At 37.5% G+C, this 59,156-nt stretch overlaps 2 protein-coding genes across 2 annotated transcripts; both read right to left on the reverse strand.

The window, feature by feature from the left end:
* Positions 1–20,140: 20,140 nt before the first annotated feature.
* On the reverse strand, positions 20,141–21,926 carry LOC113294334 (dof zinc finger protein DOF1.4-like). The gene has a single exon (XM_026542728.1). It carries the CDS (start codon positions 21,633–21,635, stop codon positions 20,412–20,414), a length of 1,224 nt encoding a protein of 407 aa, XP_026398513.1. The 5' UTR covers positions 21,636–21,926; the 3' UTR covers positions 20,141–20,411.
* A 6,892-nt stretch (positions 21,927–28,818) lies between these two features.
* LOC113294339 lies at positions 28,819–32,385 on the reverse strand. The gene is made up of 3 exons (XM_026542733.1): positions 31,966–32,385; positions 29,757–30,194; positions 28,819–29,411 (listed from the first exon to the last, which is right to left on the reverse strand). The coding sequence occupies exons 1-3, from the start codon at positions 32,020–32,022 to the stop codon at positions 29,235–29,237; spliced, it is 672 nt and encodes a 223-aa protein (XP_026398518.1). The 5' UTR covers positions 32,023–32,385; the 3' UTR covers positions 28,819–29,234.
* Between the last annotated feature and the right edge of the window lie 26,771 nt (positions 32,386–59,156).

Consider the following 59,156-nt stretch of genomic DNA (forward strand, 5'->3'; position numbering starts at 1 on the left):
CGTAACTCTTGTCTGCAAGGCCCTGACCTCGGTTTGTAACGAGCCGTTGCTTTGTTTTCCAATGTATGTCCTAATACCAGCATCGATTTTACTACCCCCATCCCATGAAGTTACTGGCGGTTAAATATTTTGAGGTTGTTATTAAGGACATGCCTTTGAAATTTTCAATGTTTCAACGTGATTGTTCTCTTTGGTAATGCAATAAGCCTAGGCATGCTCAAGACTTTCTTAAAGCTCTTCCTATTGCGGGCCTCAATCAGAGAGTGGGTGCACAACAAATTAGTGATGTCCTCTGCTATCGTTTGGGTATCCCACTTTTTTCTGAAGGAAGTCTGTGTGCATTCTGCAACCGTAACATGGATTGTTTTGGAGACCATGTCCTGCACTGTGCCCATGAGGTGGGACTAAAATTTCGGCATGACCTTGTTCGATACCATTGCTGACATGTGTTTTCGTGCTGGGGTTACTGCCAGGAAAGAAGTTTCCTTGGGTCTCATGTCTAACGAGGGTACTGCTTTGCGGCTTGCTAATATTTTTGTTTATAATTGGGAAAATGGTTGTGACATGTGTTTTAATGTAACTAGGGTCTCCCCTTTTACCCATGGTGGAGTTCGTGCGTTCCAACCTGGTCTTGCCTTAAGTAATGCCATTATGCGTAAAAATAAGAAATATCTTGACAAGTGTGTTGCTCAGGGTTATGGGTTTGGTGCTTTGGCCTTTTCCACGTTTGGTGAACTTGGGGAGGACACAGTTGTATTTTTGAAGAGACTACATAATCACTTGTCTAGATTTGATTTTAATGCAAAGAAATGTAATTTCTTTTTTCATAGACTAGGGATTGTGATTCAGAAAGGGGTTGGAGCCCAGCTTGTTGCTAGGATTCCAACTAGTTTCATTCAGTCGTCTCTTGTTGTCGATGATTTTGAGTTAGATTTAATAACCATTCATATATTAACTGAATAAAAAAATACGTAATATATTCATTATTTACAGGAAAAAAAATTTGTGTGATAAATTGAGTAGTAATCATAAAAATTGAAGTTGGAGAAAAAAGTTCGGCTAAAAATTTTGTGAACAACCTTAGTCTAACTAGCTGAACCTGATGGAAATGAAGAACAGTTCGACTATTTTAGAAAATAATAATTCCTAGCCGAACATTCTGTAAATGTATGTTCGGCTAATGCGAACAAAAATTCCTAATCGAACTTTCTATAAATGTATATTTATTTATTTTTGAAGGTTTGGATAGGAACATGATGGCCTGGATATTGCTGAACATAACTCTGTAAAACACAAAATAGAAATTTGGCTAGATGTTTTTGAGTTTTCTAAGTCGAACCTAGTCCACGCACCAATAAAGAGATGCTCTGATGCCTATACTTTTGTCTTTCTAGGCGAACCTATTCTTAACTCCATTAGAGAAGATGTTCGGCTACCAATACTTCAATTTTCCTAGCCGAACCTATAACTACTTTGCACATCTACCCTTTAAAGTTTTTGTTTTTATAATTCACTCATTCCTCAAAATTTCTTTCAAATCACTCATTTTGAATGCAAGAATCTCAAAACCTAGTTTTTGAAAAAGTTTTTCCAAAAGCTCTTCTTCTCCTTCTCCTTCTCCTGCTCTCTCAGTAATTCTACTTTCAAAAAAAGAAAACATTAGTTGATCCACTAATCTAATTTGAAACAAAAATACTTAACCATTAGCTTTAAAATACATAGATAAAGGGTGTTGCAAATTACTTTAAAATGACGTAGTCATATTTTGAGAAGAGTCCCCCTCAAAATGGAACGATGCTCAATTAATCGTTCTTTATTAATGTCTAGTGGCCATACTATACCAACTATTTTTGTGAGGCGGACTTAAAAATACGAATGCTGCAAGACATTGGAAAAGAGTAGACCGGTGTTATACACAGATGAATTTTTGATGTGGGTGTTTTTTTATGGGGGCATGGCTGAAAAATCAGATGTTGACATGTATTTTTTCTATTAATTGATTCCAATAAATTTTATTTCCAAAATATCAAATATAACTATTTAAGATAACCAAATTTTTATCCGTTATAAACCTTCCGTCCGGAAAGATTGTCTGCACAGTTCTTAACAGAGGGTACACGGGATTTTGGGCACAGAGGATCTGAACCTGTTAGAGCATTGATCGGTCAAACTCGCATGCGTTTCTATCTCAAGCATGTTTTTCAATATTAGTGATCAAAACTATAAGTCTTGATTTCTAGTCTACTATAACTAAGGTCTCGGACTAGGATAGTGTTTATGGGTGAAAACTGTTTCTGCTGGTTTTGGTAAATTTGGGTGTGTATGGATGAGAAACGAATCTAAACCCTAAACAAATGCACTGTACGGGAGTGCTTTTGATTCGAGAGATCAATCTATATAATTCTGTCCTAAACCAAGAAATGGTCGTTCCAGACTTGCTTCGGTCACAAAATGAAGGAGATGGGGCTGATCTTAGGGAGGGAAGCGAAGAAGGTGTTGAGATTGTGATGGTGTTGGTTGTTTATGACTTGTATCATAATGTTGAACTGGCTTGCACAATGGAAGCTATCAGTTCTGGGTGTTTTCTGGATACTGTGACAACACTTGGTTTTCTCTGTGTCTTTTTCGTGTTGTTTGGAAATAGGCAAAGGACCTATTTATACAAGTCATTGAGCGCAAACCCTCATCTCGTAGGAAGTGGAGGAAGTTGAGTGGTGGAGTAGTGGGGTCGTGTAGGTGATTGCACGATCACGTCTTAGCCCACTTCTTCCATCACCGCTAACCGTCCATGCCTCCTGACACGTTCTTGTAATGGCGCGTTGCACGCTGTAAACCGCCAGACCAATACCCCAGTAAGTATCCCTCAGTTTGTGACATGCTTGATGTCTCGAATGAGTGGATCATGGGACCCACAAGAAGTATCATACGGTGCAAGGTTAAATAACTGAGTTATTTAGAAATCGATATTTATGAAATATCGTGTATACTCTATGCATGTAATGCATCGAATGCAATCAATATGTATGAAGCATCGATGTTCTAAAGCTTGACCGAATAAGTCGCGGATCAAGCGTCTTAAAATAGCATCACGTCCAACCATCTTCGAGTGATTGTTTGGAGGCTGTATAGGCAAGCCTTGCTTCGGCCGATCACTCCTTATGGTAGAGTGACGGACGGTGATCACCAAGATGCCTCATTTGTCGTTTAACCTTTAATCTAGGTTGTCCGACCAAGCTGGCAAATTTGGACGGACGAGATGATCTGCGACACGCGTTTGCGACCGTTGATGGATTTTAGGGTTTTAAAGAGGTGCGCAAGCATCACTTTTTGGCTTGACCGAAATCAAGTATGGACACCTATTTTGGTGGGACCGACCGGGTATGCGTGTAGACGGCTTGCCGGTGTACAAGTCCATGCCACTTCGTCTTGTGGAGGTGCGATCTAGGCCACTCAATTTTTCTGGCAAAGATGAGTGGTCGTGATCAATTTGCGACATAAATCCATTGTCGTGAAGGATTTGTAAGTCGTGTCAACATGGCTCCTATGGGAACGCTTTTTGAGGCGTTCAGGCATGGTTGGCCAAGGTCGACCTTGCATGCGCATAGGTGGGTCCACGGTGATCTCGTTGATACTCTCAGGACCTCTTAAGTTTATATCTAGATCCTCCATCCAGGCTTGTGAAGATGGATGGTCGTGATCAAACTACGGCAGTTATGCAATGTCGCAAACCCTAATTAGGGTTTTGAAACAGTCACGCGTGCGTAACTTTGGCCACACGGTTTGGCAGGCCATGCTCCTCCTTTGGGGAGACCGACCATGTGGGGCCCACGTTGGGCTGGCGGTGAACATATGTGCACCTTCCTGACGGTCTTAGGCGTGATCTAAGCCATCCAAGTATGCTTGTGAAGTTGGATGGTTGTGATCGATTTAAAACGCTAGTGGAATTTCCGCGACCCTTTTAAGCATCACGCCAGCCTCTCTTAGAGAAAACGTTTCTTGCTCTATGGCTAGGCTGTGAGAGAGTCGGTCAGGTAGGTAAGAAGTGGGCCCGCCAATTTGCATGCCAGCACTTCACCGATCGATCGTGGGACGATCCAAGCCGTCCAACTAGGCCGACGAAGTTGGACGGTCCTGACCTCTTTTAAGACCGTCTTTGACAACCTAGCTCGTATGAGCTCTTCCGAGCCTCTCCATACCAGCTCAACTATCCTATTTCAGGCTGGCGTTCGGTGGTTGTTTTGGGGCATAGCATGTGTTCGACCGGCCAGGGTATAAACAGGCCCGCTGGTGGTTATTGCGGTGATCGCCTGCTCCTGCTAGGGTTCGTCTAGGCTAGTTAAATTATGTGGCCAACTTGCGTGTCCGTGATCGTTTCTGAGACTGACACAGACAGTCCAGATTTCCTTTAAGGGATTAAACTTGCTCGATCAGGCTAATATAAGCATGCTGATACGAGATTCTCTTTGTCACAAAATGGTATGGCATGTATGGGTATTTCGTGCATGCCTCATTATTGAAACTTGGAGATTCGTGTTACTCTGCTGAGAGTAAACACTCAGTCGTCATGTCGCGCCAATAGTGAGAGTTCTGCTGAGAACAACACAGGAAATACAAGGAAACTCATGCATTAATTGATAATGCTATAAATTCACAAAATATTTGGGATGGTTGTTACATGCACCATTCTGGGTGAATTTTGTATATTTATTGTGTTGCTTCGAATAAAGCGAAGAGGTACTCATCACTTATCAAACGGCTTTACCCTTTGCAGGGTGTCAGCGCATTAGATTTGGTTTTACAATTTTAGCCCTGAACTAAAATCCACCATCAACATTAAGTCTCCTGCCTAGCACGTAATAGTTGCACTATTGCGGGGTAGGAATTAGATGGTGACAAAAGAAGATAAAACTTATGAGACAAAGTTAGATGTTACCAGGAGAGACGGGTCGTCCCGTCCTTGGAGCATGTCACGTTCAAGAGGCGTCCAGGCGAACGTTCCCCTAGCATGATGACGGTTGGCCCCAGGTAGATTAGGCATATGGTTGGTTGGATTCTCAAACTATTCATGAAAATGTCGTAATCCTCGACTCTGATGAGGACGATCCCTATCATGAGTAATATCCTTAAAAGGTTGCTGAAGAAATTTCTGAAAAAGATGTTGAAGCAGCTCCCAAAGAGAACGTTGAAGTAGCTTCCGGAAAGCGTGTTGAAGCAGCTTCTGAAGCGAACGTCGAGGCGGTTCCTGAAGAGAGCGTTGGAGCAAGCGATCGTCGAGGCGACTCCTGGAGAGAGCGTTTGAAGCATCTTCTGAAGCGAACATCGAGGCGACTCCTGGAGAGAGCGTTTGAAGTAGCTGCTGAAGAGAACATCGAGGCGGCTCCTGGAGAGAGCGTTTGAAGCAGCTACTGAAGCGAACATCGAGGAGGCTCCTGTAGAGTGTTGAAGCAAGCCTCTTCAGGAGAGAGCGTTGAAGCGGATTCTCCTATAGCAAGTGTTGAAGAGGCTTGTTCAGGAGAGAGCGTTGAACCAAGCTTCTTCAGGAGAGAGCGTTGAAGCGGCTTCTCCTAGAGCGAGTGTTGAAGAGGCTTATTCTGGAGCGTTGAAGCAAGCTTCTTCAGGAGAGAGCGTTGAAGCAAGCTTCTTCAGGAGAGAGTGTTGAAGCGGCTTCTCCTGGAGCGAGTGTTGAAGAGGCTTCTTCTGGAGCGTTGAAGCAGCTTCTGCTGGAGAGAGCGTTGAAGTGGCTTCTGCTTCAGTTTGACCTCCCCTTGCGAATTACATGCTTCTTGATTGACCACCTCTCTTTTGTTGAAGAAGTCCTTGACTCTGTCCGTAGTTGTTATGGTGAAGCTCGGGATTGGCAGTCTTCATATAGTGGTAGAGCTTGTCTCGTCATTAGAGGGAGAAGCTAATGATGGAACCGATAGCTTCCTCGATGCTGCCTCATGGAATGGAAAATAGGGACACAGTCCCCTGCCCACGAGTATCCACTGATCCTTCGACTTATAGATGTTGTCACACTAGGTTCATGAAGCCGTCTTTACGTCTGCGTTGCGTTTCATAGACGTCCAGGAATATCACTGGCCTTTGACAATACGTCTGCTCTCTTGAGTATATCCTCGTCTTTGGACATCTTGGAATGATAGCATGCTTGCGTCTTTATAAATTCACCATCTTTGAGATGGGAAGTGTTAAGTAGTCCCCAGTCATACTCCTTTGCCATTATCATATTTGGATCGTGTCTTTGAGGAGTAGGGAATTTCTTTCATGCGAATGACTTAACTAATAGGTTCTGCAAATATGATGAAGCTCTTTTCATAGAGAATCTGTATGTACCTTTTAAGTCCCAGGTGCAATCTCTTTTGGTAATGCAACTACTTCTTCTACGGGAGACGAAATTATAAAAGCATCTCTCATTGATGTAGTTATCGTCGATCCAGATATGGAATATCTTGGACGTTGTTTCATCATTGTAGCAGTCGTGCATATGGTACTGGAGTTGAAGTTGGAGTTGGCGATTTTGGACGCGCAGGATGTTGTATCTCTGTGGTTTTCCTCTTGCCGCTTTAGCGAAACTGCTTACAGGAGGTTGAAGCTTTCATTTCCTGTTGGTGAGATGTATGCATCCACGAACATCATGAGGATCTTCATTACAGGCAGGCTTGTTCTTTCTAGCAGGGCAGATGATATCGCAACTTGAGTGTTTAGCAGCTTCACGGAGTTCAGAGGATGTCTGAAAGCGCAGGTTGTTCAATAAAGCACGATTGACAGGTACCATCCTATTGATGCACAATTACACCACTTGTTGTTCAGTCATATTTGGATCATGACCCTTCAGTGCCTGAATTCGGGACCTCTTGACATAATCATTTGGATGTTCGTCGTTTCGTTGAAGCATTCCTCTTAAGTCTGACAATGTGATTCACCCAAGCTGCGGGTTCTTTCTCGACATGATGATGCGGACATCGCTATCTTCTTGAGGCTGCTCCCTTTAGGTGTCGGCTCCAGTAGATCTGAAAATGTCTCGGGCTCGTTCTCTTCCGGGCTGACATAATAGGCGAATTCTTTATGATGATTTGGAGATGAAAATATTCGTTGAATCTTCTGAAACGCTTCCTGTTGTAGTGTGGTCCATACGAAGCTTGCTCCTTTATTCAGCAACGGGGTGAATGAAGCAACGAGATGGCCTAAACCAGGTATAAAACGTCGAATGTAGTTCACCTTGCCCATGAAGCTTTGTATATCCTCCACCGTTGGTGAAGGCGGCATCGTGAGGATATCTTGTGTCTTGGATGGGTCCACCTTGATCCCCTCAGCAACTTGCTTATGCATCATGTCGTGGAAGATTGTCGTCATAGCACGTTGATACGTTGCACCGGAATTCTTCAAACCAAATGGTATTATAGTATAATAAAAATTTCCAAGAGGAGTTCGAAAAGCTATCTTACTTGCGTCATGCTCATACATCCCTATCTGATTGTAGCCACTATATTCATCCATAAAGGAGAACATGCCGTGTCCGCTGGTAGCATCTACTAACATGTCGATGTTAGGTAGAGGAAAATCGTCTTTGGGGAAGCATCTGTTCAAGTCTCTGAAATTCACACAGCACCTGATCTGTCCGTTTTTCTTTTTCACCGGAACCACATTAGCCAACAGGTCGGATGATGAATGGTTTTAATGAAGCCAGCAACTAGCAACTTCTGAATCTCAGTCTTGATTGGCTCTTCTACCTCGTTCCTGAATTGCCTCGAAGATTGCTTGATCGTCTTGGATCCAGGTATGACATGCAGATGATGGGTGACCAAGTTTTCATCTAAACCGGGCATTTCTTCATACGTCCAAGCGAATATGTCTTGGTATTCTTTGATCAGTTCCACGAGTTCGTGTACACAAGGTTGAGCTGATGGAGATAGGACTAGGAGATTCTTCATTCCCGATATTAACGATTTCGAGCTCATCAATCGTAGAGTTGGTGCCGTCTTGCAGCTGTCGTGGAGCATCCAACACCTCTTCCTATAGTTCGTCGTTGTTGTAGCATTCCATTGGGAGGAGAGACCGGGTAACAGTCTCCCCTGCTAATTGCTAACAGCGGCGTCGGTACACAGTTGTCACAGTATCAGTTCTGGGTGTTTTCTAGATACTGTGACAACACTTGGTTTTCTCTGTGTCTTTTTCGTGTTATTTGGAAATAGGCAAATGACCTATTTATACAAGTCATTGAGCGCAAACCCTCATCTCGTAGGAAGTGCAGGAAGTTGAGTGATGGAGTATTGGGGTCGTGCAGGTGATTGCACGATCACGTCTTAGTCCACTTCTTCCATCACCGCTAACCGTCCATGCCTCCTGACACGTTCTTGTAATGGCGCGTTGCACGCTGCACGCTGTAAACCGCCGGACCAATACCCCAGTAAGTATTCTCTAGTTTATGACATGCTTGATGTCTCGAATGAGTGGATCGTGGGACCCACAGGAAGTAGCATACGATGCTAGGTTAAATAACTGAGTTATTTAGGAAATCGATATTTATGAAATATCGTGTATATTCTATGCATGTAATGCATCGAATGCAATCAATATGTATGAAGCATCGATGTTTTAAAGCTTGACCGAATAAGTCGCGGATCAAGCGTCTTAAAATAGCATCATGTCCAACCATATTCGAGTGATTGTTTGGAGGTTGCATAGGCAAGACTTGCTTCGGCCGATCACTCCTTATGGTAGAGTGATGGACGGTGATCACCAAGATGCCTCACAGGCCATTTAACCTTTAATCTAGGTTGTCCGACCAAGCTGGCAAAGTTAGACGGACGAGATGATCTGCGACACGCGTTTGCGACCGTTGATGGATTTTAAGGTTTTAAAGAGGTGCGCAAGCATCACTTTTTGGCTTGACCGAAATCAAGCATGGACACCTCTTTTGGTGGGACCGACCGGGTATGCGTGTAGACGGCTTGCCGGTGTACAAGTCCATGCCACTTAGTCTTGTGGAGGTGCGATCTAGGCCACTCAATTTTTCTGGCAAAGATGAGTGGTCGTGATCGATTTGCAACATAAATTCATTGTCGGGAAGGATTTGGAAGCCGTGTCGACATGGCTCCTATGGGCGCGCGTTTTGAGGCGTTCATTCATGGTTGTCCTAGGCCGATATTGCATGCGCATAGGTGGGCCCACGGTGATCTCGTTGATACTCTTGGGACCTCTTAAGTCTATAACTACATCCTCCATCCAGGTTTGTGAAGATGGATGGTCGTGATCAAACTACGGCAGTTATGCAATACCGCAAACCCTAATTAGGGTTTTGGAACAGTCACGCGTGCGTAACTTTGGCTAAACTGTTTGGCAGGCCATGCTCCTCCTTTGGGGAGACCGACCATGTGGGGCCAACATTGGGCTGGCGGTGAACATATGTGCACCTCCCTGACGGTCCTAGGCGCGATCTAAGCCATCCAAGTATGCTTGCGAAGTTGGATGGTTGTGATCGATTTAAGACGCTAGTGGAATTTCCGCGACGCTTTAAGCATCACGCCAGCCTCTCTTCGAGCAAACGTTTCTTGCTCTATGGCTAGGCTGTGAGAGAGTCGGTCAGGTAGGTAAGAAGTGGGCCCGCCAATTTGCATGCCATCACTTCACCGATCGATCGTGGGATGATCCAAGCCGTCCAACTAGGCCGGCGAAGTTGGACGGTCCCGACCTCTTTTAAGACCGTCTTTGACAGCCTTGCTCGTACGAGCTCTTCCGAGCCTCTCCATACCATCTCAACCATCCTATTTCAAGCTGGCGATCGGTGGTTGTTTTGGGGCATAACATGTGTTCGACCGGCCAGGGTATAAATAGGCCCGCTGGTGGTCATTGCGGTGATCGCCTACTCTTGCTAGGGTTCATCTAGGCTAGTTAAATTATGTTGCCAACTTGCGTGGACGTGATTGTTTCTGAGACTGACACGGACAATCCAGATTTCCTTTAAGGGATTAAACTTGCTCGATCAGGCTAATATAAGCATGTTGATCCGAGATTCTCTTTGTCAGAGAATAGTATGGCCTGTATGGGTATTTCGTGCATGCCGCATTATTGACACTTGGAGATTCGTGTTACTCTGCTGAGAGTAAACACTCAGTCGTCATGCCCTGCCAATAATGATATTTCTGCTGAGAACAACACAGGAAATAAAAAGCAACTCATGCATTAATTGATAATGCTATAAATTCACAGAATATTTGAGATGGTTGCTACATGCACCATTCTGGGTGAATTTAGTATATTTATTGTATTGCTTCGAATAAAGCGAAGAGGTACTCATCACTTATCAAACGGCTTTACCCTTTGCAGGATGTCAGCGCATTAGATTTGGTTTTACAATTTTAGCCCTGAACTAAAATCCACCATCAACAGATAGAAAGTGTAATTGAGCTCAAGAACTCCATGGAAATCATCATACAAGACGAAGGACTACTCAAGGAACCGGTGGATCTTCATCTACTAAAAGGTATGTGGAAACTTGAACTTATCTATCACTCAAAAGTCTATTTATCTCCTATCTTGAGACAAAATTCGTTTTGCTATATAGACTTAGATTATACACATTTCCTATTTCGAGCCGAGTTTATCTTGCCTATCTATTTCTCGAAATATGTGTTGGTAAGCTTTTTCTTTAACCAAGTTCATCTTTACCTAGTGACAAAGGTCATGACAAGTTTCAATCACTTTGGAAATTGCTTACTTTGACGAAAGATAGTTTGTGAATAACAACTATAGAATATCAACGTCCTCTAAGAATGTTCCAATAGTTGAAATGAGAGTTTAGATTATATAACCATTGGAGGATATAAGCATTGTTGTGGAAAAACATATATGTATAAGTCCTTATTCCTTGAACCGAAGTTTGCGAACTTTGTTGATCAAAAGAACCGGCATGGTGGCGTGAGCCAAGTCCGCGAAATCAGTCTACGAACTCAGTCTGCAAACTGGCGGAAGTTCTTGTCCCGAGAATTTCTGCTGGAGTTTGTGAACTCCGTCCGGGAACTTAAGTCTGCGAACCCAGTCCGCGAACTTGAGTAGGTTATATCTAAAAACAATGTTTGTGAACTTATTCTTATATAAACTAAGGAATGCAAATTGCAAATCGTGGCTAGATAGTTCATGAACCGATTCAAGTGAATCAAATCGTTTTTGCTTCGATTATGTCTTGTGTAGTTACATAAGATTTCCTTGCAATTGAACAACTCTCTAACTAGTTCATTTGAGTCACTTGAACTAGTTATGGTGAAGAAAAGTGATATGAAAGTGATCATATGGCTAACCATTTGGTTGACTATTGTTGAACCAACAAATATACAAGTTTGGGAACGGTTACACAAGCCTAGAAACGTGCATTTCATTTGTGTGTAACAAGCTATTTTTCGATATAACGGTTGAAAGATATTAGCTTGAATCTACATCAGGTTTTCATATAAACGGTGAATATTGAATGCTTTGATACCAAGCTAACATTGATTGCAAGCCCTGATTTGAAAGACTATATAAGGGAGAACTCTAGCAACTGGGAAACCTAATCCCCACACCTTGTGTGTGATACTAGTTGTGCTAAGCTAGAGTCGATTCTCCTTTAACCTTTGGTTTCTTCTTCTAAACCAGGTTCACGACTTAAAGACTTCATTGGGATTGTGAAGCTAGACCGATACTACTTTCTCGTAGTTGTGTGATCTGATCTTGTTGTTTCTATCGTACGAGTAAAATTGTAATAATTGGCTTGAGATTGATATCTATGATAGGCAAGATATAAAAGAAATCACAAAAACTTTGTCTCATCGTTTGTGATTCCACAATATCTTTTTCGCTGCGTCGATTAGGATTATTGTAAGGTGACTGATAATACTAGGCTGTTCTTCGGGAATATAAGTCTGGTTTATCAATTGGTTACTGTTCACCTTGATTTATCAAAAGACGGAACAAAACTCGTAGGTATATTCGTGGGAGACGGATTTATCTATTACCCTAGACTTTTTTGTGTGATACAGATTTGTTTATTAAAGTCTTCGACTTTGGGTCGTAGCAACTCTTAGTTGAGGGTGAGATCAGCTAAGGAAATCAAGTACGTAGTATCCTACTTGGATCAGAGACGCAGAAGCATAACTGTACCTTGGATCAGTGTGAGATTGATTGGGGTTCAACTACAGTCCAGACCGAAGTTAATTTGTAGTAGGCTAGTGTCTATAGCGTCTTAATACAGTGTGTGTTCAATCTGGACTAGGTCCCGGGGTTTTTCTGCATTTGCGGTTTCCTCGTTAACAAAATTCTGGTGTCTGTTTTATTTCTTTTCCGCATTATATTTTGTTATATCATTGAAATATCACAGGTTGTGTGTTGTTCAATCAATTAGAATATCCGACCTTTTGGTTGTTGATTTAAATTGATTGACACTTGGATATTGGTCTTTGGTACCATCCAAGTTATCTCTCTAGTATTTGATAAAGAATCGCAGATTTCTATTTGCTTGAGTATATATCAAATCGAGAGATTGAGATATAAACTCTTTGATATACTTTTTGTCTAGATTTAGTCTGACTGTGTAGTTGATTCTCTAGAAAGTTAATTGGAGTTTGTCCATACATATTGCTAAGTAAAATATTGGGTGTGGTTGTTATACCCCCACTTTTCAATTGGTATCAAAGCAGGCAAACACGTTTAAGACCTTACAAGTCTGTGTTTGTAGCGATCTGATTCTATGGACAAGTGTACTATCTCTGGTAAACGCGTCACCAGAAATAAAAGTTTTGTCTCGTCTAATTCTATTAAAGAGAAAGATTCTTCAATCTCGAATATAGACGAACCATGTGTTCCAACAAGACAGACAGGCTCCGACATGAGTATTTCCGATTACCCTTCAAAAGAGTCTATCTCTCTAAATGAACGGGAAACAGCTGAAGAGAGTGTCTTGATTCTAAATCTTGCTAGAATCCAGGATGATAGATTAATCGGTTAAAAAACCATGTCGATGTTCTGGTTGGTGTAATAAGAGACTGCGAATTCAAAGAAAATACTGAAGATCATTCTTCACGTATGACTCTTGAGGCCAACCTCAAAAAGGATGCTTTGGAAATTGAACATCGCTTGAGTAAACTCTCTATTCAAGGATGCTCTAAGTAGTCTAATATACCAAGCACTTCTGCTACGCCTGAAAACCTTCCAGCTCCAGAAGTAAAATTGGAATATCTTCCTTTTAAAAAGAATGTGTCTGAATTTCCCGTTAATCAAGGATGTTCCATATCACATGGAAGGAAGAAATTTCCTAACGAGGTTGTTAAGACTATCATGTCTAATCACTCTTGTGATCAGAAAGTATGCCTCTTTCGCATTGCAAAAGGATTTGCTAAACAAAAGAGAAACTCTAGGTTGAATAAAACCTCCTTGGTTCAACTTCAACACACCTTAGACTTAATTCTCAAAGGTGTAACTGACATTCGTATGTCTAAACCAGTTGGTTTTCGTACTTACCCTGTGTATGTTATCAGGAAGGTCAGTTCAATGAGTTCCTCAAATGCTCTAAAGCAGAATAGGAGTCTTAACAAGAATCGTCCAAGGAAAGATCATGTCATTTCCTCTGGAAATAACATTTCCCTTAATGTGAACGAAATTCAAGAAAAAAGAAGAAAAATTGATGATATGAGAAATAACCTGATGGAGATAATTGAAGGATATAAAGGAATTGTCGACAGGTTGTCATCCTCCTCAAGTCAAAAATATTCTGTTAAGAACTCTAACTATGTCTCGTATTTTGATGACAATAAGTTTTCTGATAATTTCTCACATAGAAAGGGATCTCTTTCTAGATACAGAAGGAAAAAGAGACTCGATTATAAACACAGTTCTTTTAATGAGCTCAGAGCTCATACTTGTACTAATCAATTACAATGGTTAAGAACTTTCTCATAAAAATCCTGTTGAGCAAGATGTGTAAGAATAAGGTATACTATGGAAATTTGATGTTCTGCTTAGTTGAGTTATCCTCTTATCGTTTATAGCTAAACTATTGTTTGCAGACAATATTGCCTAAAAAGTATTTGTGTTGTCTAGTATCGTTTCTCTCTTTATGCAATTATTTTGCAACTTTGTGGATTGCTACACTTGTGCTCTAAAATTACTCCTATGGTAATGAATTTATTGAGCCATTAATGAATTCTCATGTAGCAAAATTTCTTTTGTTGTTTTATTCCTTATGGGCCATGTTGTATTCGTATGTATACACGGGTTACCATCACGAGTCAACGGTTTGCAAACCCTAAAGGTCTTATTTCCTTAGAAACCATATAAATACCAAACCTCTGAGTCATGTTTGCGTACTCTAGGTTATTTGGGTTTATCAAGAATGTCGTACTCTTCACAATCGTGTGGTTTTGCTAAAGGCTTTCTTGATAAAGGTATTGGTTTTGAATCCGAAGGTAGGAAGAAAAGAACCTTGTAGATGAAAATCATCCCAATGCCTCGTGTTACTATGCATATACTCATGAGAACGTTGAGAAGGATGATATGATTTCTGCTGAAGTGGTTCATGATTTTCATAAGTATTTTGAGGAAGCAAAACTGCAGCTCGTTGATACTCTGAAAAGTCTTGATATGTTGAAAAAGGTTTCGACTGACCTTGGTCTCATAAAATCGCACATCAATGATCTTCATAAAGAGAATATCTTCTTCGAAGATGCATTCGATGCTGCTAATCACAAGCTCAAAGACGCTAAGACTCGCGAGGATCCTAAACCGTCTATTTGACCTTAGTTCGTGTTCGGCCATGGCAATGGAGTCTTCTTTTGTTCCCTAGCTTGTTTATTTTCTTGGTTTTTTTCCTAGTAAATCTTCTTCTTTTTTCTTGTTTTTATTAGAAGAATAACTAGAGTTTGGAATAGCCATTATTGTGATTACACATAGTTATGTCCAATGTTTTGTTTAAACTCTAAATTTGTTTGGAAGATGATTTTTGCAGTATTAATCTTTATGGTTTTATATATTGCAATATTGTTATGGGATATGTGTGTTTACGTCCGTGAACTTAGACTGTCCCTATCTTGTCAAAAGTAAAGTCTTTCGTATGTCGATATGCATGTATTGATAAAAGAATGAATAGACTTTTGACAAATACAAAAGTTAAGCCTATTATGTCAATTATTGATGGAAGATAGGTTAAAATCTTTTGTTTGCAAGGATTATGTCTATTGAATGTCGTTATGTGAATAATGATGGAAAATAAAATGAATCCTTGTGTATTTCGAAGTATTGATCTTCCATGATCCATATTTTATGTATTACTGTGATGCTCCGTAAAGTGTCTTATGTTGAGCATTGAATGACCAAGTTTATTATTTTGATGATTATCTATGTTGTTTTTCCGTGAGGTACTTTATGTCGAGCATATTCAACTAAATTAATCATCTTGTTTGGTTATTTAGTTTTTGCTCCGTAAGTTTTCTTATGTTGAGCATGACTAATTAAATTGATTACTTTTGTGATTAGTTTGGTTGTGTATTTTGATTAGATTAAGTATGGGTTCTCTTGTGATTAATCTAATTGTATGTTTTTAAGTCTCCATAAGTTCACTTATGTTGAGCATTTGTCGATTAAATTAATCATGGTTTTTTTTGTGGTTAGTTTAATTGAATATTTTTGGATTCAAATTCATACTTGTATGTGATTTGTTATGTCCAAATAAATCTTTCTTTTATTTCGAAATGATTTGTTATGTCCAAAGAAATCCTTCTTTTCTTTCGAAATTAAGGTCGCTCTTGTTGTGCTTTCGGGAATGACATTTTATAGGGGAGAGTTCTTAATTGAACTTGTGCTTAATTGCAAAATCTTTGTGGGGAGTGCGGCTGTGGAATATTATAGGGGTTATCTTGTATCCTTACAAACTCCTTGATGAATGCATTTAGCTTCGGCTTTATGATTGCATCTAAATAAGATGATATATTTTTGATTTCTTTTGGTCAAGAAATGTCTCTTTCGGAAATTTCATTAGGATCCCGTTCTTGTACCTTTGCCAATTTTATTGACAAAAAGGGGGAGAATTAATATGTAGTTCACACTACAAATACATATGGTTTTCAGATCATTATGTAAGGGGGAGTGGTTTCCATGTGAGATGGAGTATTGACTAAGGGGGAGTGATACATATCACCACAGTATTGTTGTTGAAGTTGTGATACAATTGAACTTTGACGCTGTGTAATGATACTATGACATTGTATAACAATGATTCAGAACTCTTGTTTTCTCGTTGATATAGCTATGGATTTTCAACAACGATGATGCTGAACTTACAACCTTTGGGATCGTTGGAGTACTTGGAAGTGACGAAGATTTCAAGTAATGTTGAAGATTAGGCGTATGGAATAGGAGCTACAAAAGTTAATTCATTTATTTTTTGTATTCCATATGTATTGATAGTTTTGTCACTAAAATTGACAAAGGGGGAGATTGTTAGAGCATTGCTCGGTCTAACTCGCATGCGTTGCTATCTCAAGCATGTTTGTCAATATTAGTGATCAAAACTATAAGTCTTGATTTCTAGTCTACTATAGCTAAGGTCTCGGACTAGGATAGAAAGTGTAGTTGAGCTTAAGAACTCCATGGCAATCATCATACAAGACGAAGGACTACTCAAGGAAACGGTGGATCTTCATCGACTAAAAGGTATGTGGAGACTTGAACTTCTCTATCACTCAAAAGTATATTTATCTCCTATCTTGAGACAAAAGTCGTTTTGCTATATAGACTTAGATTATACACATTTGTTATTTCGAGTCGAGTTTCTCTCGCCTATCTATTTTTCGAAATATGTGTTGGCAAGCTTTTGCTTTAACCAAGTTCATCTTTACCTAGTGACGAAAGTCATGAAAAGTTTCAATCACTTTGGAAATTGCTTCCTTTGACGAAAAATTGTTTGTGAGTAACAACTATAGAATATCAACGTCCTCTAAGAATGTTCCAATGATTGAAATGAGAGTTTACATTATATAACCATTGGAGGATATAAGCATTGTTGTAGAAACATATATATGTATATGTCCTTATTCCTTGAACCGAAGTTTGCAAACTTTGTTGATCAAGATAACCGACATGGTGGCGTGAGCCAAGTCCGCGAACTGGCGGAAGTTCTTGTCCCGAGAATTTCTGCTGGAGTTTGTGAACTCCGTCCGGGAACTTAAGTCCGCGAACTTGAGTAGGTTATATCTAAAAACGATGTTTGTGAACTTATTCTTATATAAACTAAGGAATGCAAATTGCAAACCGTGGCTATATAGTTCATGAACCGATTCAAGTGAATCAAATCGTTTTTGCTTCGATTGTGTCTTGTGTAGTTACATAAGATTTCCTTGAAATTGAACAACTCTCTAACTATTTCATTTGAGTCACTTTAACTAGTTATGGTGAAGAATAATATGGTTGATATCAAAGTGATCATATGGCTAACCATTTGGTTGACTATTGTTGAACCAACAAATGTACAAGTTTGGGTACGGTTACACAATCTTAGAAACGTGCATTTCATTTGTGTGTAACAAGCTATTTTTCGATCTAACGGTTGAAAGATATTAGCTTGAATCTAAATCAGGTTTCATCTAACGGTGAATATTGAATGCTTTGTTACCAAGCTAACATTGATTGCAAACCCTGATTTGAAAGACTATATAAGGGAGAACTCTAGCAACTGGAAAACCTAATCCCCACACCTTGTTTGTGATACTAGTTGTGCTAAGCTAGAGTCGATTCTCCTTTAACCTTTGGTTTCTTCTTCTAAACCAGGTTAACGACTTAAAGACTTCATTGGGATTGTGAAGCCAGGACGATACTACTTTCTCGTAGTTGTGTGATCTGATCTTGCTGTTTTTATCGTACGAGTACAATTGTAATAATTGGCTTGAGATTGATATCTCCGATAGGCAAGATATAAAAGAAATCACAAACACTTCGTCTCATCGTTTGTGATTCCACAATATCTTTTTTCTCTGCGTCGATTAGGATTATTGTGAGGTGATTGATAATACTAGGTTGTTCTTCGGGAATATAAGTCTGGTTTATCAATTGGTTCCTGTTCACCTTGATTTATCAAAATACGGAACAAAACTCGTAGGTGTATTCGTGGGAGACGGATTTATCTATTACCGTAGACTTTTCTGTGTGATACAGATTTGTTTATTAAAGTCTTCGACTTTGGGTCGTAGCAACTCTTAGTTGAGGGTGAGATCAGCTAAGGAAATCAAGTATGTAGTATCCTGCTGGGATCAGAGATGTAGGAGCATAACTGTACCTTGGATCAGTGTGAGATTGACTGGGGTTCAACTACAGTCCATACCGAAGTTAATTTGGAGTAGGCTAGTGTTTGTAGCGGCTTAATACAGTGTGTGTTCAATCTGGACTAGGTCCCGGAGTTTTTCTGCATTTGCGGTTTCCTCGTTAACAAAATTCTGGTGTCTGTGTTATTTCTTTTCCGCATTATATTTTGTTATATAATTGAAATATCACAGGTTGTGCGTTGTTCAATCAATTCGAATATCTGACCTTTTGGTTGTTGATTTAAATTGATTGATACTTGGATATTGGTCTTTATCTCTCTAGTATTTGATAAAGACTCGCAGATTTCTATTTGCTGGAGTATATATCAAATCGAGAGATTGAGATATAAACTCTTTGATATACTTTTTGTCTAGATTGAATCTGACTGTCTAGTTGATTCTCTAGAAAGTATATCGGAATTTGTTCATACAGATTGCTAAGCGAAATATTGGGTGTGGTTGTTGTACCCCACTTTTTCAGAACCCTGACACCATAAGAAGGGAAGAAGTATTATATTTGATCATCTCTCGTTAAAATAGCAAGTTGGGATGACAATTGACGTACTTATTTGGCATGTATATAGCCAAAATTTCAATCACAATGGGATTGTTGTAAAGGCATATTTGTCAAAGATGACAAGTAAAGGTGGCTAACTTATAAACACACACACTCTCGTAGAAACACGGACTGTATTCTTGGTATGATTGACGAAATCTATAGTGTAATCAAGAATCAAGATATGACCACTTGAAAGTTATAAACGACTCCGCCACTGTCAATGTTCTTAAGGAAGAAAAATATTTCATTTGTAAATGAAAGCGTAAGGGCAACTCTTATGTTGCAAGAATTATCCACTGAAGCCAACAAAGTACTGCATATTTATGTTCAGAATCCATTCCCAAAAACTGCAAAATACTACCTTCCATCAAAAAGAAAACATAGCAGTGTCTAAACAGCAAAATTTTCAAATTTTCGAACTTAACTTGTATAGGTACAGTGGGTGTGGGCCAATTTTTCTCAAGAAAAGAACTTCTTATTCTCCTAACATTTTCTGCCACATTCTATTCACTAGATTTCTCGCGGTTCTCTATCTCGATGGGTTCACAAAAAAAAAATCTAGAGAGCTTGGATTTATCTAGAGAAAAACCCAGGAAAGAAACAAAGGACATCTCACTAGGATCTCATAGGAACCCGAGCACATACAAGAATTTAACTGTGCAAATTTCTTGAAATGGAACCCCAAAGATTATGACTAGATTATCACATAAAGTTTGTGTAGAATACTAGGACAAATATATATTAGATTAGTGAAAAGGAATAAAGCGTTGCATTAAGTTAATTTTTTTCTACTTTCAAGGGATTGAAGAAGGGTTAATTAGTAGGGTTGCAGAAGGATTGAAAGTTGAAAACCCTAGCTTGCTAGTCAGGCTCTCTCACAGCTATCAAAATATATTGTTGGTTTTTTAATAGTAAAAACTCTCTTTTTCTATATTACTGAAAAAGGCTGCTTTCGTTAACCCTTTTATTCATCACTTTGTCATAACATTACTCAGTAAAAGGAATCTCATATCCATCATCAATGTACTCACTCCTACAGTCACCACTACCACCAGCTTCCTCATCTTCTCTATTCTCTATGCAGATCTATACAGAAGAAAGCAACAAACGCTTGAATAAATATATAAGGTTATTGATCAAAACAACACTAGAGATGATTTGTTAATTAACCACGGTCTAATGATCAAGTCATAGTCTTAATTCAGATTATTTAGAGAGAATTATTTATGAGTGGCTCTATAACCAAGTTTAGACATTTGACTCATTACTGAAACCAAAGTATGATATGATTACATGTGACACAAGTTCATCTGAAACAAATTATGCTTAGAAATTGCTTTGTTTCTTTTCTCAGGTTAATTTCTTGCTTAGTACATTCTCACAACCTAGACAAACTATGTTTGAACTTAGAACACACAAACCACACTAAAATAAAAAGAAAGAAAAACCAACAAAGATACAAACATACTCATATACCGAAACCCCAAAATTAAATCAGCACAACACTAAATTAAAACGAGAGAGAGAGAGTCCTAAGGAAAGGCACCATTGGTAGCTGTAGGAAGATCAGACCAAGAAAATTGAGGATTTATCCATGAGTAACCCATATCTCCTACTCCACCGACAGAAGCAACAGGAGCTGATTCCAATATAGAAGAAGGAGATGGTGCTGATGATCCAATATTGATGTTCATGAATAAACCTGATGTATGATCCGTCGTATTACTACTGTTATAGTAATTTGTTGATGACCTGAGTCTCTGATAAAGCTCTTGAATCCCACTTGTATTATCATTACGCACTTCATTGCTGTTATTATTATTATCCTGCTGCAACAAATAATTGTTCTGCTGTTGATTGTTCCTCCAGAAAGAACTGTTACCACATAGACCAATAGGATTCACTTGATGACCTAGTAATGGATCTATATTTAGGGTTTTTGTGTTTAATGAACTGGTAGTAGTGTTTAATGCAGATTCAGAAGTACAACCCATACATGATCCCATCATGAATCCTGCTTCATCTTTTATAGCACTAGCATGACAATTATTGTTAGGGTTAGGGTTTGTATTCTGAGAGTAAGATGAAGCTGATCTAAGTAAAGCTAACAACTGCTGAGATGAATTTTGTGGTGATGCGGATGAAGACCATAAAATTGGGTTTGTTTGGCTATGATGATCAAACTCAAAACCATTTCTGTTATTGTCTGAAGAATTTTTGATTATATTTCCACCAACAACATAACCAGATGCTGTAGATGTTTTACCTGCTGTAATGGAAGGAATAACGCTAATAGCTGTGGTAGTAGAAGCAGTAGAGTTCTTGTTTTTTCGGCATCCACCGCCAATTGGAACATTACGGAGAGCACCGCCTTTAGTCCAGTAACGTCGGCAAGTCTTGCAGAAATGGCGAGGTTGAGTAAGATTATAGTTGTTGTAGTAACAAAACTTTGTGTTTGGTGAATCACATCTTGGGCATCTCAAACTTGGTTGATCTGATGATGGAGTATTAGGATTGGTATTATTAGTAGGAGTAGTTGTAGTAGTATCAGTAGCACCAGTTGCTGTAACTTTTGTCGTCGTCATTGTTGTAGCGGCAGTTGTAGTAGGAGTACTAGGAATACTAGTTGGTGTGGAGTAAGAAGACGTTGTATTAGGTAAACCAGCTTCAATTCCACAATGAAAATATGGATATTTCCTTTCTCCTCCACCACCATCACTTAGCAGTCCTGTACTGCCCAACAATTCTTGTATCATTTTTTTTTTGTAGATGTAGATTAACAAGAAGTATCACAAAAGAAAAGAAGATCTGAAGATATGGTGGACAGGGAATTAAGATGAGTGGGTTAGTCAAAAAAGAGACCGAAAGCAATGTTTTGTTTTGTGTGATCTATCTGATGATGTTAAGTTATTGAATTTTGTTTGGGTAGTGAAGGTGTAACAAGTATAGCAGATCTGAAGAGGATTGAAGATGGAGATATATAGTGGTGATGATGGTAATGAAAAACTAAACAAACCACTTGTCCTTTCGATCTGTTCACAAAATGGTTTTGGATGAGTTTGGCTGTGAACTTATAGAAGTGGATTTTAGGCCCGAGCAGAGAGAATTAGAAAATACATATAGTTATATTTACAATTATGCCCTTCCAAATTTTACCCTTAAATCACAATCAAATTTGATAAGCTGTTACTTTGTACTAGCGTTGCTTATATTATGGGAACACTGTGCTTCAGCTCGCCTTTTGCGTATGGATACGCTTTGATTTGATTAACTACGGAGTACAAAACTATCTAATTGTCATAATATCATACGGTTCGCATCCCATCATGCAAGGAAATTTGCTAACATTCTGCTTACACAATTTCTTTTTCTTCTAACTCTTCTTTAAATTTTAAATATTCTCTTGGTGAAAGTGAAAATCATGTTTTCCCACAATTTCTATATCATGCTAGTTGCCATTTAGAAAGATATTGAAAATAAGGATCCAAGCAGAGAAATCATCTAATTTGCGTACAACAAAAACTTACTAGAAAACAAAATACACTAAATCTTTGGGTAACAAAGATTGCTTACCAACTAAGTGGTGGCCCGAACGATATATTATTAACTGGAGAATGTTTTTTCTTTTCTTGAGAAGAATTAACTGTGCAATCTTTAAATGGACTCGAAGGATAAACCTAGTAATCACAGAACTGTGCTTCAAGGTTCCGTTTGAGATTTCAGGGATTGCACTGTCTAAGATGCCTCACGCTCAAACAATATTGCAAGAACACGATTATGTTTATGCATATTCTTAGAGTCTAAATATTTCTTAAAATTCGTTGAAACATATCATGAAAAGTTTGGGTCTCAAAGTGTCAAGAAATGTTTTTCTTTGTATCCAATCTTTCCCTTTCCAAATCAATATAATAATGAGAATAATGGATGAGGATTTAGGGTTATTGATTTGCTAAAGATTCTTTGTGTTCAAAGGCAATGATTATGAATTCTCAATCAGAGCTCATTTCAAGTAGCTAGCCACAGGTGTAAAGTTGATGATGATGATGCCCTACCCCTATCCCGCATCTATGTTACGATGTATACCGGGTTCTTCTTTTGTGCTTCGATCTTGTGCGTGTATGTTTGTGCCCCTCGCGAAACTTATGGCTTAAATTAAGCCATTTGTTTTTTCGGACCCTTGGTAATCAATCAAATAATCGACATGATTACTCTCTTACTCGATGGTTCTCACGTCCTTATCCTGGTTAAGATCAAACTAATTATAGCACACACACGAGTGGAGGTTGCGACATGGGAAAATAATGAACTTATATTGGTATGCATTTGCTAGGGTTTCTTTTTTTGGAGCACAAATTTGCTAGGCTACGAGTTATTCGAGACTTATTGTGTATCTATGGACAAATAAAGGTGAAAACAAATTAATATTTATATTTCCTTCAGGAGAAACCTAGAAGGAAACCTACAAAAAAAAAACACAAGTTAAAGTTAAAGGATAAACCTCAAAAATATATTTTCCTATGTGTTATTTCTTGGAGATCTTTATTGGTTATCTACGCTCTCGTTAAATTTTACGAATGGTCATTAATGTTGCTCATTGCTAAAGCGTTCTGCTAGAACCATCTCTGGATTAACAGCAGGACCAGAAGATGTAGAATGATTACCTACAAAAGATGCAACTGGATTGGTACTACTTCAGACTAGGTTACAAGATTTTAGTTACTACTTTTACTACTTCAGACTTGTCACGGGTCATCTTTAATAATAAATTTTATGATCATGTTTCATGGACAATCTTACTTGGACACTCTCTTTTAAGATTTGCGCCGATTTTTCCTTAGAAACTGAATGATTTGAAGCTAATATTTTGATGATACGTAAACTCTAGATTCCTACGAAAAATGAGCACAATTCGATACACCAAACATTGTACCTCTACCGATTTTAATTTCGACCGTTAGTTTTAAACGGTTGATTTTCAAAGTTGTAGAAGGTGGTGTTATATGTCTCGGATTGTGTTTTTTTCTTTTCTTTTTTGTAGGATTGTCGATTTCATAAAAACAATGTATCGTATTGGCTTCAAATTCATTGTCGTTTGGATTGTAAAGAAAAATTGGTGCAATCTTATAAGATAGCGTACATATAAGATTGCCTACTTAATTTTATACTTAACTTCTCCACTGTTACATGTAAATGGTTGATAATACTTTCCTTGTTTTCAAATTTGTTTCTAATTTCATCTTGACGATTACCATCCATACTCTCATCCCCATTAACGAAGAAACTATGTAAATAATTATTTTAGTAATTTATGTTTAGATATTTGTTTCCATTAATTTACGTATACCGTCGATTTTTTTGCCTCTTTTTAGTGTTGATAATACCTCCACCGCTGCCTTTGAGTTTCGGTATAGATTCAGGTATCCGTCAACGAATATGTCTGAAATAAAATTGACTACATGCCACTAATTTCTTGATTATGGAAGTATTGCATACCAGTTCTAGTTTCGGTAAAACCAGGTAGGTAGATACCATGATATCTTTTCTTTTTCATTGATCACTTATACAAACCGAATTTCCCATAATGATGATGATTAGGGTTTTCGTTAATTAGCATAAATCCCGAGAAATAGGATGGTTGATACTTGCTAAAAATAAACCAACAGAGCTGAGACAAAACTCATTTATTGATGGTCAGATGATAGCTAGGGTTTTTGTTGTTTACCGTTTACGTGATTTAGCTCAGCAGTCTGTCTATCTAGTAGATGATACTTCATTGATTGGGTCAGTCAAACAAATTTAACAATGCCTCCTACTCGTCAAACGTTGGCCCGACCGCTAGCTGTTGATGTTTTTGCTTTTGAAGCTCCTCGAGAAGAATGAAATCATAAAGTTCCTCGAGATTTGGACAGTCTCGAAATAAAACTACAAAATCGAAGAAAATATTCTGATTTGGATCTAATCTTTTGCCTAAATGGCTTGGTTTGTTTGATGAAAGAACCTTATCTATATACGCCGTCCACTTTAGATCCGATATCCCCATTCTCGTGCTTTTATTTAATTATATAAATTTACGCTTTTTGGAATTTGGACTGATGTTGTTTCATTGTTTGGGTAAAACTGTGTTGAGATTTCAGGGTTTTTATGGTAGGTACCACCACTAGTTTTAGACAGACATAGGAAACGTCCCGAGTCTCCTCTCAGTACTGACAATGTAATATGCAGCAGTAACGCGTGCCATCCGCAAGAATTCCTTCCTGCATTATTGTTATGGTTGTTTCTGTTTCAACAGAGATGATCATAAGAAGAATCAATCAGTAGTCGTGACTTGTGATAACAACTGTTGTCGCTGATCACTAAATAAGATCGAAAATGACTCTACCTTTGCATCCCTCACTCCCTCTATCTCCTTCTCTCATGTAGAGTCTAGTCTCTCTCTACAAATCTGTGTTGCGGCAGTTGTCAGTCGGGTATGCAGATTTATGATCAGATCAGGTTGCCGTCTAAACAAACAAACTGAATCCCCCACCACCTTTTATCGATAACCGAGCTTGTCCTTGAAACCGGGTTTTCCCTTCTTTTTCTTCTCTTCCTCCTATCTACGACCGTTGTATGTTGTCTCTAGTTTCCTTCCAAAATAATTCAAGTGTTGTAGGATTTTGCTAGATCGTTGTTTGTGATTACTGTGATCATATTTGTTCAATGTCCCGTTTGTTTGTACTACTAGTCTGGGAACATCTTAGGCTGGTTTCAGAGATGTCTAAATCTTATCGGTTTGGATTGTAACACAGTATCACGTTTTATTTTTTGCCACATAGATTTGAATTATTGACCAACTTGATTTAGATTCAAAAGGTCTTGTGATTTTATGCATACCTGAGAAATCATCATCCCCATCTTACAATAGAGCAGGTGAATGTCTACCATTTTATGTAGGAAAATACTAGAAAGCTCTAGTTGTTTTGATTTTTGATGCTTAACCTGAGTAACGAGTTACAAAATTACATGACCCGGTTATTCAACAAGACATCCTTGGCCTTGCCTTAACAGTGATATTATATTATCTATAAATAATAATCTGCTCTTGATGAAAACCTTGTAAGTGATATTTCCTTAAAAGAACCAAAAGGTACATGAATGCTCTATATGAACAGCAAGATGGTCAGAAAACCTCCCTCAGAAGACTGTGTATAGTCTAAAGGGGAAATTTTGAATGAGATGTATGTAACCATCTAATATATCAAAGGGATGTTTGAGATGTGAAGTATCCTACAAATTCCCACATGGGTCAGCACTCTCTCTTGTCTCCTCGCTGTGGGGCAATTACTGTCCGATACTTGCTTGCCTTTCCTAATTTAAGGGCCACCCTATCTCCCATGTCTGTCTCAGTATACTTTTGACGGATGACCGTTCAATTCTACCAGTATAGGACCATGACAGTTTGACCATCTTAGAGCATCCACAGTGGGCGAGTATAACCAAAAATTTGGGATGAGATCGTAACACAGTGGGACGGAGTAAAGATCAAATCCCAACCAAAGATCAAATTCCAGACCAAATATGGTCGCGACCAAATCCCAAATTCTAATATAGTCGGGCGTAAATTTAAAGTACGCTTGTTGTTGGGCGTAAATTTAAAGGACGCTTGTTAACGGGCGGAGATTTAAATTACGCCCGATGAAATTTTAATTAAATAAAAAAAAAAAGAATGAGGCGGACTTTTAAAATCCGCCTGATGAAAGTTATAAAGTATGGGGCGGACTTTTAAAGTCCGCCTGATGAAATTTTAATGGGGCGGACTTTTAAAGTCCGCCTGATGAAATTTACAAAAAATGGGGCGGATTTTTAAAGTCCGCCTGATGAAATTTTACAAAAAAAAATGGGGCGGACTTTTAAAGTCCGCCTGACGAAATTTTAATCATGTACCGTTGCGTCACAACACGGACTAAACCCAAATTTTGGTCTTTTTTTTGATCTTTGATCTTTGGTTTTGATCGCACCACTGCAGTTGCTCTTATATATGCAAGATAAAATTTTGCACAAATGAAGACATGTTTCGCTCGACGTGACTACAATTTTAAGCTTCAGTTGCGTTCAATAAAATTTCAAGGACAAGGAGCTATCTACGTAAGCAAATAACATAAACACTGATTGATGTTTATGCCACGGACTTTGACGTCCATTTCATGAGAAAATCCTTGGGTATTTTTCGAGTTTGTTAGTCCTAGCTGCGGCAAATTAGAGATATCTACCTACTTCTACGAGAGCTGCTCATCTCAAAATTCGTGTGTGGATTTACCTACTTTTTCTCTTGCTCCGGTCGGGCCATGTGAGGTAATCCATTCCTTCCTGTGTACACTAGTACATGTCTACATTAATTATTCAAAGTCTAGCTAGGGCTAGTGGGCTACTAGTACTACAGCTATTGCCATGAATCTTTATTAGTTTTTAAGTCGGCTTCTTCTAATCCAATAGTATAGTAGTTCCATATTATCTGTTTAAGTTTCAAAAATCTTTCATTTCTCATTAATCTAATCCAGTTCCAGTCTCTCACGACCGTTCTTAATATTCATTTCTAAATTCTAATGTGTAGATCATCATGAGTAATGTCAGATTTTATATGGATTTCCAGTACATACATTAACTAAACTACTAACACGTTTCATGATGCAAAAAGCAGCAGAATACAAACAAACAGTAAACGGCGATAACTGCTTAGTTAGCATCACATAAACCAATACACAACTTAATCAAAGCATCTTTGTTTGATAAATCCTGCTAACTGATGGAATACCACCACATTAGAACGAACCGCTTAAACTAGAAAACCACAGGATACCCAAAGGTTTAGGTAACATTGAACATAATTATGTGACATCAAAGACAAAGTTAAGAGACGGGTGGGACTGACGAGATGTTCATTTGGCATGTGTTAACAAATTGATAACACAATTTGTATAGTACAGTTCATCTGTTTCAGTCTAACCCGACCACTTCATATATGGATGTGATCTTAATTTTAAAAACTTCACAATCAACGAACAGGATGACTGATGTCGTTGTCTATTTCTCTCTGTGGTTGGGTGTGATTTCATTTAGCCTTGTTCATGAAATCGGAAATAAGAGAATGCCGACCCCGAGACCACAAAAAAAAAACTCGGCACCTATTCAGAAGTCAGACATTTGCTTTGATCCTTGGTGTGTTACAGGGCGTGATGTGAATCATATGATGCTGGTGACCTACTATAAAAACGCTACTAAACAGATCCAATAATAATTACTTACAAAAGAAGCACTCTTCTTCCGGAGCAAAATGCTCCAGAACTGAAACCAGATTAGGCATCCCCAACAAATCTTACCAGCCGTTAAGTGCGGAACCCAGCACTACTTGGCTGTTGAGTGTGAAATCCGTAATCACCCAGTTGCCAACACATCCTGCCTGTTTTCCAGTATATTATGATGGTGCACCTTTGTCAATTCTCAGTCGAGAAGGACCATTCACCAAACTATATTCTTTCAAAGAAAAAAAACGGAATACTAAAAACATCCAGATGCATCACCAATGCAGTGCAAATGCTAAGATTATAATATCAGGTAAGTTTCTGCACAAGGTAAGGCCAAGAAACCTAAACTAATCTTGTTAGGGATACCATTTCAGAGTAATACCGTGAGGGGGTAAACCACAAAAGGCAAAGAAACGAAAAGCTGTTCAAACTGAACGCGTTAGTAGATAAAACAATTTCTTTTACATCTGAAATCCAAAGAATTGATTAGGAGTTCATACACAAAGATGTAAGGTCATGCTTAAAAAACGTTACGCAAAAATCGTAGCGGTCAATGTATTATGCTATCTACCGTCAAAAAGAGACAACTTCGAACTACTCAACATGCAGGTAAAGGTTATGATTAATCAACACCTAAGTAAGCACTACTCTGAATAAATCAAAATAAAGACCCCAGAAACTTGTCAAACACATCCAAGAGTATCTAGAATCACAACATGCATATTACAGTTCATGAAATTGGTGACAACATGATAAAACTTCTAACAACTCGGTTATCGAATATAAACAGGATTTTGAGCCAGTCATGATGATTAATAGATGGTACGTTAGCAAAATACATTTCCGCCGAAAAAGTAAAAAACACACAGATCCAAGTCAGAATATAGTTCTAACTTCTGATTACTCAACAAGAATTTATCGTACCATCTGTTACTATTTGGATTCTGGCTCTTACCAGTAACAATTACCTATCCCGAAGTATCTTACTGTCCTTCCAACAAAGTGAGATCTGCTTCTGCTATCTCTGTTTACAGACTTCTGTAGAGAGGTTGTTTTTATGCCTGTTTTACCCTTCTATACTGTCTGTACCTTTCTATTCCATTGAAAGGAAAGCCATAGGGTCCATAGAAGTCCACCATTTGCAAAGTGGGGTATCAAAATTCGTCCCCAAAATGGATAGTATGGGCCTGGCAGTTTGAGCAACAGAAAGAAAAGAGCAATTGCAACAAGATGATATGGAAATCGTGCTTCCTGATAATCACCACCAAACACTGATGTATAAGTAACATGAGATAAAACATGACACAAAAAGCACCAAAAAAAAATGGAAATTGAGGATGCATGTTAAGATATACAGAAGTTCTACTACTGGCATACTGATGAGCAAATACAGACAAATCAACCCAATAGCATGAGCTAACATAGTTATTGATTCTTTAAATGAGTGGCTTGTCGTGAATACCTCCTTGGCTAAAATTATTAAATGATAGAAGCACCTAATTGCCATTAGCAGAGCATATTCCACATGCTATCAACTAAAAAAAAAAGTCCATTAGATTTCATGTACAAGTTCAGAAAAAAGGTGAGTATTAGTACCTTTAGAGTGGGAGACAACTCTAAGAATGTGCCGCTGAAAACTCCAGCCACTAAAATTCCAGCGAGCATGGGAACGGGTATAAAGGCCATTTTTCTTTCGTGTGCAGAATATGACATCTCACTTAATGAGGTAATTGCTAGCACTGGTACAGACAAGTATTTGACAACTACAAAAACAAGATCAGCAAGGAGTTGAAGGAAGTTCACTGCTACTTTGGCCCAGGGGAAAGTCTTGACTGGTTCAGGAAAACTCTCCCACACAGTTCTTGCACTATCCATTGCACGATCCAAATTCATTTTCCTGGGATCATCAGACTCAGCTGCTGACATGTTCATCGAGCATGAGACAATCGATTGTGTAGTTTGAAATATACACAAACCACGTGATCTATCACTAAAATTGAGGCATTGGCGACCAAGATGTGACTGATAGCGTTCCTACATTACAAGCACGAGACAAAAGCTTGATTCAGATAGCCATAATAGTAATAACAATAATTCTACAGAAGGGCACCCACTACCCTGGGATCCAGCAACATATGTTTCACATACCCCGATGATACAATCAGCAAGAATTTTAATCTAATGCTGATGCACAGGATTAACTCAATGGAATGTTATATTTTATATTCCATAATATATGTTTAACAATCCAAGTGTATCACCAAGTTCAACTCTACCCCAAGCATAGTGACTACAAGAAGGGAGAATGGGAAGGCAAATGATAGAAGATATCCCAAGAAGTTGACAGAACACTAATAAGTTGATAAAACAAACACTAATAAGATATCCCAAGAAGTTGATAAAACACTAATAGGGGACTAGTCATGGGAGATTCGTATATGAAACTTCAGGGATTCTGAGAGAATATGAGAATTTTGGGATAGAGTCTAGGCTTTTTGAGAGTGTTTAGAATTTCAAGCGTTTATTTGAGAGAGTTTGAGGGATTTCGGAGAGGAATTTCGAGTAAATTCAGGTGGCATCAGCATCCTTGTTAGAATGCCGTCCAAGCTATACTCCTTTCTCTTCATATAAACATCTAAGAAAAACAAACAGTAAAACTAAACCAAATGTACACATATGCACATTACATAGATCTTTTTTCTACAAGTACATACTATATGTTAATCCAAAGAAGTGTGAATACTCTACGACGTAGGTACAGGACCCGCCATACAGATTCAAAACGGCGAACTCTATGTTCCAGTTGTTTAAAGTTCTGTTGGTAAGGAATCCTTGATGTGAAAATTTGGGTTTGTATATCAATTGCACTTTGTGGTCAAAATTTGCAGTGGGTGTGCTAATCATATTCAGAGCTCTGAGCTTTCTTAATGATAGTTTCAGACTTTCAGGAGTGTCTTATTTGGCATAAATATAACGCTGTATCGACTAAATCAGACTGATCCAAGAATAAAATAACATAAAAGGAATAGATCATACCCTGACCAAAGAATAATAATAAAGAAATTAGTAGGATTTTAGCACATTTTAAGAAGCCAAAAAATCTCCTATTATTGACGTAGTTTCACTGAATAACCCTATATTTTTCTTTATCCAAACTCCCCACAAAAATCTCAGCAAGTGTATGATTTTGGTCTAGTACAAATTCCACATAAAACTACCTCAAACTCCCAACAACTAGATGATACGACCAGAGGTAGTACAAATTCCACATAAAACTACCTCAAACTCCCAACAACTAGATAATACGACCACAGGATTTCTGAACTAACTGGGACTAACACATTCTTTGGATTTTGAGGCACTCACTATAAAATCTCTGACTGCTAAGTCAGTTGCAAAGATTATGAAGGATTTTTTCAAACTCTCGAACTAATAACGGGTGATTTGGGAACTCCCTTGAAATGCATTTAAAAACCATACTCCCGCGACTGCATAACTGAAGTGTCCAGATAGCTTAGCCAACTTAAAAGTAATGTAAGAAAAGTGTTTCTGTTGCTTCAATCGGCATCTAGGGGTGAGCATTTTGGCCAAGAATGCTAGAAGATTAAGAATAAGAAAAGAAAAAAGAAAAGTTTTCATAACATCTAATTGCTTGCACCCATTAATGACTGATACAGAAATACGATAACCAAACAATAAGAATGATACAATGTTCCAATTTCAACTTTGATTTTCATCCAGACACCACAAATAACTAAAATTAGTGAAGCAATTCCAACGACAAAAGGATAAAATTAGGGTTTACCTTAATTCGAAAAGGAAATCGGGAAGTGGTTGTAAGAGAAACCCTAGTAGATGACATTTCTTCAAACCTTTCCAAAACCCCTTATTCAGAAGATAAAAAAACACAATCCGAAGTAATTATACCTCTAGTGAGACGTTGCAACAGGAGAGGCTGAGCTGACAGAAGAAAATCAGAATAGTTTCCAGAAATTTTTGGGTTGAGGGGATAATTAAACGTAAATCTTCACTCTGGCAAAAACCAGGGTTTTACAACAGGAGGAAGAGCACCGAGGGAAGGAAGGATGGAGATATTCAATCCAAAAAACTTTGCACCTATGTTATGTATCAGACTTGACTTGATGACTTGAGCCAACATCGACGAACTAATGGCACTCCCACAGTCCCACGCACGCACCCAATTCGCGCAAGTATAATTTTTTTTTTCTTTTTTTTAATTCTTTTTATAACAGGAAAAAAGAACACTTCTTTAAAATTGATATACCCGGAGAATCCACAAAGTCATGGCGATAATAGTCGGGTTTAAGAAAATGAAAAAGATATAAACCTGATGGAGTATCTGGGTATGTATCAAGTGGGTATGTATCAAGTGGGCGGATGATTCTCAAACTTCCTACCATAGGAGAGGTTGGGATCCAACCCTTGTACAATAGCATATATACATAGGCGTCGTTTTAGGAACCACTGTTCTAAACTATCAAAGGGAAAAAATGGGCAGCTGTTATTATTAACCCTTAAATCCAGTGTGAATTAAGATCACGTTTGATGGAGTGTAATTATTAAATATGCTCATGTCAAATGTGATCTAGATAAGCGTTTGAGACAAGCATTAATTAAATCTGCGCTCTACTCTCTTCTATTTTTTTACGAAAACTTACAGGGTGTTAGTCCTCAAAGGAGTTGGGGGAGTTGGGTGTAGTTTGGTTTTTTCCTGTTAATCGTGGGGGAGTTCAAAGGAATCTCTCGAAATCTTTGTTAGTCGTGGGAGAGTTTAGAAGAGTCTCCCGAACTCCCTAGAAAACCCTGTTAGTCGTGGGGGAGTTCGAAAGAAACTCTCAGACTCCCTGTTAGTCGTTAAAATTAGAATGATAGGGAGTTGGTGTTTTTGGGGGAGTTCTAGGGAGTTTATAGTGTATTTTTTCCTCACTCCAAATCTCTCAAAAAAGTAGAGATTTCTGGAGAGTCTCTCAAACTCCCCACACTCTCTTACACTCCCTCAAAATCCCCAAGATGCAAAATACATTAAACTCCCCCTAACTCACTCGTGGACTAACCCCCTGTTAGGCATGCCTAAGAGTAGTATTTGTTGTACAATAAACAACATGAACAAAGTTGGTCGAGTTTCCCCGACTCTAAAACTCAGGATTGGAGCTGTAATCATAGTTTGTACATGTGGTAGATAAGTTAAAAGCTTTTACATTTTTTATTCCATGGATTATTTAAAGATTCAGAAGCACACAAAAAAAATGGTTGAGTATCTTCTTCAAAATCCCTTATGTTCTCTTGTAATTTAGGTGGAACCTTCCTTGAACTGCGGTTTGGTAAAGCATAGTGAATCTGACTTGAGTTCCCATGTTTACGGCTTAGATTTCAACGTTGGTTGGTTGCATCTCTTTGGCCCAAGCAAGGCTAAATCTTCACCTTCTGTGTTTCCCCACTGTATCCTAGGTGTTCTCTATAATTGATAGGTGTATAATCTATATTGGATATATAATTTGAGTACGAAATACTGGCTCCAGATTGAAAGTTAGGCCAAAAGCTTGAATTTTAGAGCTCCTGGCCCCCTACCAATAGGAATCAAGGATTTCCAATCCATTCGGCCATTTTTCAGCTCACCAAACACCTGATGTGAAGATTATTCAACAAGTCTAAAACATAACCTATCCCTAATTATCTTCTCCGTCCTTCACTCCTATCTCCTAATACTAGAACTCTCAAAAACCCTACTGAAACTCTCAAGAATATGGTAAAAAGACAGCGACATATACAACCTGCTCCTACACCGTCACTAACAATAGATGAAGCCTGTCATCATCTTTATTTTCGTATTCTTTAGGTCAGGTGTTTGCGTATTCTTTTTGGCAGGTGGTTACTTGATCACGTATTATGATTTCTGTTTGTAAAACGGAATAGTAGATTTTGATGACAACGTTAGGTTATCTAAAGAAACACCGTATTCAAGAAACTATGAGGATCAGATACCATAAGGATCTAAATCAACACCGGATCCTATCTTCTAAAACTTCAATTTCAGACCCGGTCATGTTAGGCACATTCAAAGTACCCAAATCAATGTTCATGATCTTTTCCCACATATATGATTTAAGTTTTTCTTATTTTTTTGATATTAATTTATCTTTTTAGTCTTCATACATGTTGTTTCTCTTATTTCTTCTCTGATTAATTTTGGCTTTTCGGTTTTTAGGTGGGAATTGAATAAGCTCTAATCGATAACTTGAAGAGGTTTCAATTTTCTTATCAGCAGAATATATAACCATGTTAGAAACAATCACTTGGAGAAGATATAGATTACTTTTCAATACCACATCAAAGAAGATGGTGATAAAGCTTACACAAGGCAAATAATCTCAATAACTATACTTTTCTGTCTCGAATTCATAGTTTTATAGTGCATCTGTAGTACATGAGGTAAGGGTTAAATGATTATTATAAGATTGCACATTATTATAGTGTATCTGTGGAAAAAAACACAACAACTTAAGTTAGAAATTATAGCTAGGTTGTATATTGCTATTTGTACAAAAAATGGAGATCTTAATTAAGAATTTATGCACCTGATCCCGCGGTAAGCATATGCTAAGTATATTGTTTTATGAAACTACAATAAGTAAGCTATCTATCTTTGAAACTACAATTGACAAATTATCTATCAATAAGTGATGATTATCCGTTCCTTTATCCATCAATTGACAAATCTGGCAGCCCTAATTCTCTTATTTTCCCTCTTAATTCTTGGAAAAAATAGTGAAAAAACATCGGAAGATAGAACCTATTGTTACCCCGTTTCTGAATAGAGACGAAGCTATTATCTACTAAATACAAGTCCACTTCCAAGAAATCTATTATCTATCAGCCAAGGTGCTTGGTTTCATAAGTATTCTTAAGAATGTTTTAATAAATCTATTGTTTGCATAAATAGTTATAAATCCAGTCGAGTTATTCTTCCTTTTTTTTATTGGATTTACTTGGTTATACCTAACATGTACTTTTTTTGTAAATGACTCTCCCATCACAGGAAAGGAACAATCTAATCCTCCTGCAGATCACAGTGAGTCAGTAATCATCTCTTAGCATACCAACAACAAGGTAACCTACGATGTTTACAGTATTCAACAAAATAGAGTAATTTTAGAAAAACTAATTTCGTTTTGAAGGTGTTGACGCATTTTTTATTTCCCGTTGTATTTAATCTTGACGCATTTGTTTTCATAAATCATAAGTGAAACAATTGGACCCTTAATGTGAAAATTGTGCATGTGGTTGGTATCATTGAGGAGCAGGTAAAAACGAAATGTTCCAAGAGATGAGTCCCATTTCTATTAGTTTCATCTTATATGCTATCTTTGTTTCTTCTCCTTTGTTGGCTCAAGCCCAGCTGAATTTGGTTTTGCAGCTATTTAAAATCAGTATAGAAGTTATGGTCGATGCAACTGATAAATGGAATATTGCATGCTGAATTATTAGGGAGGAGGAGAGCAGTTGGATTTTTTGGAAAAGTGGACTCTATTATTGTCTGTTTTTTCTTTCTTTTATGTTTACATTAACATGCAGATATTGCTGGATAACCTTGACTGAACAAACCTTTTGATTTCATATTAGATTCAAAAACTAACATACTAACATATCATTAGCTATGGGAATTCGAGCTAACACATTAGTCAAGGGATGCTTTCCCATTACCAAGGTAGTGTAGCAATTGACAAATTACCCTGTAAGATTTACGACGTTCATGAAAAATGGTGGTACATCTTTTATGGATGTTTAATTTACTTATCTTTTTATCAAGTTTTATACGCTTTACCCAGTTACATTTCAGTAAAAGGTGCAGATGTAATGTTTTGTTTAAGTCTATGTTATTCAATCTATATGCAAGTAAAAGTCTAGCTTTAAAATGAGATAGTAAGTAGATAAACTTCTTAGTAGTAAGCAGATAAACTTCTTCAAAAGTAGATAAACTTCTTCAAAAGTAAAAAACAAGCAGATATACCTCATCATGGCTTAAATCTTATGTTATTCAATCTATATGCAAGTAAAAGTATAGCTTTAAAAGGATTCCTTCGTTCTGCAAGCTATTGGATCCAGGATTAAGATATAATTGTCTTTAGTGATTTCATGGCTACTACAAGAGATACAAAAGTTGTATGATGTAATGTAATACATTTAATGAGATTACAGTTTATATAGATGCAATTCAGATGCATCTTTAACTTTTGTTGGGTTTACATAGATGCAATTCAGATGCCTATCTATCTTTCGTTGGGTTTTAACTATCTGTGGCATGGGTGACTCATTCACTCTTTTGCATTTCATAGTTTATTTTCGTTGCAGAATCATTATCTCTTAACCAATCTTTGTGCCTATGCCGGTGATGGTTCAAATGTGTGGGTAGCATATAAGGTATTTTGCATACTTAACAACTAAGGTTTAGGTTACTTCATTGAAATGTTATTACTGATTGTCACCACCTAATCTAAGGTGTACCAGGAGCATCCAGTGAGGTAGATGCCCTTAAATAGTGGTCTCTGTCATCATTTGGTTGTGTTTGCCTGTACTTAAGAATGTTTTTCATTATTTTTCTAGGAATTCCCTTTTCTTTTTATGTCGAACTGAAGGCTTCACTTTTGGTTTTGTAGAAGTGATCGTGCATGGAAATGTATCACTACGAGACTCGGCTATTAGATCAGTAAGGTGTGTGTACATATTCATTTACTTATGTTTCACGAGTACAAGATAATGTAATGGTTGGTCATTTTGATTATACCAAAGAAGCATGAATCTCGACAAATTGGAACAGGTAACCCTCCCATAATTCTTTATTAGTCATTTACCACGGGTTTCTAATGACCTAACTTCCCGTATAGTCATTTGTCGTTTTATCTCAGTTGGTAGAGCGTGTGGCATTATGCCCCAAGGACGTGGGTTCGACTCCCACAGACGGGAATTAACCAACATAAAAGGCTAATAAACTATCGGTCCTACTAGCAAATCCACTCCAATGTGTCATCTTTATTCCTTATTTCTTCGAAATTCCATGTGGAATGTTGATTGTCCTGATTGAATCACGTAGCTAATGTAACCTAAATTCTTTTCAGTTTGATCTAATAGTTTTATGCATTGGGATGATCCTGCTACATTATAGATATCTTTTGTAAGTTTTTTTAATTTATTTTCTTTGTTTCAATTACTCCATAGCTTAACAAGAAATGTAAAACAAAGAAGGGTTTGTTTCTTCGTTTGTTCTTCTTTCCTTATATTGCTAATCTTAGGAGTTGTATTACTACTGCAGTTACTTCAAGTTCCTTAATGATGAAAGGAGAAACGAATTCAAACAAGAAATGTAAAACAATGAAGTATTTTGTTTTTTTCTCTCCAGGGAAGGTCCGTATACCTGCTGTAAAAGGACTAGGCACAAATAAACAGTAAGATAAGTACCAATGGTATATATATGATGCAATGCACAGGAAAACTCGGCTCTAATGTTTAAGGATTTGAAACACCTGTTACGTTTGGTTTAGAAACTAGGGAGTTTGCCCTCCAGAGTTTTATCTTCAAGTAAACTGTATATAGGTTCCTTTTCATATTGGGCTAGATTTAGCTAGATTGTTCTCTGTTATTTTGCTTACTTCCATTTTCCGTTTACAGATTTGATTTTTCTTGAAGCAAAATACTCTGACCTAAGCATTTTGATAGTATACCACTAATATGGCTCATAGACCTACTGATATGACAAAAAAACAAAAACAAATCAAATATCACTTATGGCCGTGCGATAAGAGACTGATCCCCACTCTACATTCACAAATAATTATTCAAACAACTTAACCCCGTGCAACGCACGGGAAGGACACTAGTGTTTATAGTGCCAATTCCTGGTTTTAGTTAGAATTCTTGCATATTACGTTCATTTTCTATTTTGAAGCCATTGTTAGGATGAATCAACCAAAAGAAGTGGAAATGACTATAAAAGTGTTAAAGAAGTGATCTAAAGGAGAAGGGTAAAAGACCAATTTTAGCTAATCCAAATCCAGGATATCTTCACACCATTTTTTAGAGAATTGAGATTTGAAGGTAACGCCAAAAAAATGAGGTCACTCGGAGTTCGGACGAAGAAGTTATGATAAACACTAAAATCTTTGGTTTGGTTATGTTGGTTGATAGGCCTTATTGAGCCTGCGCAAGTAAAAAAGAAGAAGTTCAAGGAAACTTGTTCCCAATAGGTTTCCAAACCCTGCAGGTAGAGATACTTGAGATCCAGGTATTGAAGGCTATAAAAGAAGACAACTAAGGGTCAAACAACATATTTTACACCGGGGGATATCCTATTTTATCTCTCATATTACATCTTATACACAAGAAACCCAGGGTTTTCCCTTTAGGGGGAAACCATTCTTCTGCTTTTATTTATTTTCCGTAGGTTTTAATCAACCTATGATTAGATAAATTTCCTATTGATTAGGGATGTAATCTGAAGTCCTAAAAAATGTAAATCAATATGGTAGATTATTATTACTTCCTCCGTTTATGGAAAAGTGTTACTTTCACTTTTTCATTTCAGCCTAAAAATAGGCCAAATTGAAAAAGTGAAATTAGCACTTTTTCAGAAACAGATGTAGTAGTATTCAAGACCTTCTTACCGTTCAAGTTTTACTACTTATTACAATTGTGTGATTGTGTTCATGCAATATGATGGTTCTCTTGTTTGTTTAAGTTGTAAACTGAATGGGCTTGATAACACATATAGCTAGTCAGGGTCTTAGGTAATTTTATCATGAATCCTAGCAACAAGTAGTAATTTGTGATTACTAGCTAGCGGTGTGAATCGTGAAGGAAGTAATAAGTAAATATTGACCTAGGTTTAATATACCACGATTGTCCGATGTATCGCCTATGAATAACTCGTCTCATGGATTGTAATGATTTCCCCAAGTTAAATCTCTTAACGATAAGCACTAGGTTATTTGGTAGAAAAGAATTCAGAAATTTGCGATTGCAGTATGTGTTGATATGTGGAGGCGTAACTAAGTATTGCACCGATTGGGAATACTTTAGGGTTACTGGTATGAAGAGATAATGGACGATGATTCTAATCGGTTTGAGGAGCATGATTGGCGATGAAAAATGAAATCCCTGATCAGTATCCTCTCACATTGATCTCATTTTTATTTATTTTATTTCATTAGTATAATTTATTTTATTAATTCTACAAACCCCTTGGTTACATCAGAAGTCGACAACAAATAACAATTACGCATTTCTGTGTGAGGATGATCCTTACTACTGCGATACTACTTATTAGTATTAATGAGGAATATCTAAAAAAAAATTGTTGTGCGAAACTTCACGTGCCAATAACCAAGCCGATTTCCTGCAAAGTATGAGGTTGTTAGAGCAATAAAATAATATTGCGAATCAGGATCTTGCATAGTATAGTTATTTTTACAGTCCCAAACAAACCCTTTTTGTTTAAAGGGATTTGAACAGGATTGTTAGAAGTATTGTAATGCACATTGTTTAGCATGTGGTTCATGAGTTGATGAACCATGTGATAGGAACATAAGTGGTGTTTTATGTTCTGGGTGTTTGTCTTTGCATTCGGTTGAATTTTTTGAGCACAAATTTGTATTTGGATTTCCGAATAAACCAACAAGTGGTAGCATAGGAAACTTTCTCATGGTTAGTACTTGTAATGTTTCCAAACCGAGAGTTGAAATGGAAAATAATTGGTATGATTTGCGAACACCCTATAATTGTGATTTAAGGAGTTTGCTACACATAATTAGATTTATAGAGCAACTCATGAATACGTGTCTCATGGTTTCCTCCCCACGTTTACAAAAAGTGCATATTTGATCAATGTAAGTGAGAATGCTAGCCCTTTTAGCATTGGTAGGAAGAATTCCACGAACACATTTTCATATATAGATATCTTGATGGAGGGAGATGTGTCCATCTTCCAGATATTCTCCTAATTCATATTGTTGGATTCATTTCCGTACTTGTTGTCCATTTTAGCTTTATAAAGAGCTTTTACAGAGAAGTCTCCAGAACTGGTCAGATTCCAGAAGACTTGGTCCTCTTCTCCAATATTTATAGAAATATTGATAATGGCTTATGCTTCCTCATGCAAGAACCAGAGGCTAATTTTGGTGTTGTCCAGTTACCATCTGATAGGTGCCTAAATTACATCTTTTGAGTATTAATTTCGTATGCTTTTCTTAGCTATTTCTCTTGTGTTTTTGTGTGTTACGATTTGTTTTGATTTTTGTAGATATTTTGGAGTCATGTGATTTAAAAGTACGAAAATTGGTGCTAATGGCGTTGTTCGACGACCTTGGGAATTTAGGGAGCTGAAGTACAAAAACACCATGGCATTAAAGTGTCAAAACAGATGTTGCTCGAGTACCAGGCACTTAGTACTCAGGGCCACCACCCCACTATATTTCACAAGTCAGAGAACCTACTAGGTCGAACAAGATCTCACAGTTCAGACCATCACAGTCTTGTCTCGTTCTCAATACACCAAGACCGTCGTCTGCTAGCTATGTTCCCAATGATGTTTTCCAAGGGCTTAGAGTGATTTTTGAAGTAAATAAGGGAATTGTGTTTGGGGTCTGTGACAGGAGGAAGTAATGCAAATCTGTAAGAATTTTGGGGTTTGTTTTGTCAACTGAACACAGGGAAGAGGTTAATGCTTCTGCCATCGAAATGTTTGATGGGTTTTGACTGCAATCCGAGTACAAGGAAGGACCAGGAACATGGGGTTCGAAATGGATTTCTACATGGCAGCAAAGTGGTTCAAATGTGTATGATTTTGAATAGAAGTTTGAGCATAGAAACCAGTCTGGGAAGATGATACTGCTGCTATCTGATTGAAGTAATAAATGTGTGTGATTGAATATGCTTGTAGTCATCAATTTGCAGGGAAGAAGATACAAAAGGGAGTTTATACATCAACAATTGTATGTTCCTCTATCAGTAGAAACACGCACAAGAGGTGCTTGACTAAAGGCCTAAATGACTAGTTATTCACATCTCAACTTCACTCACTGAGAATTCTCACTGCCGACAACCAATGATTCATGGCAGGTTTCTGCAGTAAACTAAGTGAAGAAAACAACTTGGTGTCAATGTTATTTCCATGGTTCTATTGGCTTGAATTAGTAATGATTTGTGTCAAATTCTTGGGCTGAAATTCAATTGAGAATAATAATTCAGTGGCTGATTTCATATGGGCTTTTGTTACATTCGACAACAACAAGGATGAGGTGATACTGCAAGTTGTTGAACTGAGTTATAGAATGTGATGTTGTCCGTCAGTTCGAAAGACAAGCAAGACTGAAACCATGACTCGACAATAGTTGTACCTGGGAGCTGTATACCAAGGGTTGCGAGAGGATATTGAGGTCAACAAGGAACCGATGTATGTCTGTTGTAAGTCCATAACTTTGGCACTGGGTTGGGTTTGTATCTTGCCGAGAAGTCAGCTAATAAGGAGGTTACTGCCATTGGTTTACAGCAATGAATGGCTGAGATTTTTATGCGTTTGAGACTTGTATAGAATTAGGAAACTTGGGTGTTTACCCGATTCGAGTTTTCAGCTGAAGAAAGATATATAAAGGAACCCTAAAAAAAAACATCTCATACCCCCTTCTAGTGCCGCAACCCTAGTTTCAGCGAGCTTTTGCTCGCTGAACTGCCATCATCCCCATTACCACCTGCATATTCACCCATGAGTTCACAACATACCCACCAGTTCCATCACATCCACCTGCATCTCTACCAGAATTATTTCACAACATCATATACCACCTGCACATCTTTCATCACCAGTTGCATACATCCATTACAACATCAGTTGCGACATTAACTTCAGGTTCGCCAGTTCAAGTTCCCTGCCATTCACGACCACCATTGTAGGATCATAATCTCGTAACAATTATATCTCAGCGAAATTATCAATGGTATTGCATAATAACGTCGCAGAACAATTTCAGAAACGACGTCAGCAAAGATCATGAGAAAGATGTGATAGTCTTGCGAAGATTAGAGAGATTGCGAAGATAATATTTGTAAGGTTGCGAGAATGTCGCAAACCATATCCGAAAATAAAGGACAGATTAGTTGTCATCCACTTTGTATTTCCTTATAAATAGTCATTCGAGTTGTAAAGGAGAGAGAGATATTTTTTTAGTAAGAGACAAGTAAATAGGAGAGAGAAAGTTCAGAGCAAAGTTCATTCTTGATTTCTTTATCTTTCTTATAAGAACATTCAAAAATTAATCAATAAAATTAAGAGTGTAAAAACCTAAAAATGGGTTGATCAACAATGAAATCATATGAGGGGTGTAGTGTAGGATTTCCTGCAACTACATAATGGCGCTAGAAACAGGGACGAGTAGAAGATTATTCTAGAAAAATCTAAAGATTGATATTGAGATTTGTGAAAATTTAAAGTAACTGATTAAGAATTTTTCATAATTTTTTGAAATACTGTTAGCATTTGAAGAAATGGCTAGAAGAAGAAATACATCCGAACAACCGACTACTATTAGAAGAAGCAAAAGAATTGCTGGAAGAGAAAGAAGTGAAATGGGAGAATCTACTAGAATGAGAAATAATAGAGAAAATCTAATTCAATCGCCAATTCAACAAACATAATTCAAGAGAGGAATACAGATTATGACAGAGTGAGCGTACACACTTGGCGATCAAATTGAGCATAAGAAATAGAAGAAGAGCAACAAAATAGAAATTATAGACAGGAAGAGAGAAATCAAGAAGCAGATGAAGGAATAATTCATGGAGGTGAAGAAATTGGAGTGTTAGAAACATTGAGACGAAGAATACATGAAGAAAGAAGAGCTGAGGCAGAAGAACGTGCAAATTTAACAAGACAAAATCACGAATTAAGGATGGAGAATGTTGGATTGCAGAATAGAAGATCGAGAAGTATTACAAAATCATATTCCAGATCAACCAGAAGAGAAATGAGGCAAAATTCACCTACGATCAATGTTGGAAACAATATTCAAGAAGAAATGTCAAATCCTAATGAAGAATATCGCGAAAATAGAGAAAGAATTGATGATCATTACATTCCACAAAATGAAACTTTTGATGATAGGAAAATTGGAGGAAATCAAGAGAACGGGCAAATTCAGAGACAAAATAACCAAGATGGCGAAGGAAATCAAGAGGAGGGAAGAAGAATTTTACATGTGAGAGAAAATCAAAGAAATCAACAAACAATTGAAGAAGAAATTGAAAGGCATAATGCTGAACAAGCACGTTTAATCTGCGAACGTGAAAGGTTGAGAGCGGAAATGGAAGAGCAAGAGCTTCAGGAGACAATTCGCCAGAATAATCATGACAACCGAGAAAGAAGGCGTATACAAAACCGGAATAATGATAATCTCAATGAGGAGTATGATAGAGTGAAGAGAATGGTTGAAAGACAGCGAATTGAGTTAATAAGAAATGAACAAAATTATGGAGGGGAAAATGAACGACATCATCATTTGCGAATTCAAGATAGGGATGAGGAAGAGAATCGCAAAAGAAGACGAGATGAGGATAATGAAGAAGAGATACAAAATTTCGCAAGAGAAGATAGACGTGAATGTAGAAGAAGAGAAGCAAAATTAAAGAGACCAACGGGTCAAGATTCAGGAGTAAATAAACAAATCTTGAAAGAATTAGAAGAAATGAGAGGAATGCTAAATAACAGAGAAGAAGTAGGTAGAAGACAATTGGATGAAGCAATAAAGGAAGCTGCGAAAACTCCATTTACAAGGGAAGTACAATTAGGAGGAATACCACCGAAATGCAATTTGCCCGCATTAACCAGCATTTTCGATGGAACAACTTGTGCAATTCAACACATTAAAGCTTATGTGAGGTGCATGTTACAATGGGAAAATCATGATGCGGTATTGTGCAAATATTTCGCATCCATTTTAACAGGAGAGGCGTTAAAATGGTTTGAAGGTTTACCAAAGAATACAATAACCTCCTTCAATCATTTGCAGACCACATTCTTGGGAGCATATATAAGTAATAATTCCTCCCGACCTGGTATAGAAGATGTGTTTGGTTTAAAGCAAAGGATTGGCGAAAGTTTGAAACACTTGACTAAAATATGGAGAACTATGTGTAGCGAAATGGCTGGCCGTGTAGATGAGAGATATCTCATATTATCATTCATCAATGCTATGTTTGCAACAAACCTGTTGTATGTTCAAATTTTCAGAGTTAAGAATACGATTACAATGACTGAATTGCGAGAACTTCAAGAAGAATACATTGCTTTAGAGGAAAGACAAAATGAAATGGAATCATATCCAGTTGTGAACACCAGCTCACAAGTAGCGAACGCAAGCTTATTACCCAAGCTAATAAATACAGTGGTGAATACTTCGCAAGTACAACAAGAAAAGGTGACACGTAATAATCAGCAGAAGTTGGTAGCTATGGGAAGTCGAGATCAAGAAGAGTATGAAAGAGAAATAAATTTCTACAGTCGTGGAGTAAATAACAAGATTCAAAGACTCGATCAACCGCAAGAAACTTATGGAGGTCAAAGACCAAATTTTAATAGAGGACAAGGAGGTCACAAGGTAGTATGGGAAGAAATCAATATGCCACCTCTAAATTCAAGTGTGGAGAAGATATGGGAGGCTATAATCTTGATGGAGAGTATACCAACACCATGGAACATGGGAACGGAACCGTCCCCAAATCACAGAAGTCATGAATTTTGTTCTTATCATCATTTTCATGGACATACCACAAATGATTGCAGAAATGTAAAGAGAATTATTTTGAGAATGATAGATCAAGGAAAACTAAACGACTTTCTGGTAGGGCATCCACAATCTCAACCATTACCACCACCACCAGAACATCATAAAGTAATACGATGAAAAAGAAAGAAAATTCTTCGTAGAAGTTGGTGCAAAAGCAAAAAATCTATTCTGTCACTCTATCGTACATTCATATAAGACAATTGAAGATATTCATGATGATGTTTTAATTAGAGTGTTAGCAAGAGATAATAATGGTAGAGAAGTTATGAATATTGCGAAAATTTCGCAATTAGAGGAATGGCATAAAGAGATCATTTCTTTTACCGCAGAAGAAATTCCCGAAGGAGAAGAGGTGCATGACAATCCATTGGTAATAAAATTAGAAATTAATCCAAAACCAAAAGAAGATGAGGATGATGAAGCTGAAGATTCATGGGCAATCAATAGAATACTAGTCGATATTGGAAGCTCTGTGAACATCTTATTTTATCATACTTATAAAACCATGGGTGAAAGAGATGATGATCTTATACCTTCAACATATAAGATATATGGTTTTAATGGTACCGCTAACAAGCCCAAGGGGGAGGTTACTATGCAAATTCCATTGAAGGAAATATCTTCTGAAATCTCATTCTGTGTAGTTGATGTAGAATCACCCTACAATGCATTAATTGGTCGACCTTGGCTACATGGGATTCTAGGTGTAGCTTCAACTTTCCATCAATGCATCAAATTCCCTCACCCCAATGGTGTAGGAATCATAAAGGGAGATTGGGTTGAAGGAAAGAAATGTTACGAAACTGAGATAGAATCTTGCGAAGGAAGAGCAAACAAGAAGGAAAACTGGCGACACAAAATCAAGGATGTACAAAGAAGTGAGAAGTTGATGGTGGATACAATCGAAAAGAAAGGAGAAGAGATGTTGCAAAATTAATGCTAGCTCAGGATAAAAAGGATGAACATACCATTACCAAGGAAGCAGTAGCAGAAAATCATAAAGAAGCAGAGGAGGGCAAAAGTAATAAAAACAAGAAATGTATGAATGATTAAGTTGTTGCGATAATCTCGCAATAAGTAAAATTCTCAAAAATACATTTGATTGAACAACAAAATTGAGATTGCGAAATTCAGATACAATATTATGAATTGCGAGACTCTCGCAGAGATAATGAATTTTACAGAAAATAATCAGAAAGAATGACAAAAGAGAAAGAGGCGAACCTTTATGGCGTACACCCTAGTTCGCGAATAAATTTCGCAAGAGGCAAATGTAAGACCTAAAGTACGTCATATTAGGGGGTACCTGTTACATGGCTCAGGGAAAGGCTACACCGCCACCGGAACCTGAGTCATGGAGATTTGGGGTCAATAAGCCCATCCGGGAGAGGCACCTTGGATTCTCAACTTAAGCATATGACTTAGGTTGGGACTAAGGTAATAAGGACTCTCCCAAGGAGTGCAGATCTGATCAAGGCGCCGAGGTACACGGTTGAGTCAAGAGTGCCGGGCGTTTGAAGCGTCCTTGCCATTCTTGACAAGTCTTGGCTTATACTGCACTCGGCCTGAAGAAAACCCCACTTAGGGTGCAGTCTCGTAACCATAAGCCCTATAGGTAAAAGGGATAAGAGGCTGCGAAAACAACTGGTTGTTGTTAAGACTGGATGGGAGGAGCTAACCTTGTATGGTAGAAGTACGCCTCCTTGAAGGGGCAACCAGGGGGAGATAAGGGCGGCACCCTCCATTAGGGAGCTGATAAGTGTCTTAAGACGCAAATGTCATGAGGCTTTTTTCGCAAGGATATTAAGGCTTGTCATATTTGTGCAACAATCCTGAAGAGGCAATAATACAAAAGAAAAGATAAGACGAGATCAATGGGTTTTCGCATGAAAGTGCGAAGACGTCCTGCGATTTCGTCGCAAGACGGCAATGTCATGGGGCTTTATTTTCGCAAGAATATTTAGGCCTGTCATATTGTCGCAATATTCCTGAAGAGGCCATAATACAAAGAAAAAGTTAAGGCAAGATCAATGGGTTTTTGCATGAAAATGCAAGGACGTCCTGCGATTTTGTCGCAATGACAAGAGGTGGCATAATAAGACCTTTAATTAGGAAGGCAAAATAAGACCACACAGGAATGAGATTTTGAAAAGAAACAAAATTCACTTCGCAAAAGGTTGCGAAATTATACAATAAGAAAAGTTTATGAATCTCTCATTTGGATTCAAATAACAGAGGCAAGTATGGGAATGTATGAAATTAGAAAATGTTATTTGTCTCCATATGAGAGATTTACTCAAAAATTCAAGAATTAATGATTATATTGATTAATGTATTGCAAAGAAGAATTGTTTTAATTTACGCAGGTCAAAATGAAAGAAACACAAATATACAGAAAGAAGAAATAATGTACAAGTATTACAAAGAATCAAAGAAGAAATAAAGATATTTCTTGGTTAATCCTTCATTATCTTCATCAGACTTTTCCTTCTTCATCTGCGTCAGAATCTCATCACCATCAGAACTTCCATCACTATCAGATTCTTCATCGTCAGCTTCACTATCAGAGATAATCAAACTGGGAGTATTCTGTGGGATTTCTTCTAAAAGACAAGGATAATCAGAATGTGGGATATTATGATCATCACAAACCACTGGATGGTTTGATTGCGAAAATGCATAGCGTCATTCTTAAAATTCTCAATGGTGATTTGATTTGATTCTTCAATCTAGAATACTTGTCGTTGCGAGAAGAAAGATTCTTTGCGAGTTCCTCCTTTTCAGCTTCAAGTTCTTCAATCTTTTCACGATATTTATTTTCAGAATCTGCGAACAAAAGACAACCAATTATTAACTTGATGAAAATTCATAAGAAGCAAAAGATTAGTAAAAGAGCAATTAGCAACCTTCTCTGTCAGAAATCATGTCTCTAATCAAGGCTGTATGTTCAACTTGGAGACTAACATTTACGCCTAAATCTTTTCTAGCATCATCTAAAATTTTCGCAGCCCAGACAAATTCATCCTCACTACTTATGAGAAGACGAGAACGAATTTGATTTTCCCTTTCGCAGAGTTCAATATTCTTGCGGTTAGCTTCATCTCGCTCAAGTTGAACTTCAAGAGAGCCTCTTGGAATTTCGCTAAGCCTTGGCACCTTGATCAGAGATACGATCCTTATCATCTATGAGACCGCTAATTTTGGTTCTTAATTCATTGGTTTTCTCTTTGGAATCAATAAGGAGACGCTTAAATCTGTTGGCTAAGCCTAAACTGGATCTATGATCAATTTCTAAGAGGCGAAATTTCGATCTAAGTTCATTTAGAGAAAGAGATGAAATTCTATCATTTGAAAAGCTATTTAAGGAATTGTTAAGACGTTCAAGAAGGGTATCATTATCCAAGGCATTAGGAAATGAGCGAAGAAGGGTGCTTCATCAGAAAGACCATAATGTCTGCAAAAAGGATTTTAAATAAGATAAAACAACAGGATGAATGAATAAAGAGAAAAGTAACATACCATAAAGCTGATTATTAGCTTGTTGAAGACTAGAAATTTTATTCTTATACGAGGAAGAATCAATTTCTAATTGTCTATTTTTCTCGCGAAGACTTTAACTTCAGCTTCCAATTCTTCATTCTTTTTGCGAAATTGAAGATTTTCTTTTCAAGATTTTCGCGTCTTCTCTCCAGATCTGAGGCAACAGCAAAAGAAGCTTTTCCAGCCTGCGAAAAGAAATAAAAATATTAATATAGAAAGAGATTTTGAGTTATAACAATGAAAAGTAAAAATAAAAGTATACCAGACTATTGAGAGAATGCAAGAAGTCGGGAGTCACTGATCTAGAAACTCCGCGAAGAGAGTTATCACCATCCAGTAAAGGGACATCACAAAGGGTAGCGAGAGCTTTGCAGGTATTTGCGAATTGGCTATCTCCCATCCTTGTAGAGAATCAGAAAAGAGGCCAGAAAGCTTAGCCATAGAAGATTCAGGTGGAGAATCTTCAGTTGCAGCAAGATCATCGTTATCCTCATCACCCTTATCATTTCAGAACTTTCGTTAGGAAGAACATTTGAAGGAGAAGGAAAGAACTTTTCTTTTCTTTGGAGGAGGACCAGTTGATTTTTCCCTGCGAAGAGTACCTTTACCTTTATCACCAATCTTCGCAGCATCAACAGATTCTTCTACTTCAGCAATAACCTTCACACACAGATAGAAATAAGAAATGGAAGCATGGAAGTAACAGTACTATTTAAAGTCATAAGAGAAAATTTCTTACCTCATCTGTGTATGAGCGAAGAGCTAACAGAGTACTAGATTTCCCAGTCCTGTTATAACTATCCTTTAGTTTTTGGATCTGCGAATGTCGCAAGAGTTAGCGAACAGAATAGTAAAAATCAATAAAGAAATAAAAATGAGTTAAAGGAGAAACATACCTCTTTCTTTTCGGGCCAGGAGAAACCCAAGGTTGATATGCAGCGAGATTCGCAGGAAGAACGTTTGATCCAGCAATGTAGGGACCCTTTAGCATTAAAGGAAAACACACCATTTGTCATCTTTGGATTGGCGAGGAGTTGTTTTTTACCAGAATGCCAGTCAATATCTTGCATAAGAATTTTGGCTTCATCAATGTTATCTTTTCTTCTTAATCGAATACCCCAGCGAGTATTCTCTTTCTTCATGGAGATAAGTTCGTAGTTTTCAAAGAAATTCGCCACTGTATATTTCTCAGCAACTATCTCTAGGTCTGCGAATTTTGGATCCCTAAGTTCTGTGGAGTAAAGAGATCCTCTACCAGCACCACGATTAGCGAACTCTAGCATCAGACGGATGCAGTCCCCACTTAGTTGGAAAATGGCTCGCGAAAATCCCGGATGAGCGAGAATTTCATAAAATAAAGGAATGTCTGGGTTATAAAGAGGAATAGGGAGACCTGCGAGAATTGACCTAGCGAAATTATGATTGATTGATCATCACAATTTTGATTGGAGAAAAGCTTGACAGAAAGAATTGATTTGGCATTCACACCAGGAATGGGGGAGAGTGTAAGACCTTTATTAGCAAGATCTTTTTGGACATCTTGTAGATTCTTCTCATATCTATGACCACTTGGAGCCATGTTTAAATAGAGTATGGGAATGTATGGAAAGTAAAAGAATTGAAGGAAGAAAAAATTACAGCAGCAGAATTTGCAGAAGAATGAGTTGCAGAGATGAGAGAATAAAAATAGAAGAGAAAGTAAAAAGAAAAGTGGAAAGAGGGGGGGAGAAGAGTATATAAAGAAAATTTACTTCTCGAAGAAATAAACACCATTAAGACGAAGAGACGTGAGCGGTTGAAAGTAGCGGTTACAGAAGACGTGTCAAGAAATAAATGGAAGAGAGAGTACGTGTGATAAATGTGGAATATGAAAAGATAAGCAGTTGCGGCATTTCTCACATCATTCTCTACTTTGCAGAGAAGATATGAGAAGAGGAAGATGTAGGATCAGAATCTCGCAACAATTATGTCTCAGCGAAATTATCAATGGTATTGCACAATAGCGTCGCAGAACAATTTCAGAAACGACGTCAGCAAGGATCATGAGAAAGATGTGATAGTCTTGCGAAGATTAGAGAGCTTGCGAAGTTAACATTTGTAAGGTTGCGAGAATGTCGCAAACCATATCCGAAAATAAAGGACAGATTAGTTGTCATCCACTATGTATTTCCTTATAAATAGTTCTTCGAGTTGTAAAGGAGAGAGAGATCTTTTTTGAGTAAGAGACAAGTAAATAGGAGAGAGAAAGTCCAGATCAAAGTTCATTCTTGATTTCTTTATCTTTCTTGTAAGAACATTCAAAAATTAATCAATAAAATTAAGAGTGTAAAAACCTAAAAATGGGTTGATCAAAAATGAAATCATATGAGGGGTGTAGTGTAGGATTTCCTGCAACTACAACCATCATCCAACTTACTTGTATACAACCACAGCAGTCCATCTTTCACCACCAGCTACTTGTTTGCAGCAACCTCAACAACACCAGTCCAGCAGGAATTCTACTTTGCCGCCACCATTCCTTTATCACCAGGCCATACAATTTTCATACCACCATTCCACCTGCTGCTGGGTTTGCTAATTTGGTTTCAAAGTCGTATTTGTTGTTTTGTTTTGTTTTTCCATGAACTCCAGTAGCTAAGCATATCGATTAGGTACGATTTCAACGTCCGAACATGAATTCATATTGATATTTAAAGAACCTGCTTTCTTGCAATTTATTTGTTATTGTTCATTCTCTACGGTGCCAATATTGTTTGTGTGAATTGTTTATCAATCGTTTAAGTTGCAAATTGAATGGTTGTTTGGTGATCCTAATGCTAGTTGAGACCTCTTCGACCCGTAATTGTCTAGAGCCTCTTAATATAAGTAGTAATATGTGGTTATTGACGATGGGGTTTTGTTAAGTAATCATGTGTATTGAATGGCACTAGGAGATGAATCGAGCCTTTGTGTTTGTCACTAGGAATAGCCTATCTCATAGAACTTAATGCATTTTTTTAAATCACACCTAGAGAGCGTACTTCTAGGAAACTTGGCAAGTAGAATCCGGTAGTCGAGCGCTTCCGTGTCCGGTGAATTAAGAGATTCCGGAGTATTTGAGCGTACTAAATATTCTAGGGTTACTAGTAATGGGGTTTTTGCAGAAACATAGCTATATTGATAAGATTCAAGTTTCGTGACTGAGAAAGAGTCCTTGATCATTCTCATCCTCATATTTGCATTAATATTCAGAAATTGAATTGACAACTTTAGCTCAACTCTCCCTTAGGAACGAACATGCTTTTCATTGTACTACTAGTTAGTGTAAGAGAAGTAAGGAATTTATTTTTGCGAGTTCGACACCTCGTCAAAATTAGCGCCGCTGCCGGGGAGCAGTCGGTAGTTTGAGTTGTTATTTGATTTTATGTTTTTGCATTTAGTTTTTATTTTTTTGCTTTTGCTTTTGCTTTTGCTAATTTGTTTGCTTAGAATCTTATTTTCAGGTACCATAAATCATCATTTTTGCGTGTGCACAATTGGGAACAAGAGGTAAGTCTCTAAACGAGTTGTGTGCATAATATTTCAAGATGTTTCCTTTTGGGAACAACACATATGGTTCACATGACCGTACATTTTATGGTGAGCAATTTAATTCTCATTATTATGATTTCCAACCATACTTGGGATATAATAAAAACCAATCTTTTGGATATGATGAACGATCACAAGGATGGGAGGATAGTTGTACTTTTAATCAGTTTAATTCTAGACATGTGCAGATGCTCGATCACATTCTTTATGAGCTAAAGGCATTAGAACAACTTGGTAAACAACCAACCGGACCTTGTTTCAATGAGTCTAGCCCAACTCCCGATTGTATTTATGATCATTCACCCATTCAAAGGGATGAGAATTGGGCTGGAAACTATGAAAGTGGTGTGTATCCAAGTTTGGTGGAGCAATCTTCAAATCAAAAATTTGATTGTTTTGTTGAAGCTGTTATTCCCGTGATGCAACAAATGCTTCAAATAAAAAAACAATTTTGTGAATTTCATCTGAGTTACAATGAATCACTCCAAGAACTTCAAAGGAATATAGACAACACCAGAAGTGGCATGAATCAAATTCAAGAAGAGTGGAACAAGGAAGAATCCGAAGAAGACGAATGCTTTAATGTTGATAATGAAGGTGTAACTAGCTCAACTCTTGATCGTGGTAATGATCATTCACCTATTCAAAAGGAAAAAGTTGAGTCTAGAAAAACTAAAGTTATAAATGGTAATACTTATGTTGTGTATGAGAGCGATGATGATTATGACTTCTTTGTGAATAACACCCCTAATTCAGAGATTGTGAATACTTTGAATGAGAAGTCAACTTGTGATGAAGACCGTATGGATTACGATGACTTACTTGGAGCAGATTTCGATTCTGATAATGAAGATTTGGAAGTTATAGAAGAAACTGATGAAGAATGGCTCGTAAAGAGTTTGAATAAGAATTGCGATACTTGTGATGTCGGAGAATCAATGGACTTTTTCAGGATAACTGAGGATCCCGTAATGCGTGAGATTATGCGAGGTTTGTTTATCCCTTTACATGAACCTCTATCTAATGATGATCCTCCCAAACTTGAAGTAGTTTCTTGTAGAGTTGTTAATCCATCTTTTAGGAAAATACCTCATTTGGGGCTGGAATTGAATGCTTCTAAAGTTCTTTCTGAATTCCTTGCTTCTAAATATCCACCATATATGTATGAATTTAGCGTCGTGCAGGTTTCCACAAGAATTCCTTCCACTTTTGTTTCCTATACATTTCCCGATGTAGAAAGAACTAAGTGTGGGGGTGATTCTTATGTGATGATAGTTTCACTTTTGTTATTTTGCGCTAATATTCTTGTGAAGATATTGTTAGAATTGCAGATTGTTTTGTGGGTGGATCCTCAAATTTTCAGATTGTTGATATATGGGGAGTCTATTTTGAATGTTTCTCGTATGCGTCAATCAGGTGTACAATTCCAATTCTTACTTCCTTGACTTTTTCAAATATTCCTCTTATTCTTTTTTGCAATGGATTGAAACATTGAGGACAATGTTTGATTTAAGTGTGGGGGAAGGGTATAATATGAACAAAAAAATTGACATATACAAAACTCTAACTTTTAAAGATTTTTGAAAAATTTAGAATAAACACTAGCCTTTCTAAGTAGATGGAATTTTTTCTTGACGATGAGGTATATTTCAACTGAGTCGCGATTAGATGCCAACTAAATAGCTAGTTTAGTCTTCATCCTCTATTGTTCAGAAATAGCTATGAGTTGGAGCATCAATTTATGTAATTTGTATATAATTTGTAGAGTTTGATGCCTTTAGTTAAAAAAAATATAAAAATTTGCATGATAAACTCCGAAATCTAGAAACTTGTGCCTTTAGGATGACACTACCAATATAAGTGGATGGAACTATCTTGATTGCAGGAGTTGAGAAACCCATTAACTAAAAAAACAGAGCTCAGGAATTACAAATAACATGATAGTTGTTACCATATCTCGGAATCGTCACCATATCACTTTCTGTTTTTATTTTTTGCACTTTTTGTTTCTCTAAGTGATTTGGTGGGTCACTAACATCGAATTGTAATCATTGTTAGATTAAATAGAGTGATTGAATTACTAAAGAAAAAAGACCTGACCAATTAGACCAACCGGAGTATATAAAAAAATGAAAAAAAGAAAAGAAAAATATATTGTCACTTGGATAGCAATATGTGTGTGTTCTTCCTGTATCCGTCGCCTAAACAAGCATGGAACACAGGATCCACGGGAATTACCATGTAATCTGCTGACAAAATGCATTCGCTTGGATCCAAAAGATCTAATCATGTTGTCAATTCAAAAAGAAAAAAAAGAAAGAAAAAAGAAAAAAAAAGTGAAAAAAAGTGAAAAAAAAAGAGAAAAAAGAAAGTTATCATTATTATTGTTCAATTAATAAATCGACCACTGGTTCCCTTGTATTTGCCAGTCGAGTTGATCTAGAATTAGGACTATCGATCACTGGTTCCCGTGTATATGCTAGTTGAGTTGATATTATTATTCATACCAGTATCTCAATCCATTAGGATTCATAGGTTCATCTTGGCAGTGACCTTCAGACAGATATGGGAAACACCGTTCACTTTAGTCAACATCACAACCATCTATCTCTATATCTATCTTCTTAATCTATTTATGTGTGATTGTGGTTTGTTAGATTCCGAGTATTGTGGTTTGTTCGACTTTCTGAGTAGAGCTTTGTCACCTATATATGAATTTGATTCGCATCTGGGTACCTCCTCCTGTAGTCATTTTGGACTCGTTCATAGATTCTTCACAGATAGTTGGAATTTGGAGTAAAAGGTTTTGTAGGTACACCTCTTGTAAACCTTCACGGGACTATAACTCGTCCACTAGGGACACCTAGGGGTTTAAATGCTTGTTATTTATACTAAAAGTAACCATAATCTCGACGAGGGAGTTGTTGTATTTTAGTTTTGTTTTGTTTGCTCGGAGACTAGCAAATATTAAGTGTGGGGGAATTTGATAGGTGCCTAAATTACATCTTTTGAGTATCAATTTCATATGCTTTTCTTAGCTATTTCTCTTGTGTTTTTCTGTGTTACGGTTTGTTTTGCTTTTTGTAGATATTTTGGAGTCATGTGACTTAAAAGCACGAAAATAGGTGCTAATGGCGTTGTTTGACGACCTTGGGAGTTTAGGGAGCTGAAGTACAAAAACACCATGGCTTTAAAGTGTCAAAACAGATGTTGCTCGAGCACCAGGCACTTAGTACTCAGGGCCACCACCCCACTATATTTCACAAGTCAGAGAACCTACTAGGTCGAACAAGATCTCACAGTTCATACCATCACAGTCTTGTCTCGTTCTCAATACACCAAGACCGTCGTCTGCTAGCCATGTTCTCAATGATGTTTTCCAAGGGTTTAGAGTGATTTTTGAAGTAAATAAGGGAATTATGTTTGGGGTCTGTGACAGGAGGAAGTAATGCAAATTTGTAAGAATTTTGGGGTTTGTTTTGTCAACTGAACACAGGGACGAGGTTAATGCTTCTGCCATCGAAATGTTTGATGGGTTTTGACTGCAATCCGAGTACAAGGAAGGACCAGGAACATGGGGTTCGAAATGGATTTCTACATGGCAGCAAAGTGGTTCAAATATGTATGATTTTGAATAGAAGTTTGAGTATAGAAACCAGTCTGGGAAGATGATACTGCTGCTATCTGATTGAAGTAATAAATGTGTGTGATTGAATGTGCTTGTAGTCATCAATTTGTAGGGAAGAAGATAGAAAAGGGAGTTTATACATCAACAATTGTCTGTTCCTCTATCAGCAGAAACACGCACAGGAGGTGCTTGACTAAAGGCCTAAACGACTAGTTCTTCACAACTCAACTTCAGTCACTGAGAATTCTCACTGTCGACAACCAATGATTCATGGCAGGTTTCTGCAGTAAACTAAGTGAAGAAAACAACTTGGTGTCAATGTTATTTCCATGGTTCTATTGGCTTGAATTAGTAATGATTTGTGTCAAATTCTTAGGATGAAATTCAATTGAGAATAATAATTCAGTGGCTGATTTCATATGGGCTTTTGTTGCATTCGACGACAACAAGGACGAGGTGATATTGCAAGTTGTTGAACTGAGTTTTAGAATGTGATGTTGTCCGTCATTTCGAAAGACAAGCAAGACTGAAACCATGGCTCGACAATAGTTGTACCCAGGAGCTGTATAGCAAGGGTTGTGAGAGGATATTGAGGTCAACAAGGAACCGATGTATGTCTGTTGTAAGTCCATAACTTTGGCAATGGGTTGGGTCTGTATCTTGCCGAGAATTCAGCTAATAAGGAGGTTACTGCCGTTGGTTTACAACAATGAATGGCTGAGATTTTTATGCGTTTGAGACTTTTATAGAATTAGGAAACTTGGGTGTTTACCCGATTCGAGTTTTCAGCTGAAGAAAGATATATAAAGGAACCCTAAAAAAAACATCTCATACCCCCTTCTACTGCCGCAACCCTAGTTTCAGCGAGCTTTTGCTCGCTGAACTGCTATCATCCCCATTACCACCTGCATATTCACCCATTAGTTCACAGCATACCCACCAGTTCCATCACATCCACCTGCATCTCTACCAGAATTATTTCACAGCATCATATACCACTTGCACATCTTTCATCATCAGTTGCATACATCCATTACAACATCAGTTGCGACATCAACTTCAGGTTCGCCAGTTCAAGTTACCTGCCATTCACGACCACCATCATCCATCTTACTTGTATACAACCACAGCAGTCCATCTTTCACCACCAGCTACTTGTTCGCAGCAACCTCAACAGCACCAGTCCAGCAGGAATTCTACTTTGCCGCCACCATTCCTTTATCATCAGGCCATACAATTTTCATACCACCATTCCACCTGCTGCCTGGGTTTGCTAATTTGGTTTCAAAGTCGTATTTGTTGTTTTGTTTTGTTTTGCCATGAACTCCAGTAGCTAAGCATATCGATTAGGGATGATTTCAACGTCCGAACATGAATTCATATTGATATTTAAAGAGCCTGCTTTCTTGTAATTTATTTGTTATTGTTCATTCTCTACGGTGCCAATATTGTTTGTGTGAATTGTTTCTCAATCGTTTAAGTTGCAAATTGAATGGTTGTTTGGTGATTCTAATGCTAGTTGAGACCTCTTCGACCCGTAATTATCTAAAGCCTCTTAATATAAGTAGTAATACGTGGTTATTGACGACGGGATTTTGTTAAGTAATCATATGTATTGAATGACACTAGTAGATGAATCGAGCCTTTGTGTTTGTTATTAGGAATAGCCTATCTCATAGAACTTAATGCATTTGTTTAAGTCACATCTAGAGAGCGTACTTCTAGGAAACTTGGCAAGTAGAATTCGGTAGTCGAGCGCTTCCGTGTTCGGTGAATTAAGAGATTGCGGAGTATTTGAGCGTACTAAATATTATAGGGTTATTAGTAATGGGTATTTTGCAGAAACATAGCTATATTGATAAGATTCAAGTTTCGTTACTGAGAAAGAGTCCTTGATCATTCTCATCCTCATATTTGCATTAATATTCAAAATTGAATTGACAACTTTAGCTCAACTCTCCCTTAGGAACGAACATGCTTGTCATTGTACTACTAGTTAGTGTAAGAGAAGTAAGGAATTTATTTTTGCGAGTTCGACACCTCGTCACCATCTCGGGGTAGAAACTGATTTACCATTAACAAGTTTGAGAGACGGTCATTATGCTTAGTCAGGATTATGTTGGTCTTGTTCAACCAGCAATTATCTCAAATGTTTATTCGAATCCCATTGCCAACCTTTCCATGTGCTATGCTCTTGGATATTGTTGCTTCCTTCCAAAATACCATTTCCAAATACAGGAATCCCTTACTTTGGGTTTGGTTCTATATTGAGAACATTTTTTCCATCCAAATATTCTGCTAACATAAGTTGGGACCATGGCGAGTCTTTATTTTTTCAATCTACGAACCAATTTTAGTGATCGTTGCACTATTAATCATCTCAATGTTCATGATGCCCATGCCTACCATCTTATTGGATTTGCAGATGGAGTTTCAGGATTTTATGATAATAATCTTTTGGGTTGTCAACATCTTTTCCCTAGAAGAAATCCCCGTTGTGTTTTGTTGAGATCATGGTTTACTACTTATATTTTTTTATATCTCTTTTTTTTTTTTTCTGTTGCTACTGAATAATCCACCTTTTTTTTAGTATTAGGTTTATATTAGTTCCATGTCTGCAAACGGCTGAAGTCCTTATTGTTGGAGTGTTTGCTAGATTGGAATATTGATGGTAAAATATCCACTCTTACAATAGAAAATTGCACCACTAATGATCTTATGATCAAACTTCTCTTGGATAAATTATCAAGTAACTTACTATTGCGTGGAGATTTGTTTCATATGCGTTGTGTGCACATATATTAGCTTTTATAGTCAAGCAAGGATTAGACGAGATCAATGGAGCAATCAAGTTGATCCGTAATAGTGTTGCTTACTGGGAAGCAAAACCAAAATGAGTTAAAAAAATATAAAGAGGTCGGTTGTCAGTTAAATGTTGCATATATGAATAAGTTAGTCCTTGATTATGAGACTAGATGGAATTATACATATATGATGCTTAATACCGCTATTAACTATCAAAAGGTCTTCTCTCGCCTAAAACAACGCGAGCCACAATATGATTATTTTCCCTGTGAAGAAGATTGGTTATTGGCAATGGAAATGTGTGACAAACTAAACATTTTTTTTAAATTCATAGGGAAATTTTCTGGAGTAACATATCCTATCACCAATCTTTTTTTTTCCAAGTATTTGTGAGCTAAGATTGTCATCAAACGAGAGGAAATTTTTTTCTTGTAAAGTTGATATCGTTAAGGAAATGACATTTGAAACGATAGATAAATTTGAAGAGTATTGGCTTGTGATCAAGGGAGTAACGACGGCGGAAATTATATTGGATCCATGTTTTAAGATGATTGAGTTTTATTTTCCGCAAGTTTATTGTCAAGCTTTTTCAAAAGTCAAAATTAA

The sequence above is a fragment of the Papaver somniferum genome, chromosome 1, assembly GCF_003573695.1.
Source record: "Papaver somniferum cultivar HN1 chromosome 1, ASM357369v1, whole genome shotgun sequence".
NCBI classification, from domain to species: Eukaryota; Viridiplantae; Streptophyta; class Magnoliopsida; order Ranunculales; family Papaveraceae; genus Papaver; species Papaver somniferum.

Coding starts and splice junctions, on each gene's coding strand:
- LOC113294334 (XM_026542728.1), bottom strand. CDS start 21,635: ATGATACAAGAATTGTTGGGCAGTACAGGACTGCTAAGTGATGGTGGT.
- LOC113294339 (XM_026542733.1), bottom strand. CDS start 32,022: ATGTCATCTACTAGGGTTTCTCTTACAACCACTTCCCGATTTCCTTTT. Junction 30,195..31,965: donor GATTTCCTTTTCGAATTAAG/GTAAACCCTAAT, acceptor CTTGTAATGTAG/GAACGCTATCAGTCACATCT. Junction 29,412..29,756: donor AGTTGTCTCCCACTCTAAAG/GTACTAATACTC, acceptor GGTGATTATCAG/GAAGCACGATTTCCATATCA.